Below are 72,089 nucleotides of genomic sequence, written 5' to 3'. Positions count from 1 at the left end.
TAAATAAAGTATCCCTTAAAAAAAAAATCAATCAAGAGTCTGGAGAGGAGAAGCAGCTCAGATAGAGTCTGCATGCACCGCGCCTGCAGAGAACAAGGCTTTTTTCCAGTACCCACAGCAGGCAGCTTGCCCTCCTCTGCCTCCAAGGGCACCTTTCTGTGCATGCACACACAGACCTATAATCAAAAGCAAGCATAAATATTTTAAAAACAATGAGCTGAAAATTTTGTGTAACTGGTTTCATCTCCTTTCCATGCTAAACTCCCCTCAGTGAAATGGATTCCCTCTATGAAAGCTCCTCTCTTCCCTCCTTCTTCCTGTCACCCCCAGCCACTCCTCCCCATTTTTTCTTCCCCATCCCCTTCTCTCACCTTCCCTCCTCCCCCTCCCCCTATCTTCTTTCTTCCCCTTTCCTCCCTCATTTCTTCCCCCTCTCTTGTTTTCTTTCATTCATTCCTTTTATTTTCTTTTCCTAAAGAATTTTTGTTTTCTGTGTATGGATATTTTCCCCGAACATACATGTGTGTACCACATGCATGCCTGGTGCCTATGGAGGCCAGAAGAGGGCATCAGGTTCCCTGGAACTAGAATGAGCAGCCATGTGGATGCTGGGTCCTCTGGAAGAGCAGCCAGTGGTTTAACTGCTGAGCCACCTCTCCTGCCCTTTATAGGATGTTTTTATGGTGAAGCACCCATTCACCAGAACAGGTTATTTTTGGTCTCTGAAGCATCTGCTGCTTTTTCCTCTTTTTCTTTTGATTTTTAAACACATCCATGGACTCTTTAACTACCCCAAAGCTTTTCTAAAGCTTGTGCTAATATCACATAAACTTCTAAAATTCAGTGATGCTGTGTAACACTTAGGTGTCAGTAGCATATGGCTAGCACAGCTCCGCTGTTTTCTGCATGTGTTGGAGCATCTGAGGGACTGTGAATTATATCAAGAAGGGAGCCGAGCCAGGCAGGTTGGTGTATGCTGTTAATCCCAGCACTTGGGAGGCAGAGGCAGGCAGATCTCTGTAAGTTTGAGGCCAGTTTGGTTTACAGAGTAAGTTCCAGGACAGCCAGGGCTACATAGAGAAACCATGTTTCAAAAAACAAACAAAAAACCAAAAACAACCAAAACAAAATCCCAGAATCTTGTAATTTGTAAGTTTTGTAATTTTTCTTTGTCACTTTTTGAGTAGTGATTGTCTCTACTGTTCTCTATAATGTCTGCCCTCCTTTTATTATTTTCTCTTACTCTGTTTTAATATCCTCTTCCTACCCACCCCACAAAGTCTTACTTTTATAGACTAGACTGGCTTTTAATTTATTGTGTAGCCCAAGTTGTTGTAGTAACAACCCCAATAAGCTGGTGCAAAAAAACCACACAACTCAGTTATTATATTTATAACCTGTGCACCTAGACTGGGCAGGTCTACTGTTACACTACTCTGTTCCCCAGCTATGAGACCCCTTGTTATTCACAGCTTCTCTAGGCCACGTGTGGTTCTGCTCCATCTTCCTTCCTCCTCCTCTTCCTCCATCTCCTTTCCCTTCCTCCCTTCTCTAAAACTTCCAGCCCCACCTTTCCCTTCCACTGGAAAATCAGAAGCTCTAGCCTTTATTTGACCAGTTAAAATGGGGAGAAGGTTCACCTGAAATCACCTGAGTAATGGGGCAGCCCCTCTTGAGGAAGCAGAATTAACATAATACAAACAGCACCAGGGCAGCCCACATCACCAGGTTAGACTCAAGCTGGTGACCCTAACTGCTGAAATCAAACCACCACACATAGCTAATTCTGCTTATTTCTACCATAACATTGACAACAGCTGCTGTGCATGACTGTTAATGAGGAGCTGATGAAGTTGATGCCACAGATTTGCCTCTAGGAACAACTTTAGCTTTGACAGACAAGGTTTAATTTTCATTGTTGGTGAAAATATCTTGTAGTTTCTACTTTAGTAACGTCTCTGTACTGTGCATTTTTTAGAGATTCATATTTCTTAACTTACAGCCACACAGGCACGTTTGAAGTTTATAATGTAATTAGAGGATGGTCAGAGACACTGCTCAGTAGCATTTTGCTCCTTTAAAGTGTATTTGATTTGGTTTAAATAGCGGCATACAGTAAGTGTTTGAACTTGAAAACACATGCCTTCTGTAGTTGCTGGGTGCAGTATCCATTTCGTCAAGAGTGGACTTGCCTTCTTCAGGTCTGCATATCCTTTTTTGATTATTTGACATGTGCCTAGTCTAACAGTTTTGAGGGGTGTTTGCTAAATTTCCAAGTATGACTTATAGTGAGAATTCTGGTTTGGTTTCTTTTAAAAACACAGCACTATAAGAATCTGCTTTCGTTTTAATCCCAGGTGTAGGGATGTGGGGCTGCTTTAGACTGTCCACAGCAGCTGGCTATGGTTTGCCTCGTGCTCTAGCAGAAGCATGATTTTGCCAGTAGCAAATAATTTCTTCCACTGAGTGATGTTTGGAATTCTGGGTACTTTTAGATATAAAATATATATAAATGCTAGGGCCCCAGAGGCAGCGTTGGAGGTTGTTGGTCATTCGGGTTGCAACTTGTTAGTAGTCATACGCAAAGAAGAAACAAGAAAGAAATTAGATTCAGGAATCAATCTCTTCTTTTCCCTCTCTCCCCCTCTCCTGTATTTTTTTTCTCTTGTCTAGTGATAAAGGGTGAAACCAGGGGAATAAAGAGTGGGGAAAAGAAAAACCACACAGTAGCTAAGTACAGATAAAATAATTGTGGGTTTGTTTCTTTAAATTTTTTTTTACATTTTTAATTGTAATGTGTGTATGTAAATAGAGGCCAAGACAGCTTTTAGGGGTTGGTCGTCTCCTTTCCACATGTGGTCCTGGGGATTGAACTAGGTCATTAGGCTTAGGCTTTATCCACTGATCCACCCTGCTGGGCGGTTCTTTTAAGGCATCGTTAAGGTTTTTCGTATTAGGTTTGTAGAACTTGCTCTATTTTCTTGTTGAATCACACCTCTCACATGTGTTTGACTTACCAGAGCCTAATCAAGTTTGCATTTTATTCTTGAGGCTAAGTGAAACAGCTCAGAGTGCTCTCCCCACTCTCGTGCTGACGGAGCCATGTGTCTTCCTTATGTAGGTGTGTGTCAAGCCTACATTTCTGCTGTCTTACATGGTTGACAGCTTCCTATTTGGTGTTTTTATGTACCCCTCTCTGCATCTTCAGGCTCATGTGTGGAATCGTTTTGCTCTTTGTACTAACGTTTCCCTTCCTGCAGATTCTGATGACAAATCCAAGTTACGTTCTCCTGAAAAGCCCTGCTTGGTGTCCCTGCTTCCTCAGCAGCACTTGCTATTGCTTGCTCCTTTGATGATGGCTGTTATGAGTAGGGGAGGGTCTCACTGGGGTTTTGAAATGTCTTCATCTTCCTAACAGCCAGGGGTGGTGCGCAGGCATTACACCCTCGATGGCCACTTAACAGAGCTGAACTGTCATTTTAAAAGAATTGTAGCTCTGGGACCCAGGGAGATTATATTTCAGAGAATAGGGTGGAAGATGGTAAGAGGAAGATACACAGCTGTGCCCTCTGGATCTGTGTGTGTGCATGCACACATGAACAGCACACACAACACACAAAGACTGTTCTCCTGCTGAACCACTTTGTACCAGGCATGTGTATTGGTGTGGCAGGAATAAACTCTATGCAGAATACTAACAAATTAACCAAGTTATTGACTAAAATAGCCATGCTGAGAAGAAAAAGACCAATTGTATATGGGTACATCGTTGCTGTTTCCAGACACACCAGAAGGTCATCAGATCCCATTACAGATGGTTGTGAGCCACCATGTGGTTGCTGGGAATTGAACTCAGGACCTCTGGAAGAGCAGTCAGTGCTCTAAACCTCTGAGCCATCTCTCCAGCTCCCCACCCCTTTTAAAATGGTTTTATTCTTATTCTCTGTGAATTGGTGTCTTGCCTGCATGTATGTATCTCTTTGTGTGAGAATGTCAGATCCTCTGGAACTGAAGTTACAGACAATTGTGAGCTGCATGTGGGGTCCTGGAAATTGAACCTAGAGGACATTTTATTTTGTGTGTGCACATGTGTATGTGTTGTGGGCATGTCTATATCACAACATACATTTGTGCAGAGGACAACTTGAGGGAGTCAGTTTTCCTTCCACCATATTTGGGTCATGGGGACTGAACTCAGGTCATCAGGCTTGGCAGTACCTGTTCTCACTGAGCTATTCAGCTGGCCCAAAAGAGACTAGTCTGAGTTTGGAAAAAGGAATTTTGCCTATGTACTACTTATGAGGCTAAAAACAAAAAGAGTAGAGTGGCATTATTGCATGCTAGTTTGTATATTTGTTCCATATCAGCCTGTGTTAATAATTCTGAAATTGCATTTATATTCTAGGAAAGGATTAGGCAAATATACTGTGGAATGAAGTCATATTTTTATTATACATAGAAATGTTTTATACCAGAGAGCATGAATAACTAAATTATGCAGGCATATAAAAAGGACACAGAAGCCAACGGGAAGAAGCTCCTAGCAGCCAAATGTGGGCACTAAAACAATTACAGTTACAAGAGTGGAGTAGACTGGATCCGGCATAACAGTGCCTATGAATACACACACTCACACACATGCACACACATGCACACACACAGTGATAATGAGTATCTATGAATCCATACACACATGAGGATTAATGTTCAGTCCCTAGATACATGTAAAAACAATACATATTTCGTATATTTTTTTTGATAGTTTGCTTGTATAAAATAGAAAAGTAGGGCTGGAGAGATGACTCAGAGGGCTGGAGAGATGGCTCAGCTGTTAAGAGCACTGACTAAAGATCCTGAGTTCAATTCCCAGCTACCACATGGTGGCTCACAACCATCTGTAATGTGCTCTGATGCCCTCTTCTGGTGTGTGTCTGAAGACAGCTACAGTGTACTCACACACATAAAATAAATAAATCTTTAAAAATACAAAACTCTGAAAGTAGTAAGCAAAGGAGAATGCACAGCTCTACCTATGGACTGAGTCCAGTTAATGTAGAAGGAGCGACAAGAAAGGAAGCCATCATCACCAAGTGACACACTAAGATGAGTCAGGGCTTTCAAATGGCTCAGTTAAGGCACCTGTCACACAAAACCTGCCAACCTGAGTTTGAGCCCTGCAGCCCACATGGTGGAAAGAGAACTGACTTCTGAATGTTGTCCTCTGACCTTCACATATGCCATGGGCATGACTAAATCAATAAAGTGTAATCCAAAAATGTTCAAACAAAAAATCAGATTGTGGCAGATTTGGTAGTGAGTGCCTATAATCTCAGCAGTTGGGAGGCAGAGGCAGGAAAGTCAGTAGTTCACGTTCATCCTTGCCTATAAAGCAAGCCTTTTGCCATCCTGAACATGCCAAGACCCTCTTGCCTACTCCTGACCCCACCACTAAAAGAATCATTAATGACAATAGAGCAAAATAGTGTGCTTTCTTAGCTTTTGACTGTCTTCTCCTAAGAGACTTATTAGTTACAAAAGGAAAAAAGAGTGATTTGTGCAAAGAGAATATTAGAATCCCTCTGTAACTTTATCAACATAAGCATGCTTAGAATAGGGTAAACTAAGGGCTAGAAAGATGCTCGCTGGTTAAGAATGTTCCCTGCTCTTACAGAAGACCTGAGTGTACCCATCACCCTCTCTTATGGCTTCTAAGGGCACCATCATGCATGTGAGCACAACAAACATACACATAAATAAAAATAATATTTTTATATTATATAACACTGTATAAATTATGTAACATTGGACAAGGTGCAGCAAGAACAGCCTTGTATGGTTATTTTCCTGGTGTTCCTGCCCCAAAATGAATGTCTTGATTCTAAAAGTGAGAAAGTTATCAGGTGAAGGTGGTAATGATAGTGGCCTGTAACACTCTAAGCATCAAGGCCATGGATATTGAGGAAAGACTGAAGGATAGACAGTCCAGGAATAGGGCTATAACTCGGCGAGTGCTTGCTTGGCACACACGAGGCCTTGGTGGTTTGGATGCTCAACACTGGGGTATATACCATAATCCAAGCAATCAGGAGTTCAAGGTCATCCTTGGCCACTACCAGGCCAGCCTGGGCTACAAAAGACCCTATCCCAAGAGAGGAAGAAACAGAGGGAGGGAGAGAAAGGCTTTAGGGCACATTTATATTAGTCACTGCAGAAGACAGCTTTAGTTCAAAATCTATTCCTGAAGGAAAGAGCCATCTGAAGAAAGAATCTATGCTAAAATCCACTGAAATACCATTCCTATATCAAGGGACCAGCAAGAAGATGGGGACTCCCTCATTGTCTTTCTTCCTCTCTTCAGTAAGAGCTCACTGTCAGAAAGGTGTCAGCATCTTACAGGGTATGTCAATAAACCCTGACAGTTTGTGTGTGATCTGCCATAATTGTAAAACTTAGACAGGATAGCCAAAGACTGAGAGCTGCCAGTGCCTCATAAAAACCAGAGCAGAAGAACTTGTTTAACTCTACCAAAGGCAGTTTTAAAGTTGTAATTAAGGCATTGCTGAACCGATAAAAGGGTGGAAAACAAGCCCATGTAACTGGTAAGGAACCTGAAAACAGGCCCATGCATGCTCAGAAACTTAGCCACGGATAATCCCAATTGCTGAGGAGGCTCCACACCCTTAAAAGTGGGCCTGGACTATGGTAAAGGATCGAGGAATTGGGCTCTCTCCGCATTAGAAATACTAAGTATGTATCAAGAATTGAGAGTGGGGCTGGAGAGATGGCTCAGTGGTTAAAAGCACTGACTGCTCTTGCAGAGGTCCTGAGTTCAATTCCCAATGACCACATGGTGGCTCACAATCATCTGTAATGGGATCTGATGCCCTCTTCTGGTGTGTCTGAAGACAGCTACAATATGCTCTATAAATAAAATTAAAAATGTTTTAGAAGAACTGTGAATAGTGAAACTCAAAAATTTTACAAAGAAAATCAGAACATTTTGTATGTGTGTCTGTATGTCTGAGAAAGAGGAGAGTGTGCGAGTGTGTGAGAGAGAAGAGAATGTGTGTGGGAGTTTGTGTGTGTGTGTGTGATGTGATGTGAGAAAAAATGTAAGAGAGAGAAGAGAGTGTGAGTATGTAAGTGATGAAATTGTGTGTGAATGTAGTGTGTGTGTGTATAGGTCTGGGTTCCAGGTCAGATTTAGTTATATTTAGTCATATTTAGTCAGGTTTGCTTGTTCCTGCCCAGTTGTTTCACTGCTCTTAAAATACATTTAAAATTCTAGGGTAGATACGTCTTTAAAGAGAAGGGAAAATAATAGACAAATTGAACTGTATTAAAACTTATGGTTCTCGGGCTGGAGAGATGGCTCAGCAGTTAAGAGCACTGACTGCTCTTGCAGAGGTCTTGAGTTAATTCCCAGCAACCACATGGTGGCTCACAACCATCTGCAATGGGATCTGATGCCCTCTTCTGGTGTGTCTGAAGACAGCTACAGTGTGCTCATATAAATAAAATTAATTAATTAATTAAAAAAACAAACAAACTTATGGTTCTCTATGGGCCCAGCTATCAAGAACACTGGCTGCGAGTGTAGAGAACTATGGTTCTATACCCAGCAACAGCATGGTAGCTACAACCGTCTGTAACTTCCGTCAGAGGATCTGATGTCCATTACCAGCTTCTGCAGCACTGCAGGAAAATAGTGCACAGACAGACAATGGAGACAAAACATCCTTATACAGTAAAAAAACAAAAAACAAAAAAACAAAAAAACAACCCACAAACAAACAAAACAAAAAACCCTCCAAAACCAATATAAAGAATGAGGAAGTTGCTACATTAAACTTAAGAGTTCTAACACATTTATCTCTGGAGTACTAAAATCTCTTTAATAAAATAGGAAAAAAGATAGATGGGTGTGGTGGCCTCAGTGCTCAGTGGCATAAGCAGGCAGATCTCTAAATTCCAGGCCAGCCTGGTCTACATAGCAAGTTCAGTTAAGTGCTATGTAGGAGACCCTTTCTTTAAAAACAAAACAAACAAAAACCACAGGAAATAAGAGAAAGAAAATGAATAGATGATCAATAACAAGAAAAGACTTTATTAGAAAGCAGAGAGGGCAGTGGTGGCACACACCTTTAATCCCAGCACTTGGGAGGCAGAGACAGGAGAATTTCTGAGTTTGAGGCCGGCCTGGTCTACAGAGTGAGTTCCAAGACAGCCAGGACTATACAGAGAAACCCTGTCTTGAAAAACCAAAAAAAAAGAAAAAAGAAAAAAGAAAAATCTAAATAAATAAAAAAAGACCAAGTCTTGCCTTGGAAAAGCTGGTGTGTGTGCCCCACACTTGGCTGTATCATATAAAAAAGTAAAAAAGAAAAACAAAAAAAGAAAGCAGAGAAGTAGAAATGAGGGGGGCAGCCCCCACTTTTCATTCTTACCCACTTGACAAGGACTGATCATTGGCACACACAGTTGGTGAGGGGGACCCAGGGAACTGGAACCAGTGGGTGCTTGTGGGAGTGGAGTAGAGGCCCACCCCTGTGGTGAGGATTTTGTTTTCTTTTAAAAACACAGATAAGACTATTTTAATCCCAGGTGTGGGATATGCGGCTGCTTCAGACTACCCATGGCAGCTGACTGTGATTTGCCTGTGTTCTGACTGGGGCATGATTTTGCCAGCTGCAGATAGCTTCTGCGATTGCGTGATGTTTGGAATTCTGGGAACTACACCCTCTCTATAAACAAACTGGCCTGTGTGCTAAAGCCTGGCATCTATGTTAAAGGAAGCCTTGTATATGGGCTTCAGATGAGACTAGTTCCCATCAGTGTTTGTTACAGCCACACCTGTAACTGTTGCAACAGTTTCTCAATAACTGTATTAATGAATGGTTATTTCTACACAGTGAAAATGAACTGCATTATGGCCATTCACATGGATAAAGCTCACATTTTTTCATTTAAAAAAATGTAGTTATGAGAAGGGGAAGCTATGAAAATTGAGGGTAGCATAGAATCTCATCAAAAATGTCTTATATTTGCATAGAAATGGACTTGTATAAATCAAATCAGTGTAATATAGTAAAAACTATCTAGGTCTTTAATTCTAGCTCTTGGAAGGCAGAGACAGGTAGATCTCTGAGTTCAAGACTAGCCAGGTCTACAGAGAGAAACCGTGTGTGTGTGTGTGTGTGTGTGTGTGTGTGTGTGTGTGTGTGTGTGTTAGGTGTTGAATCTAGGGAGTTGAAGAGATGGCTCAACAGATAACAGTCTTTCAAAGGACCAAGTTCAATTCCTGTGTACACACACACACACACACACACACATTTATTTTTATTTAAAAAAGAAAAGTTCCGGGGGATTACAACACTCTCTTCTGACCTCTGAGGGCACTAGATACATATATGTTGCACAGATATACACACAAGCAAAACACTCATATATATAATTTTTTTTAAATCCACCCTGGCAGCAACACAGCGTTTACCACCAACCCTGACAACCTTAGTTCAATCCCTGGCCCGTCTGGGAGGAGAGAACTGACTTGGAGTTGCCCTCTGAGCTCCACATGTGTACTGTGGCTCATTCAAGTGTGCATGCACACATAATAAGATTTAATAACATTTGGCTTTGTTCCTCTGGTTTTTGAGATGTGGTTTCTCTGTGTAGTGCTAGCTATCCTGGAACTCACTTTGTAGTTCAGGCTGGCTGGCCGTGAACTCACAGAGATCCTCCTGCCTCTGCCTCCTGAGTACTAGGATTAAAGGTATATTTTACCACCACCAGGCTCCCTGGTTTCTTACGTTCCTTTTATCCCTCCTTCCAAAATGTTGCCTTAGCCTAGGCATGGGTCATATAGATGTCCCACTGATGGCTGACCACTCAATATTTACTTATTCTCAGTGCTTTTGACCAGTTATGAGCCTCTGCTGACTACTACTAAAAAATATTTTTCCCGCTGGCCAAAGTTAGCAGGAGAATTATTCTGTGGGCCTAAGCATAGTTATTTAGAAGGCAATTAACAGGCATATCATGTCCACCTAGAAAAAACAACTATAGTGACTTCTCCACTAGGGCCTGAGACCTCCCCAGCTACAAGTGTTTGACTGGATTCACAACATTTAGTATTGAGTTCCCTCCTTGTGGGCCTCAAGTCCGATCAGAAAGCACTTGGTTGGCCCATAACAGACCTGCCACTACTGCACTAGTGAACTCCCTTTGCCTGGCTGCCTGGTAACTTTACGCTCAGGGTCCATAACGTAGTAAGACCACTGAAGGCAGTTCTCCCCAGCAGTGCGTATAGCACTCTGGTACTGTGAGCCAGCAAGGAGGAAGCTCCCATCCCATTTCAATTTGATTTAAGTTCTGTGACCAAAGCATGTGGTGTCTTCATCAGTAGACTCGTCCCATCTAGTTCTGGCGATCAGCCAACAGCTGTAGCAAATTTCTGTATTGTTTTAGGGAATCTAGGAGGCTCTCCTGATTAATAATTCATAGGAAGGTACCATGTAGCTTTAACAGTTTTTAACACATGGTCAGTTGTTGTCCCCTCTAGTCTCCCAGGCATCTCCTTCTCTCTTGTATTATTTTTGAGCCACATCCTGGTATCATGTAATTCTTCCCTAAATATTTCAAAAATCTATCTCCAAAAGTTAAGTGCATCTTTTAAAAATATGTAATTGCTTATCATAGCTACAAATTGTTTAAAACATCAAAACTCTAGTCAACATTAAGGTTTCTAAGTTTCTCATGTGTTATGTTTAACATTCTGTTTGGATCTAGTGTCTTTTAATCTTAAATTGGTAATGGGCTCTCCTCTTAAGGCACTGAATGAAATTCTGCTGAATACCCCTGGGGCTGAAGATGTCAGTATGAGCACAATATAGTAGAGAACAGTATAGCTTGTTCACCCAGTGGAAGTAGATTGTAATTCTAGACTTCACAAGGCTTATGGAAGCCAACAGCCGTTTCCACAGATGCCTGGTTTGTATATCCCTGACATAAAGCATATCAGATATTGTGGTTTGTTTTTCCTCCTTGGGCCATTGTACACATGCCCCTTTAATATCTTTCTTGTTCCCATCTCATTAAAAGTCTTTGCAGCTTCTCCTTATTTACTGTATCAAATAAGACAAATAGTACTTGTTTACTGATGATTCATGGTAAGCAAATACTGATTTGCACAGACTTACCATCCTGTTCTTCCATGAAACTAGAAACAGTGTGAGGTGAGGTGCAAGACTGATGCCCTGACCAAACGAGATAACATCCTGAAAGTGAGTTGCAGCCCGTGAGCTCTTTGCAGGGGTGTTTCTAACCGGCAGCTTCACCTCTCACCCATTTACAGTTGATCCTAACAGCAGGAGACTTCCCCAGCTCTCTTCTCTTCAGGCTGTCTCTCACCTACCATCAGGCCTTCTCTGCGGGCCCATGAACAAACCTTGCTAATTTGATCCTACTGTAAGAACTGTGATATTTTGTGACAGTTTGGTTTGTTCCCTCTTGTTTGATAAAAACAGAAACAAATAGAAGGGGAGGAGAGGGTTGCAAGGCCAGTACAGGTACAGCGACCACAGAGATGGTGTGCTGTTCACAGAGCTTGGAAGCCCTGAGAGCAAGGCACCTGGAGCAGGCAGAACTCCTGCTCACATGCTAGTCCTTATGTATTCCATTGCTAAGTGTGAAAAAATGAACGCAGTCTAAAAGCATGGAAAGTCCATGTTTGAGGCTGCAGGTGGCTCAGTTTGCAGAGTGCTTGACTAGCATGCCAGAAGCCCTGGGTTTGATTCTCAGTGACCATAGGTCAGGCCTGGTGTCAGTTAGTCACCTGTAATCCTAGCTCTGGCAGGAGAATCAAGGTCATCCTTTGCTCCTTAGTTCTAGGCCAAACTAGACTACAGGAGCCGAGGGGGGAGAAGGGAGGAGGGGCAGAGGAAAAGAAAGGAGAGAGGGATAGAGGTGGGGAAGGAGGGGAGAGAGAGGGGAGGGAGGGGGAGAGAAAAGGAAGGCTGGAGGGAAGGCAAGCCACTGCCTGCCACTGTGGTTAGAATGTGGCCTGGCCTGAGAAGAGCTTATTGTTTGACCTTTATGTTTTAGAAGCGCACTATGTTTGGAAACAGAACTGGCCATAATCAGCTAAAGCTCCCTCTCCCATGGTTCCTGGCAAAGCTATAAAGCTGAAGGAGTGAGGCAGCTAGGCAGACCCTCCCACCAGGCCACAGTGCCCAGCAGACAAGCCACTTCTTTACTGCCAGCCCAGGGCTGTCACTTTATGAGAAGTCACTTTAATGACATGGACCCAGTTCATACGGTCAAAATATGCTGCCCAGGTGCATTATTTCCTCTTGTGGTAGGTGTTGTGGGTGTCGTCATCTGGTATTTGGGTGAGGCAGGAGCTTGCAGTCTTGATGACACTGAGCAGCGGGCAGTGTCAGGAGGTCATCTAACACAAGGTACATGACTCCCATAGCAGGTAGGAATACTGTGTGCTGTAGCTGAAGCCCAAGGCAGCCCTTTACCTCATAACTTTGTCTACAGACAGGATGTTGGGATGTGAGGTACAGCATAGCTTGTAGATCACACTACCTGCTCTCAGTGTCCTGTGTACACCACACATATCACCGCCATATCAGCAGGCAAGAGAGGCTGTAAGTAGTTTTAGCCCTCAGCCTGCAGGGTTGGAAGCCCAACACTATGCATTTATTCTAGTGAAGCTACTGGAATGACGAAGTCATAGTCTGTGGCCTCCTTTGAGTCTGACGTCACTGGTGTTGCTTTTCCCTTGACAGCCCATGCAGCCCTTCTGCAGTCAATTATAGCTCACTGTTGTTGCTCTTAGGGGGTAACCTCTGCCTAATAGAAGGAGAAATGGTCCTCTTTTGACTCTAGCTCAGAATGAAACTGTGTCATAAAGAGAATCTCAGGACAACTAAACACCATTCACAGAGATGACAGTGAGTATTGCCTCATTCAGAAAACTGGTGAATCATGTCCTGGTTGCTAGTGTCTGGTTGCTAATTAGATCTCCTTAGTTAAGGATCAAAGTTTCCTCAACTTTTATTCTCATAGTGTGTAACAAAGGGCAGGAATTCAGGAACGTTGTGTCTTTAAAAAATATAGCTTGAGGCAGGAAGTAGGCTGAGAAAAGGTATGGCAGGGCCATGAGATTCTGAGGTGCTGGAAAGGCTCCATGGCAGAGCAGCTGACCTGGGGCTTGACCAGCAGGTGGACTTAACAAACTGAAATAAAGGTAATGAGTTATTGTAGGTCAGATGTTTATGTGTGGGGATTGTGGGGATATTGGACTAAGCATGCACCCTCTTGGCAACTCAAGGAGATGGGTGCTCTTTTAGTCTCCAGGTTAGAGCTGGAGAAGCTTGTGTCAGATTGATTTTTCTCAAAGACACGCAGTTGGTGAATGACGTAGGTGGAATTCAATCCAGTCTGACCTGAAGGGTAACTTTTAAATACTGGGCTATCCTGTTCTATGTTCTAGGAATGAATTCCGTGGTTCACCTCATTGGTAGAACAGGCTCTGTTGTGAAAGCAATCTTGTCAGGAGGCTAGAGTATGCAGTAGGCAGGGAGCAGCGTGCTCTTCTGTAAGTCAGGAGTGGATCACAGAGAACTGGGTGCTGTGCTAAGGAAGTGAGATGGTCTTAGAAGGCAATGATCTCCTTAGATACCTGTTAATGAAGTGACAGAAGCAGGTATGTCCAGAAAGACAGCTATGGCGTGAGGGGCGGGAATAGGAAGCATGAGAAGCAGTTAGCTGCTCTCCTCCACAACCTTACAACGAGAATCTGGGCTGGGATTGTGGCTCCTACCTGTAATCCCAGCACTTAGACAGCTGAGACAGAAAGATCGTCATGAGTTCAAGGCCAGCCTGGGTTATATAATGAGTTCCAGAGAAGCCTGGATTACAGTGAGACCCTGTCTCAAAACAGTATTTTCTAGGGAAATTTTTGTATCTGGATCTTCAGGAGCTCCTCGAACAGACCTGTGTTTATGTGAACTTTTTTAAGTCCCACTCACCAATCCTTGCAAGGAATATGCAAATGTGCACGCATGTGTCACTTAACTAAAACCGTTGATGTATGTGACTTTCTTGTAATCCTCATGAATGGCTCTGTTATTACGTGATAGATGAGTGCGTGTTCCTAGTGGCAAGGAGATAGAGACAAGAAGATTAGACTCTGGGAAGCCCTCACGGTCCGCCCTCACGGTCCACCCTCACGGCCGCTGCTTCTTGGCTGTGTTCAGGATGCACATGTGACTCTCTTGCCCTTTGTGCCAGCTCACATTCCTGAGCTGTGTGTGTCACTCTGAGGTAATGTGTGTCAACATGGCATTATGTCACAAAGGGGACTACTCATGAAGAGACACACTCTAATATTTTCATGGTGAGCATGTCCCCATGGCTTCCCACGCCAAGTGTAGATTGTTACACACATTAGATTTCCTGAAATCTCACATGCCACCCTGGGGTCTTAGCAACAAATTTGACATACCTTTCATTTAAATAAGTGCCTATGGGGATTGTGGAACAGTTGGACATCCCTCACCCAAAAGTGCAAAAGTGGGGCACTTCTCATTTTTAGATTGGGGATGATAGGCCTGAAAAGTGTACATAAATTTCTCAAACTGAAAAATTCAAATTCTGAAATCTGAGGTAGTCAGGTTTCATCCATATGGGATAAGGGCTGTATGACCCGAATTTTATAGCTCTCCCTTTGCCAGGATTTTATTTGCTGCCTAAAATTACCTGGATATTATGAGCTGTTAATTTTAACTACAGAAGTGATTGGATTGAAATTTTATCTTTTAGAGGCAGATATTAAATATTTACTAATGAGATTTAATGCATGGAATTTACCTCGGAACGGCACAAGGAAGTGTCATGGAAGATGCCTAAAAGTAATGATAGCTTTGAGTTGATGATTGTGGAAACAGATGATGGAGCCTTACCTCGCCTGGGGAAGTGGGGCCATTAGACTGTCACTATATTGCATAAATTTGCAAGTAATTACGACCTTTATTGATGTTTGAAGTTATACACGTTACATTTGCTTAATTATTATGCATATATATTTATTATACATGTTTGAAAATAGACACACTTGGATCTCACAGGAGTGCTGGGAGATGAAGGAGAACTCCTGGTCATCTTTCCAGAGACTCGTCTGCTCAGTGCATCCTCGCCTTCCCGAGTGGCATTCTCTTCACCCAGCAGCCACCTCGGTCAAGCGTGGGCTGACCTAACTTGATCGAGCAGTGACTGACTGTATGCATTTCTCCGCAGCCTTTATCTGTGTCATCAGAGCTTTCATGTCTGGCTTCTTTCATCCTTTTCAGGGCTTTCCACCTAATCAGCCTGACATCCTGTGACACAGGATATTATGGTGTCTCAAGGATTCTAAAGTGATATATTAGAGGAGATAAGACATCAAAGGGCAGACGCTAATGTTTTCAAAATGGTGATTACCTGGGGCTGGGATCAGCGTCCAAACCATCTGAGCTCACTCACACACTGACAGCGCACTGAAACTAGGAGCTCACAGCATGCTTTTTCTTCCTGCGAAAATAGAAATAATCTAAAGACAGTGTCTTAATTAGTGTTTTCATCACTATGATAAACACCATGACCAAAAGCAAATTGGGAGAAAGGGCTCATTTCATCTTATAGCTTGTAGTCCGTCATTGATGAAAGTCAGGGCAGGGACTAAAGGCAGAGGCCATGGAAGAGCTGCTTACTGACTTGCTTTTTATGCCTTCCTCAGCCTGCCCTCCTGTACATCCCAGGACCACCAGCCAGCCTTGGGAGCTTTCTCAGAGGCTGTGGGAATCAAGCGATTGGTCACTAGAATGACACATCTTAAGAATTATGATCTCTGGTGTGGGCTTCAAAATAGTTTGGGGAGGTTGCTTGTGTTTCGAGCAAACTGTTGAAACAACCAAGTGAATCACTCTGGGGAGTGGGTGATACTGTGGGCCCTTCCTGGTTCATGGCTGAAACTGGGCTATGCCTGTGGTAAGGAACTTAGAGGAGGAAGCAGAGCTGCTGACTCATTAAGATTTCAAAAGCTTGGCATGTGGAGCTAGGAGTCTCAGGCTGTTGCCAAGGCAACAGCACAAAACTTTCTTATCCAAGGACTTGACCCAAGGGAGGGGAAAGGCTGGTGGTGGTTGGCCACTCATCTGTGCATGCTGAGGAGCTCATAGAACTGCAGGGAGGTCAGGTGTTCTCTCTAGTGTTATTCAGTTCTCCAGAATGCTGGTTTTAGAGAGACTCTAAGTGGGACTTCCCAGTGTGAGTGCAGGTGCCCATGTAGTCCAGAAGGAGGTGAAGATCTGGAGCTGGAGTTGTAAGCGGTTGTGATCTGCCCAAATCTGGCTGCTGGGAACCAAACTCAGGCCCATGCATGGAGGGGACAAAGGCTGTGCCGCAGCCACAGGCAGGATAAACCACATTTGTAATGCTAGCACTGGATATGGTGAGAAGGAGGACCCTGAGTTCCAGGTCAGCGTAGGCTACATAGTAAACTCTTACCTCAAAAAGCTAAAAAGAAAAATAACAAAAGTATACCTAATAGCAGCTTTTGCCCGGAGGTGGTGGCACACGCCTTTCATCCCAGCGCTTGGGAGGCAGAGGCGGTTGGATCTACAGAGCTAGTTGCAAGACAGCCAGAGTTATTACACAAAGAAACTCTGCCTTGGAACGCCAAACAAGTTAGAAAGCTTTCTTTATACATAGGTATTTCATCTCCTCCGTACACGGTCACTTTAAGAGGGCTTAAATGTGTCAGTACAGTCAATGGGATTTTTGCTGGATTGCAATCCTGACCAGCTTTAAAAGCTCACCTAGATGGCTGCAGCTAAACCTCTGGTGTCCTTGGGTGGAAACCACCCTTATTTGTTTCTGTCACAAGACATTCACCCAGGGACAAAGATGGGGTGGCTCGGGGCCAGGCCTCCACACTCTGGCAAAACCACTTGGAGATTCTGCTCAGGGGAGATGATCCCCACATTGCCTGTGCAGCAGTGGTATGGGGGAACATATTTCTCCACTGTCTTCAAGACAGTATGAGGCATTGCTGTACCTAAGCCCCTTGCCTCAGTCCAGAGGATAGAGAGCAAAGGGGTCTATTAAGGAGAAGACTTCACCTGTAGCCTCACCTGCCTCAACCAAGTAGCAGGAGAGAGTGAACTGAAAACAATCCTATGACCCACCCCCCCCACACACTATTGGCATGCCTGCCCACATGCACATGCACACACATGCAGATCCACATGCGTGCAGGAACATACACATACACAAGGTAATGAGGATAAGTTAGAAAAAATAATTTAAAAAGAGAGAGATTTCCACATGAGTCTGATATGGGTCACTCAGCTGGCTCCTCCTGGTTGGGGAGAGAAGTTGGAGGTTGCACAAGAGTACCCATGACTAGGGGAACAGAGATGACAATTTGTCATGACTACATACTACAGTATGCTGTTCAGCAGTTGAGCTGATATATGAAATGTGCATGTAGCAACATGCAAAGGCCTAGAAATCATATTGAGGGGTGAAAAACAGAAAGACAGAATGAGATATGTAACACAGTATTGTTCATATAAATGAAAATACATGCAAACATAGCACACACCTGATATGAACACACATAAGCCGGTAGCAGCAACTATACTGGAATGATTGCTTATAAGAGAAGAATGGAGAGAGGAATGGGGCAAATACGTCTGTGCATACATATACACAGATACATGCATATGCACATACTACATACATATGCACGAGCATGCATGCATACACAGATGTAGGCATAGGTACTACTACATATGTACACACATGCATGCATACATACACAAATGTGTGCATATGCACATAATACTATATGCATACACTGATACATGCATATGCACAAACTACTACATACATGCATACATATATGCTAACACAAACACAAAACAAAGGAAGAACCTTGAGTGGACTGATTTAGGGTATAATGTGCTGTGAACTGAAAATGTGTGATTAATGCTCTCTCTATCTGAGGTTTAATAGGTAAGAAAAACACTGAAGTGTAGAAGAAAATAAAAATTGGGTGCTCAGATCATGCCGTCTGAGGCTTTTCTCACCCAGATGTTATTGCCAGCATCTGAGTGAATGTCACCATAGTGGTTTGATATTCTCATTGAGAGGAATTTAAATGTGGACTCTGTGGAGTGTTTTGGAACTTGCCTGCCCTTGTCAGGTGTGGGGTTGTATGAGGCTATCCTGCTATGCAAAATACTTAGGAATTGGGCTGCAGCAATGGCTTCAAGGTTAGGAGCATGTATAGCTCTTACAGAGACCCTGAGTTTGATTTCCAGGATCCATGTTGGGCAGTACACAACAGCCTGTAACTCTAGCTTCAGAGGATCTGATACCTTGCTTTCCTCTAGACTCTGAGGGATTTGCATTCACACATGCACCCCTCCCATAGTCACATAATTAAAAATAAAAGTTTTTTTAAAAAAGATTTATTTTATTTTATGTATGTGAGTTCACTATAGCTGTCTTCAGACACACCAGAAGAGGGCATCGGATACCACTACAAATGGCTGTGAGCCACCATGTGGTTGCTGGGAATTGAACTCAGGACCTCTGGTAAAACAGTCAGTGCTCTTAATCGCTGAGCCATCTCTCCAGCCCAAAATAAAGTTTTTTAATGATCAGAAATGTATTAATTTTTAAATTAAGTAAGTTATGTGTATAGGCATTTTGTGTGCATGTATGTTTGTGCACCATATGCAAAGGCCAGAAACTGGTGTTGGAGCCCCTGGAACTGAAATTACAGACAGTTGTGAGCTGCCATATGGGTGCTGACCCATGTCCTATGGCAGAGCAGCTAGTTCTCTTAAGCAATAAGCCATCTCTCAGACCCCAGGAAAATACTATATGTTTCCTGATACCCAGAAGTAGAATTAAGTATTTGCTCTTGTATTTATCCCAAATATAAAAGCTATGCTAACAATAAATGAGAAACAGAAAATTTTAATAAAGGAAAGGAAAGGAAAGGAAAGCCTCAATTCTGTTTGGCTTGGTTTTCTAGAAATTCTATGTCCATTTTTTTTGTATCAAGCTAAGCCTGAGTACAGATGGGTCAGTTGGAGTCCCTGGATGTTAAGACCTGGTGTCTCAGCATCTGAGATAATGTCTAGACCAATACAGCAATACAAGGGCAAGACCTACAAGCTAAAAGTGCATACCATTTAAAAACAGTATTTGAGGGCTGGAGAGATGGCTCAGAGGCTAAAAGTACTTGTTGCTCTTGTAGAGGACCTGAATTCAGTTCTCAGCACCTACATAGAATGGCTTATATTTACAATGGTTCTCAACCTGTGGGTCATTACCCCTTTGGGGGTCATATATCAGATATTTTGCATATCAGTTATTTACATTATGATTCATAACAGTAATAAAATTATTGTTATGAAGTAACAACAAAATAATTCTATGGTTGGGGGTCAGCACAACACAAGGAACTGTAAAGTTGAGAACCATTGTTTTAAAACTTCCTGTAACTTTAGTTCTCACAGATGTAATGCTCTCTTCTGGTCTTTGGACACCTGCATACATGCACAAGCACACACAGATCATTTAAAACAGTATTTCAGTAAGTAATACAGCTTCGAGTTTTATGGTTAACTAGTGGGTCTAGCTCAAGGTACATAAGACCTAATGTGCTCCGAAACAGCTTGTGTTCAATAGTTGCCCAGCGTCAGGAAGATGAGTGCATCCAATGACTGCAGTCCGTTAGGAAACTGCTGTTCTGTGGGGTCTGACATGAGTGAGGAAAGCCCTTGTCTTAGTTAGGGTTTTATTGCTGCGAAGAGACCCCATGACCATGGTGACTCTTATAAATGACAACATCTAGTTAGGACTGGTTTCAAGTTTCAGAGGTTCAGTCCATTATCATCATGGTAGGAAGCATGGCAGCACACAGGCAGACATGGTGCTGGAGAAGGAACTGAGAGTTCTACATCTTGATATACAGGCAACAAGGAGAGACTTGTCACACATAGAAGGCCTCAAAGCCTACCTCCACAGTGACATACTTCCTCCAAGAAGACCACACCTCCTAATCGTGCTACCCTCCATGGCCAACCATTCAAACACATGAATCTATGGGGGCCATCCCTATTCAAACCACTACAGCCCTTATTCCTTCTGGAGATGTGGGCACAGTCCATACCAAGGTTTAGCTCAGTCAGCCCCTCAGTTGTCCAGGGTACACCGTGCTCAGCTGGGAGATGTCCCTGACTCTCTGTGCTCTTCTCCAGCAGGTTCCCACTGTTTGCAACATTGTTCCAGGTTGGTGCAAGAGAGGCAGCCTCAACTGGCCGTCCTGACCTCCTCGACTGGGCCAACCTCCACACTCTGCAGAGATCTTGCTTCTCTAAAGGTAGAGTCGGACCCATCCCACTTGAGAGGGCTCATGACTGTCACCCACTAGAGCACAGGGAGATTGACACTAGGAGCTCTGAGATTTGGTCAGAAAGAACAGCTTGTTAGCCGGAAACCTTTGATCCCAGAACACACTAAATAAAACAAAGACAAACTCTTTCCAAACCACCTAGCTTTAGAAAACTAAGTCATAGAGAGTGGCTACATCAGGACACTGGCTGCAGCCCATGTTTAGGGGTCATCAAGCCTCAAGTTCTGATAGATCTCAGATGTGACATCATTGCAGACTTGACTCTTCCCAAGGAGGCCCCAAATAAACCCGGAACAAGGAGAAGCCATCCCCACAGTGCCGAGCTTGAATTCCTGACCGTAGACTCCCGTGTACATGATAAACTGGTGATTATACCAGTAGGTTGGAGCAGTCTGTTACATAGCCATCAAAGTAAAAGACCTATTGTCTTCAGTGCCACCAGAAAGTGCACAATAAGGATGAGAAACTAGCCAAGCGTGGTGTCTCATGCCACTGATCCCAGTTCTCAGGCCGAGGCAAGAAGTTTATTCATGAGTTTGAGGCCACCTTGGGCCACAGAGTAAGACAGTCTCAAAAAGGAAAAACCCAACAACAACAAAAAATAAAATATACAGGAATAAAGGCAAGGGTGGCAGGTGCTGTTACAAAATAAAAATTAAAAAAATTTAAACTGAGAGTTACTAAAACTATGAACAAAACCCAGAAATTCATGCAACCTCCTGTTCATGGCTTGGCTTTAGCAATGAGATACATCAGTGAAAGAAAGTGATATTATTATGTTTCTACATGTATACATTTATATAGTTAGTTAGTTAGTTAGTTAGTTAGTATTGGGGTGTGGAGGTCAGAGGTCTCTCCATCCATCCTGCATTCCTCTGCTTGGCAGCAAGTGTCCACAAGCTATGCCTTCCTATAGGCCTGTTTTTGTTTTATATTTATTTGTTTGAGACAAATCTGGTCTGGAACTTGTTATATATAGCAGAGGATGGCCTTGAACTCCTAATCCTCTTGCCTCTATCTCCAAAGTGCTGCAATTACAGGCCTATACCACTATACTTGCTTAGATGCCATTGTTTTGCTCCAAGTCAGACCAAACTATTGCAAGAAGTCAGTGAAGTACAAGGAACACCAGGTCAGTTTGACCTCTGACCCTAGATGACATTATTGTGTTTTTTCAGCCTCAATGCTGTAATTGTTGAATTCTGTATTTCCTATATGTATATATAAAGTATACAAAGATAAAGGGACACTAATTTGTTTTAAGATAGAGATGTGGGAGGGTTGCGTGTGAATGGAATAAGATTGACGTATGTCGATAATTGCTGAAACCAGACAGTGTCTAATAGCGAGGCTCTCGTTATCATCTGTACTCTGTGGACTTGGAACTTCCATAAGAGAAATGGGAGGACTCACTCTTTGCTGCCCATCTCTTCCAGACCTGGGTTTGTACTAACTGGTGCCTACTTACATAGATCTGAACATGACCCTTCTGCAAGCCTGAGGCTTCTTGAGAACCCCTATTCTAGTATGGAGGCTTTCTCATACAGAAGCAGACTAGCAGAGGAAAACCTAGTCTTGGCTAGTACTCAAGATACTCTTCAAATTAGCATAATTTTTGGTGGCTAAAAATCCTCTAGGACAGAAATGTCTTCCTTGGCAGCGCCTATTGAGTGCTAGGGACACAGGGGCCATCAGCAAATGTTTGTATTTGATTAAGAAATATAAACTGAGCTAGGTGGCTCGTGCCTGTAAATCCTAGGACTGGGGTGGTAGAGGCAGAAGGGTCAGGGAAGTGGGTGTGGCTAGCTGTCAGTTCAGGGTTAATCCCCTAGTTTGCTTTGAATGTTAAATAGTGTTTAGTTTTCGGTCTTGAAATACATCTGTCAGCAGAAAGATAGACAAATGGGCTGCGTGTTGCTATGCAGAAGACACGTTTTGGAAGATTCTCCTTTTGCACGTGGATCCTTTCTCCCCTAAAGAAAGCTATTAACTCATGCTGCAGCCGGCTGCTCTTGCTTGGTTTTGGCTATGTCACCAAGCCCAAAATAGAAAGTTCTTTTATTGCAGAGCAAAGCAGGAGGTTTAAATTTGTCAATTCAAGAACAAAGGGTAGCATTATGTTGGCTTTTCTAGGAGAGTGAGGAGAGAGAGAGAGAATGCCTGTTTCATTAGGAGTGATCTGACACTGGCAGGGGCTGGGACCAGGAGACAATCTTCCACTGTGGTAAGCTGGGCACGGTTCCCATCCTGCTCCCCTCGAAGCCTCCTCCTGACAGCAGCACTTCTTTCAGGACAAGGGAAAGCAGCTGAGCTATTGGGAAATCGGTTCCAGAAATCACTGCCATTATCAGACTGGAAACAATTCCCGGAACCAAAAACCTGTTCTCAGCTTTAAGAGGAATCAGTACCTGGCCACAGAGCCAGGAGAGGGTAACCTTTTGTCTGTGAGATGGTCAAAGTGGCTTCCATGATCCTTTCATTAGGAAGAGTGTGAGAAGGTGTATATTAGGTGTATATTCTCTTCCTAGAGGAGGAGCAAACTGCTCTCTCTGTCTGGAGAGTGGCCTGACAACATGAATGTCAGGCCACAGAAACATGAACACCAGGGGAGAGTACCCAGAGGGTCTTGAGTCTCTAGATAGTGCAAGTGCAGGAGATGTTGGTGACATCACAGATATGCTTTGTGGAAGAGCAAAACCGTGGCTATGGTGTTAGTTCATTCATGGGGGCATGAGAGGAGGATGAACCATGGTTCATTTATGCTTTGGATGACTTTGGATCCATCAACATGAACAACCTGGAGCTATGTGCAGTGATATGGATGGACTTTAGTCATACAATCATAAACACAGAAAAAGTCCTAAATGACTTCAAAAATCAGTCTTTAAGAATATTTATAGGGGCTGGAGAGATAGCTCAGTAGTTAAGGGCACTGACTACTCTTCCAGAGTTTGTCCTGTGTTCGAATCCCAGCACCCACATGGCAGCTCACAACTGTCTGTACTCCAAGATATGACATCCTCGAATAGACATACATGCAGGCAAAACACCAATGCACATAAAATAAAGGTAAATAAATAAAAATTTAAAAATAATATAGAAACAATGAAACCACATAAAAATAGAAGCAAGGAAATGAAACTCTAGGGTTGGTAGGAGAGGGAGATGACAGGCTATGGTTAGAGATTGGATACTGATTATATTATTAAATTAATACATGTATTACCTAAGTCAACAAGATCTGGACCATTCACTTGCCAACCATGAGGATGTGTCATGAGCCAGGGCAATCCAGGGTACAAGTCTGCATAACTAATATTAGCAAGGTAACAGCAGGCTAGAGACGTTTCACTCCCAAGTATCTGTCTTGAAGAGCTAGTGCCAGAAACACAAACTTATGAGCAAGGACATTTGCCACTGTGTACCAAAATGAAAACAGGAAACAGTTTAAGGGCCAATGTAATGCATTATGAATTATATAAATATCAACATGTTAGAAAACTAGGTAATAGCTGAAAGTATGATTGTCACATTGTAACTAAATATATGAGGAAGTTCATGATCCATGAAATGAATAAATGATCCATTAATAAAGCAAGTTATACAATACGAACTCAACTTTCAATTTCCCATATATGTAGACAAACGCATATGCACACACATATACATGCTGGGAAGGTAGTCTCAGTGGCACATACCTGTCATTCCAGCATTGAGGGGCTGACATGGGACCATTAAAAGATTGGGGTAAGCCTGGTCTATATAGAGAAACCCCACCTTAAAACAAAGAAAAAACCAAACAGACAAATAAGTAAAAACTAGAAAAAGGCACAACTCTGTGTGTGTGTGTGGGTGTGCGTGCGTGTGCACACGCACACGCGCATACACACATGCCCTCAGAGTCCAAATCTCCTGAAGCTGGAATTACAGTCAATTGTGTGCTGTCTGATACAGGTGCTGGGAAGAGTAGTGTTTGCTTTTAACCACTGAGCCATCTCTCTAGCCTAGGCCATTTGTTTATTAATTTGTTTGTTCATTTGGGACAAGGACTTACTATGTAACTTTGGCTGGCCTGGGACTCACAATATAGGCAAGTTGTCCTCAAAATCACAGAGATCTACCTTCCTCTGCCTCCCAAGTGCTGGGATTAAAGGGGTTTACCACTATACCCAGCCAGGCCATTTATTTAAAAAGTAAACTAACTCTATGAGATGGTGCTACAGAAGAAATGTTGAAATTTATGAATTAAATAACCTTCAGAACACAGAGACCATTTTTTTAAGAAGTGCCTTAAACATGGCTTCCAGGGGCTTTTGAAGTATAGGTCTGCTAGGATTCAGCCTCCCAGATCCAAAAATGGCTACATCAGAGACAGTGGTCTCTGTGAAAACAGAGCTGGGAGCTAAGCAGCCTTATAGGAAACCTGAAGCCCATACAGACAAGGCAGCTAACCAGTAGACATAGGAAGGATAGACTTGAGGGGTCAGAACACCCATGCCTCTGGAGGTTCTGATGAACCAGTGAGGGAAAGGGTTAGGGTTAGAGGCTAAGATGTTTTATTCACAGTTTGGCCAGCTCTCACGCCCACCAGCTGTTGAAGGACTGGCTTCCAAAGTCTTCAGATGAGAGGAGGAGGGTGGTACAGCCATGGGACAGAGCCAAGGGCGTAGCTGCGGTCTCTTCTCATCTCTCATGCCTTAAATATAAGCTCTGATGTGATCAAGGCACCAGAGATAAAATGCCTTTCTCAAACTAAGCAGGCAGGATCTGGTGTCCACTTTGGACAAGATAGTGGAAAATGGACTCGGGGGTGGGGGGTTGGGGTGGGAATATCTTGGCCTCAGTACTTGCTCACAAGGGTTGAAAAATTTGACACCTTAACATTGTAAACAAATGTAGACATGGTTTCCTGTGTTCTCTCCAAGCACTGAGAACAGACTAAGTATGATTTAAGAGAGAATACATTTTTAACAATTCTTCTCTTCTCAGCTAAAGAAGTCCGGGTTATCCTTCAACATGGAGCTCAGGCATCAGCTTCTACAGAAAGACTTTCCAAATATCACCAAGCAACATCCTCACTCTTGAGAGTATGATTAATAAATTATTGGTTTTACCTGATGTACTGTCTGCCTCCTTGCTGGGACCTAAGCTCAATGGAGACTGTGTGGTTGTTACATGTCTTACCACTGTGATAAAATACCTGATAGAAACAGTCCAAAGGAGAAAATATTTATTTGGGCTCATGGCTTCAGAGTCACATCTCTTATGGTAGGGAAGGCATGTGGCACAGCAGGAGTAGCTGACACCAGGCCTGGGCTGTTACTGTCTAAGGCCTGCCCCTTAGGAGCTATACTAGCCTGGCCCACCTGCTAAGGGTCCTATAGTCTTCCAGAATAGCACCAAGAGCTAAGATTAGCCAGGCTTAATAATATGTGCCTGTAATCCCAGTACTTTGGAAAGCAACAACAATAAAAATCTTAAGAGCCCCTGGGCACATCTCAGACTTAAATCATAATATTCTGTCTTGGCCTTACAAAGGATTATGGGCATCTCTTAATACAAAGTGCATTTGGTTCAACCTGGATATTCCACATGGTGTAACAGTCCCACCCACCAGTGCTCAGAAACCCAAAGTTTCTTCTTCTTAGATTCAAGGCAGCCTCTCACCTGTGAGACCTTGTAGAATACAAAAGTAAGTGATGTATTTCCAACACTCGGTGGCACAGAGAGCCATTCCCAGCCCTGGAGGAGGACAGGACAGGAACTCAGCACAGTGCTGCAGTAAAGCAAGACTAAAGTGAGCAGGCGACCCAAGTCCTGCTGCTTCATGGCCACGCTTCATGGTTGACATCACAGGAGGTCCTAAGGCTGGGTTGTCCTGCTGCAGTGACACTAATTGGAGATGGAGTATTTATATCCAGTAGACTATGGGGAAATTTCTCAGTTAACCACCACAGTGGTGGACCAGGAAGTAGAGAAAGGCTGGAACCAGGGTCTGGGTTGGAATTTTCAAGGGCCTGTCTTTAGTGAGTTACCACTGCCAGCTGGACCCACCTCCTAAAGGTTCCACCACCTGTCAAAACAGCACGGCAGCCAGGAAAGAAGCACTTAAAACACGAGCCTGTAAGGGACACTTTGAATTCAAGCCATGGATGACAAGCTGTGTATTGTGCCTTTGTATTTTCCTTCCTTTTCCCTTATCTTCCCATCCCCTTTTACCCACCTGTCACGGTGGCACACATGTGTAGCTCCAGGATTCAGAAGGCTGAGAAAGACCAATCATGAGTTTGAGTCTAGCCTGGGCTACAGAGCAAGTCTGAGGCTAGTCTGGGCAGCATAGTGGGACATTGTCTCAAAATGATTTGAGTTGATTATTGAAACTGAGAGCTATAGAGGTTTTGGGATCTAGTCTAGAAACCCCAGAGTTAAAAAACAAATTCCTTCTTAGAAATCAGGAGATCAAGGGCCTTTCTACCAAAAGGAAAAAAGAAAAGTAGATGCAAAAGAAAATGCCAGCAGATAGAACACTATATACAGACTAACATACAAATGTGTATCTGAAACTATGGAAGTGTGAGTCACACAGGCTGACTGAGTCAGCGTCAGTATCTGAGTTATCATGACACTGTTAGATGCTGGTTCTGGGAAACACTGATCTCTCCATATTACTTCTTTCAGTTGCATACAAGTCTAAAATTTCTCAATTAAAATGACTATTAACTAACAACAAAAATATTTAACCAGGTGTAGTGTATGCCCATAATCCCAGCACTGAGAGGTGGAGACAGAAAGATCAGGAGTTCAAAGCCTTCCTTGGCTACATAGAGAGTTCAAGGCCAATGGGGGCTTCCTGAGACCCCCATGGAGAAAAAGAAAAGAAGAAATAAAGGAAAAGAAAATCAAATTACCAAACATCTTTGGGGGGTTGAGAGATTATCTCTACATTATCTCATGAATTAAGGACTGAGAATTTTAATGTACACAGTCTCCGAATTGTTAGATAGAAAATCTGGCAGGAAAGGATGAATGTAAAGCCATTCAGATAGATGGGGGCAGACGGGAGATGATCCCAGCTTTTTCGTCCTTGTAGGAGAGCCTGAACAAGGGAGCCTGTCCATGGCGTGGTGCTTACTTAAAGGCAAGGCAGACCACGTCAGAGGAACTTCCCTATTCTGGGAGACAACAATGAAGACAGTTTATTTTGTTCTTTGTTTTGTTTTTGGCAATTCATTCTAAGAACTAGTTTTGCTCTCTTCTCGTTCCCAGATTGCTTGTACTCAGGTATGGATGGTCTTATTTGCAAAGCATGGTGACTTAGAAGACTTAGTTCAAAGACTAGCATCAGTAATTAACAAATACTGGCTTTTGCTGGACATCGTGGTGTACATCGTTAATCCGGACACTCAGGAGGCAGAGGCAGGTAGATCTCTGAGTTGAAGGCCAGCCTGGTCTACAGAGTGAGTTCCAGGACAGCCAGGGCTACACAGAGAAACCCTGTCTCAAAAGAACAAAACAAAAAGCAAATTCTGTCTCTTATTAGTCAGTCAGTTATTGACAGAGGCTCATAGCCTTTTGTCTATTCCCTGAAAGAAAAGGCGGATAGTTAGCATCTTCCTCTAAGAACTGGCCAACCACTTGTAGACACCAACTCAGCCATCACTTTATTCTGCCCACATTATCTTGTCTTTCTTTTGTTTTGGGACTCAACTCCATTGTCATCCTCCAGAATTAAAATGGAATGATGAACACCGACAGACCAGGGAGATGACTCAGTGGGTAGAGGTACTTGAGCACTGAGCCTAACAACCTCCCTTCCACACCAGGGACCCACACGGTGGAATGAGAGAACCAACTCCTGCAAATTGTCCTCTCGTTCACCCTCTCACACACAATTTAATTTAAAATAATAAAAAAGTATGCATAATGGGTGGGGAGCACGCTCATAGAAGCAGGAGGGAGAGGGTGGGATAGGGGGTTTTCGGAGGGGAAACTGGGAAGGGGGATAACATTTGAAATGTAAGTAAAATAACCATTAAAATTTTTTTTAAAAAATATACATAGGTAATCAAAGGGCCATCTTGCTGGCTGGTTCACCTGTAAACGTGGAGAATAACCATCGCTGAGAAGGGAGACAGGAGAGCTACGTGGACCTTGAGTGACTGAGCATTTGCCTGGCATGGCACAGGCACAGTTTGATGGCCAGCAGCACAGAAAGGAAGGAAAAAGCAAAAGAAAGTAGAGAGAAAGGGTAGAGGGGAGGAAAGCAGTAAGGAGGAAGGGAGAGAGGAACCAAGAGAAAAGAAAAATAATGAAGAGAGACAAAGTCAACAGAGAAGTGCAAACTGACTGTGGCCATGCAGGGCTCATATAGACACAAGGGAGTATCTAAAGCAAGCTCAGAGTGGGGACAAGATGGGCAAGAATGGCTTGTGGCTAGGGAATAAGGGAGCCCAAGAGCTGTGAGAGGGAAGACAGAAGAAAGACAAGCTGGAATCTGTTTTTGTTTCCCTGTGTAGCCCTGGCTGTCCTGGAACTCACTCTGTAAACCAGGCTGGCCTTGAACTCAGAAATTCACCTGCCTCTGCCTCCTGAGTGCTGAGACTAAAGGTGTTCAGCACTGTGCTCAGCCACAAGTTGGAATCTCGGGATGCCTGGTGAGGAGGCAAATGAGAAGGCCACAAAAAAGCTGGGCCTCCTTTCTACAAGGAAGCGTGGGGCTGTAAGTGTTGCCATCCTCCAGCACAGTGGAATAGTTAGGTGGTCTTCTGGCTATGGGGTTTTGTTTCTTCTTTACATGTATGTATATGCACATGCCTCATCACGTGTGCTCAGAAAACAACCTTCAGGAAATCAGTTCTCTCCTCTTGTCATTGGACACCAGGATCCAATTCGGGTTGTCAAGCTTGGTGACAAGTGCCTTAACTCACTGAGCCATCTCTCTGGCCACTAGCTATGAGTTCTTTGAACCTGTGAGTCTCCTAAGAGATGTTCTGTTTACTCAGATCCCCTGGATGTTTTCTTTTCACAGTCATGGAGGCAATATATACCCATTACAGAAGAATCAAATTAGTACAGACTTAAAAATAAAGTGTCACTCAACTATTACTCCCTCTTCTGTAGCTTACTGATGTCTCTTGGAAGCAGGTAATTTATAAAAGATATTTCATAGGCCGGGCGGTGGTGGCGCACGCCTTTAATCCCAGCACTTGGGAGGCAGAGACAGGCAGATTTCTGAGTTCGAGGCCAGCCTGGTCTACAGAGTGAGTTCCAGGACAGCCAGAACTACACAGAGAAACCCTGTCTCGAAAAACAAAAACAAACAAACAAACAAAAAGATATTTCATAAAGCTATCATACAAATGGCTGTTGTTTTGTTTGTTTGCTTTGGGGCAGGGTCTCACTGTGCAGCCCAGGTTGCACAAGCTCTCAATCCCACTGCCTCAGCCTCCTGAGTGCTTGGTAAACAGGTGTGTTCCACCACACTCAGATATATGTATTGTTTTATAATGTATTTTTCTGTACTATAAATAGTCATCTGTGTCAATAAATAGACTTAGAACAGTACTCTGATGGCAGTGTTCCGGGGCTTGTCCTGCCTTCTGGATGGTGAACTCTGCCTTTCTTTTCCTGTACTGTTTCCCTCTGTAACTGAGAACAGCCAGGACGTCATGGGCATAAGGCAGGGACGTGATCCTTCCTCTCTTTAGTCAAATGACAGGAGCTGGGAGGAAGGTCAGTCAATAATGTATCTGTGACAAAGTTCCTGGCCACAAAACTTTGGCCATATCCATGAAGTTCTAAGTCTAGTGGAAAGGCGAATGAGCTTCTTCCCACCCCTGCCCCTGAAAAGTACGAAAAGGAAGAACTAGACATCACTGGTAGCCTCGGATATGTGGAGTGCAGAAAGCTGGTGGGTGGGTAGGCAGCCCCAGCTGGCCAGAGCACCACAGGCCTTTTCTCCTGAGCAGGCCCAGCCAGGGTGTTGGCTGGGGTTTCTGAGGCATTGGAGACGTAGGTGCAAAGAACATATTATCCTTTTTAGGTGTGTTGCTCTTTTTAGATACAAGATTTGGAGCTAACAGGAACATGAGCCTGAGAAAATGTATTAATTCTTAGATTTATTCCTAAGTAACTGTCTCTATATAACAGGTCTCCTGATGACGAGGGAAGAAAGGGAGTCTCTTTTGTTCTATTTCTACCTCTGTCTCCTTGCTTGAATTTCCTCTTCCAACTTGATTTCCTTCTATGATTTGATTATACCTGATTGACTTGAATGCTCAATCGCATATTTAAAATTGGATTTACAATAAAAATGATACATAACATTGATTGGCTATGCATTTTGTGCTGCTCAATGCTGAGCATTCATAAATCTCATTTAACCCTCAGAATAAACTTGTCTATTACAGTTACCCTACTTGATAGATAAGAAAACTCAGACTTAGAAAATTCACAGGAGAGACAGGTGGATTTCTGAGTTCGAGGCCAGCCTGGTCTACAGAGTGAGTTCCAGGATAGCCAGGGCTACACAGAGAAATCCTGTCTCAAAAAACCAAAAGAAAAAAAAAGAAAAAAAGAAAAGAAAAGAAAAGAAAAGAAAATTCACAGGAACTGGGTGGTGGTGGTACACAGCTTTAATCACAGCATTCTGAGGGCAGAGACAGGTGGATCTCTGGGAGTTCCAGGACACCTGGTCTTCAGAGAAAATTCTGGAACAACCAGGGCTACACAAAGAAACCCTGTCTTTTGTCTTTTTTTTTTTTTTTCAGAGCTGAGGACAGAACCTAGGGCCTTGCACTTGCTAGCAAGCACTCTACCACTGAGCTAAATCCTCAACCCAGAGAAACCCTGTCTTGAAATACCAAAGTATATATAATCATGAATATTATTAACAATGTTTTAATATATTATTTTCATATACTATCCAATGTTTGTTTATAATATATTCTAATCTGTTTTATATATTATTACATACATAGTATATTTTTATATATGACATATTTATTTATACATATGACACTGGGTCTGGTGACTATGCCTCTAATCCCAGCCCTCGGAAGCAGAGGCAAGCACAGCTCTGTGAGTTATGGGCCAGTCTAGTCTAGACAGTGAGATCCTGTTGAAAGAAAGAAAGAAAAAGAGAAAGGTATGAAGGAAGGAAAAGAGAGAAAGGGAGAAGGAAAGATGCCCTCCCTGGCTTGGCATGTGCAAAACAAGGATTGAAACCCAGGCCCATCAATCTCAGAGCTGTTTCTCACATTCCTCTGCTTCCTGTGACAGTAAGCAGTATGTAAGATCCTTTTGGCTTAAGTGAGAGAACCAGAAGGATCAACAACAACAAAACTAATTTTAGTTAGAATGCTGGCGAAGTACAGCTCACTCCTCCATGTTTAATGTCAATTTAATATCTTGGCTAAGAGAGCCTATTATAAAGCTATTTGCTCCAGGTTATCCTCCTCCTACCCCGCCCCATCATCAGATGGTTTTTATTTATAGCTATGTTTAAACATCCTGGGCGGTGCAGACTCACTGTACTCAGATTTGTCATCTAAGCAATGGTCCTCAAACTTGTCTTAAGGATTCTTTTGGTTTTGTCCAGAAGGTAAAAGGATAATTCTTTTTCTTTTTCAGTTATCTTTTGGCTTTCAAGACAGGGTTTTTAATTAACTCCCCTTGCCTTAGACTCATTGTGTGGCCCAGACTGCTCTTGAGATGGAAGCAATCCTCCTGCCTCACCTTCCTTAGTGCTGCTATTACCAACATGAGATATCACGCCCAGGCATTTTAAAATTTTTGTTCTAAGTATTCATCAGCTGTCAAATTGAGTCAGTTGGGTCAAATTAGTTAAGACCCAATTTTCAGATCCTTTTATTATATTGAAGTTCTAGAGAGTATGAAAGCATTCTTGGTTTCCGATAAGGGAAAGACACTCGGATTAGCATAGTTCTGTGTTGTTTATGATCGTGTATGCCTTACTCCACTGCCTGAATGCTAATGAGAGCTTCCTAGAAGTCATTCCTTAAGAAGTTGCAGCATCTAATTATTTGGCAGGATGTTTAAGTACATATAATTATATCTTCCCTCCATTTTGTGAGGGTAGTGAGCCAAGTAACCTGCATCAGGAGAAAATAAATAACACACTAACGCCACCAGCAAGGAGTGCCTAGCTAGAACTAGTACTTTAGAAGAACCTTCATTATATAACCTTGGCATATATAGTGGGCGTTTAGTTCAATCTGCCAAACTAGCATCATCATTGTCTTTGCAGGCAAAGGGATGAATACTGGTCCTCTTCTGTATTTTAGTAGTTGTATGACTCTGGTTGAGACCTTGGCAGTCTGAAGTTCTCAGTCCTGACCATCATCTTCAAGAAGCCCCTCCCCTTTTGTGTGTGCCTGCCTTCTTCCTGCCCTTCAAGACAGGACCAGTTCTTGCTGAGTCCAGGGCAATGGAGAAAAATAAGGCAGCACTGTGAACACTGATGGTTTATAACTATGGGCACCGAACAGTTATTTCTTTATTCATTTCACACAGTCTTAACTCTTACTCCTGTTTGTTATTTGGGGTTGACACTGCAAACCAGAGTCGGAATTTGAGCTGAAAGGACTGGTATAACAAGGATGTAAGGACGCTTCTAGAAGAGAAGATCTCAGGTACTTTCTTTGGGAGCACTAGTGGGAGGTACCCACTAGGGAAAGCAGAATGGGTCAAGCCAGTTCCCCTGGCCAAGCAGGTTGTCCTTGATAAAGGAGGATTTCCATCCATGCCATTTGTGGATGGGGCCACGGAGGCCCTCTTTGAGCTTGTGAGTTAAGAGTATCTTCTGACCCTCTGAGCTGCGTCTTCTCCGGTGTGTGAGACAGGGTTGACTGTTCCCCACAGTAGAGCTAGGTCAGCTCTTGCCTTGACCTTCATGGATAACCATCCTTTGGCTTCTCTACCTCTCAAACTCTGGAGGGGAGCAGTGTTTAACTTCCATCCATTCCATTCATTTCCATCCAGGAAAAACAAGCAGCAGCCCCTTTTTGTCTGCATAACCCTTCTACCCCCTCAGCATGGGATCTGGTAAAGAGCTGACTCTGTGGAGCCAAGCATCTCTGTAAATGCAGACAGTGCAATGTGAACTCGTTTCGAAAGCCCATGAAGAGATGTATAACCAGGTCAAAGGCCGATCCTTAAGAATATCATCTTCCTCTACAGACCACACAGTAGCTGCTTCTACCAGCACCAGAACACAGCCCTGGCTTGTCCCTCTAGAATGTAGGACAAGATTATTTCCAGTGGGCACAGGACTAGGAGAAAAGTGCACACCAGGGGTGCTGAAGGCCACAGGAGAGGAAGCTAGGCTTGGGACAAGGCCAGGATCGAAGGCCTACTTCAGCCCTGCCATCGTGTAGGGACAGGTGTGTGCTGGGGATGTCAGGTGCACAGGCGACACATCCCAGCAGGTACACCTTCCTTCGCCTACGAATGACCTAATTATTGGAGCCTGCAACGGCCAGAGGTGGGGAAGGTCACTCCAGGCAGCTTGCCACTAGGAGTCAGTTCTCGTCCCCAAAGATGTGTGACTCCCTTGTGGTTCCCAGGGCTGCTGGACAAAGCGCCTTAGGGCTCCTTTTAGTCATCAGGCTGCCAGAGACCAGACCACATCTGAGAGGTATCATCCTACGGCCTTCCAGAAACACCAGGTCACAGGGAGTCACACCGCGCCTACACCGAATGCGCATGCGCTAAATCCGCGCAGGCGCTCTGTGGAGCCTGGGGGCTCCGCGATTAACCAGCACTGCGCTTGCTCTGACTCGCTTCTTCCCTTCCCCCGCCGCCCTCCCTGAAGGAGGACCACGCCCCAAAAGCGAAGCCACTTCCTTTGGCAGCCAGCTCCGCTGCGCCTGCGCCCGGGCTCCGCGGTGAGCTGCTCTGGGTCCCGGCCCCACTCCGTCGCCCTCCCCGCGGCTCCCTGACGCTGGCGTGACGTCACCACGCCGGGCGGCCGCCATTACAGAAAGCCGAGTCCCGAGCTAGGGCGAGCGGAGGAGGAGGCACAGCGGCCGGCGGCCGAGCACTGCGGAGCGAGCCAGCGGGCCGACGCCAGCGCCCAGCAGCCGCCTGGGGCCGCAGGAAGCACCCCGGGGAGCGGCGGCGGCGTGTGCGTGTGGCCCGGGTGCGGGCGGCGGCGCGGGAGCAGCGCGGAGCGGCAGCCGGTTCGGGCGGGCGGCATCATGGACGAGAAGTTGTTCACCAAGGAGCTGGACCAGTGGATCGAGCAGCTGAACGAGTGCAAGCAGCTCTCCGAGTCCCAGGTCAAGAGCCTCTGCGAGAAGGTGAGCTGCTCTAGGCCCCAGGTGCGGCCTCTGCCCGGGCTCTCCTATCAGGAGGCCGCAGGGACTGTGCAACATGGCGGCACGGAGGCCAGACCCCTCGAACCTAGCAGACCGGCGCCCGGCGCTGCCTGCGGCGACTCGCGAGGGACCCAGCGCCCCCCGCCTCTCGTGCGCTGATTGGATGGCGCCGCCACCGCGGCCTAAAATGGCGCCGCGCGCCGGACTCCGGGCTTCGGAGCCTCCCGGCCCGACCCGGCCCGACGCTGGGAAGCGGGGTGGCCGGGACCCTTTCGTGGCCCGGCCAGGGACTGGCTAAGCTTTGCGCCCAGGAACGGGTTCCGGACTCTTGGAGAAAAGGCATTGTGCTTGCACTCGGTGTTGCTTCATGAGCGGGCGCTGCCCACAAGGTCCCCCATAGGCGGGCTTGTAGGCCAGACCCCAGCGCCTGTGGAAAGGTCACATCGCTTTCGTGTCGGTTTCCACACGTCGGCTTCCTCGGAGCCCTGTTTAAAGAGTGTGTTTAACGATTATGAAAGGAATCGCTAACCCAGTTTCTCCGAAGGTCACAGAGGTAGTTTGAAGGGAGGAATATAAAGTTTTCATAGTTGGACAAATGGAGGACCTGGTGAGTCATACTACACGAAGAAGCTTTGGGATTGGAAATCCAGTGTCACTTTAATTTATGATGTATATGCTGACTCAAATTGGGTAGTGTGAAACCCTTCTGTGTGTAATGTAGTTGGCATAGAGCCATTTATTTTTAGAATGAGCAACACAAACGGGAAGAGAGTCAAATTTTTTATCCTCTCTGGTTGCAAAAGTTTCTTGGATTGTATTTTTGTGGCTACAAACAGTAGTAGAAATCCCCGTATTGACAGATTTCTGTATTTCAGCTATGGTGCTGAGTCCACTCCTCGAAGTGATAACTTGGTGTCTCAGGTTATCTCATTCCATTGGTTTTCCCCAAGAATTGGGGAAGCAAGTTGTTCAGCTGTCAGTCATGTTGTATTTTTGAAGTCTTTTGTTTTGTTTTTTGTTTTTGTTTTTCGAGACAGGGTTTCTCTGTGTAACCCTGGCTGTCCTGGAACTCACTCTGTAGACCAGGCCGGCCTTGAACTCAGAAATCCGCCTGTCTCTGCCTCCCAAGTGCTGGGATTAAAGGCGTGCGCCACCACCGCTCGGCATCTTTGAAGTCTTAATTAATGCAATTTTCTACTAGAAAAATGTTCGTCTCCACTTCATTTTAGCTTCTTTTTTCAAAGTTAATTTAACATTTAATTTTAGTGCAGATTATGCTAGTAATTTGTGTTAGCAGGAAGAATTTTTGGAGCACAGAGGATGCTCGTTCCTTTGTGGTTTTGATTCTTGAGTTTGAATATTTTCTGATGACATGATTTTTCAGAAAATGCTGAGAACGATTTTGGTTTAAGTCAAATGTAGGTTTATTCCTTCCCTCTTCCTTCCCAAGTGTCTCTGGCTGCCCTGGTACTGGTTATATAGCCAGGATAGCTTTGAACTTGTGGCATTCCTGTGTCTCTGCTTCCCAAGTGCTGAGATTCTGTGTGTTGTGTGTGCTATACCATGCCCCACTTGAATCCCTAGTGTTTTGATCTTTGTTTCTCTCACATCAAACAAGGTTGGTATTTTTAAGGTTTAGAAATAAGCCTTTAAAAAATTACTTAATAAATATTGCCAGGTCTTCGTCTCTAATTGCTGACTCGGAGTGTAGGGCTTTATGTGAGCATTGGGTGACTAGTCATTTGTGTGACCACTCATTCATTGGACTGTTAGAACTGGATACCATTACTTTTCGATTCCCAGCTGAGTGATTATAACTGAATTTTCAGGTAGACAGTTTATTTTATTTGGTCCTTGTTTCTGTACTTAAAAATAGTTAACATGCTCCAAGATTGCATGTTCTTATGAAGGAAACCAGAAGACAATGAAGAATACCTATACATATTCTCAAGGAACTTTTAATCTAGTTGGAAAAACTAGGATGGCATTGTCAATTTGGCACTTAGAGCAGTGGTTCTCAGCCTTCCTAATGCTGTGACCCTTGAATACAGTTCCTCATGTTGTGGTAACCCCCAACTGTAAAACTTTCTTGTTGCTACCTCATAACTGTAATTTTGCTGCTGTTTTGAATTGTAAATATCTAGTGTGTTCAAGATATCTGATATATGACCCCAGTGAAAGGGTCATTTGGGCCCCCAAAGAGAACTGCTTCTCTAGAGTTACCTGGATAGGAAGTCTCGGGAATTGTCTATCTAGAAGATTGGGTTGACCTAGGAGCATGTTTTAGGAGCATGTTTGTTATGTTGAGATGGGAAGACACACCCACTGTAGATGCCACCATTCCCTAGATTGGGAAGGAGGGGTACTCCATTATGTAAGGGTGGAACAAGCTCCCTGTGGTAAAGGTCCCCAATGACCTGAATTTGACCCCTTTCTTATAGGTGAAAAGAAAGAACGGACTCATACAAGTTGTTCTCTGAGGTATACACACAAGTAAATGTAACAGTGTGAACATGTATTCATTGCTGAGTTTCTCATGAGGTGATGTGAGCACCTCCCTCAAATTCCTGCAGCTGTGGCTTCCTTGCTGAGATGAACTAGGACCGTGAACCAAAATAAACGTGTCTTGAAGCCAGGCATAGTAGTATGCCCCTTTAATTCCAACATTCAGGAGGATCTCTGATCTACAGATGAAGTTCAAGGATAGATAGCAAGGGCTACACAGAGAAACCCTGTCTTGGGATGGAAAAACAAAACTAGCTCCCCAAAGTTATTTTTGTTGGAATGTCTTTATTACCAACAAGAAACTAAACTATGGAAATGAGTAGGACATGAACCATCAGGTAGGTTTGCTTTGGGAAGACTGTTAAAGATGCTGCATTCAGAGATGGAGTGAGTGCTGAAGCTTTTATCACATCTTCCTGAAACTCAGATGTAAGACTAGTCAGCTTAGGTCTCTTTCTCAATGTGTATAGATGTTAGAATTTTAATGTATGTATGTTTGTATTATGTATGCAAATGTGTTTGGAGGTGCCCATGGAGGCCAGAGAGGATGTTGGACCTTCTGGAACCTGGTGGTTTTAATCCACTGGACCTGGGTGCTGGGAGCCCGCCTTTAATCTGCTGCTAAAGCAGCATGGACTCTGAACCACTGTGCCATCTCAGTAGCCTAGTTTTAATTTTAGAGCCACATAAAAAGTAATGCTTGAAGCCAGGTATGGTTATGCATGCCTTTCATCCCAGCACTAGGGAAGCAGGGGCCAGCCAGAATTACAAGGTGAGACTTTATCTGCCCCACCCCCCACCCCACCCCAAAAAAAGTAAATAAAAGAAATAGTTTTTAAGCCGGGCAGTGGTGGCACATGCACTTGGGAGGCAGAGGCAGGCGGATTTCTGAGTTCAAGAGTTCGAGGCTAGCCTGGTCTACAGAGTGAGTTTCAGGACAGCCAGGGCTACACAGAGAAACCTTGTCTCGAAAAAACAAAACCAAAAAAAAAAAAAGAGAGAGAGAGAGAGAGAGTTTTTAAATCTGTTTTAAAGTTTCCTTGAAATAGATTGCTTTGGTGAACATTGTTGCCCAACTTCCTTTCTTTTAATTGTATTTAACTTTTGTAACTACATAAACTTTCCAAACAATACTAAGATGTTTAGACAGTGAATTAGGTGCCTTTCTATACCTTGTACAGGTATACCACTTCCCACTTGTGTGGTTTTTTTTTTTTTTTTTTTTTTTTTAAGTTTTGTTTATTTATGAGTGCTCTGCCTCATACACATCCAAAGACCAGAAGAGGGCATCAGATCTCCTTAAAGGTGGTTGTGAGCCACCATGTGGATGCTGGGAATTGAACTCAGGACCTCTGGAAGAACAGTCAGCCTGTGTAACTGCTGAGCCATCTCACCAGCCCACCACTTCCCACTTGTAATGTTTTATTGCCAATTCAGTGGTGACATGAAAACGACATCTACTTTTGGTGAGATTGCATGTTGTTGGGTTTTTTTTGTTTTTTTTTTTTTTTTTTGGTTTGGTTTTTCGAGACAGGGTTTCTCTGTGTAGCCCTGGCTGTCCTGGAACTCACTCTGTAGACCAGGCTGGCCTCAAACTCAGAAATCCGCCTGCCTCTGCCTCCCAGAGATTGCGTTTTAAACATTTATTTGTGAGACAGCTGTGTTCTGTAACTTGAGCTAACCTCAGACTCACCATCCTCCTTCAATCTCCTGAATGCTGGAATTAGAGATCTATGCCGCCATTTCCAGCTTTAACAGAAAATTTGAAAATCTGAGTTTTTCACCAATTTAGTAGTGCTTATTAAAGATAACTCCTGATGCTCTCATTAGAAATGAGAGCATCAGAGGCTTCCCTTATGTAAAGATAGAAATAAACCCCAAGTGCTCACTGTGATTAAATAGCTTGAGAACTTTGTCTGGTACCTTGTCAACAATAGCAGCATTGCTTCCAAGCAGAAAGTATCCAAATGTATATCATAACAATGGTGAGCATGGTTTTTATGTTGCTGACTCATTAAAAATAAAGATGGCTTCAAGTTTCTGTCCAAGCTAAGCTTACTGTGTGTACAAGTATGTACCTTGCCGTTTAGGAAGCTTAGTGTTCTTGGTGAACATACGTAGTTCCATCTTAGGCACAGCACCATTGACAGATTGAAAAAAGTAAATACTATCAACTTGCTGAATGTGGTCATAAATGCTTATAATTCCAGCACTCTGGAAGGTGATGCAGGAGGATGGCCAAGAGTCAGAGGCAGATGGACTTCTGTGAGTTAGAGGCCAGTTTAATCTATATAGTGAGCTCCAGGTCAGCCAGGACTTGGGAAAGAGGTAGGCAGATCTTTGAGTTTGAGGACAGCCAGGGTTACATTAGAGAGGTCCTGTCTCAAATAATTACAGACATTATGATGTCATTTAGTTTAAACATTTGTTACTTGAGGATGGAAAAAAGAAAACTTCTTGTTACTGATTTGATAAGCTGATTGTTTGTTTTGTTTGTTTGTTTGTTTGTTTTTGTATTTTTGTTTTCTAGAGACAAGGTTTCTTCTGTGTAACCCTGGCTGTCCTGGAACTCACTCTATAGACCAGGCTGGCCTTGAACTCAGAGATTTCCAAGTACTGGGATTAAAAACATCACCACCCATTGATAAGCTAAACTTTTTGACCAAGATTACATTGTTTTTTTGTTGTTGTTATTTTTTTCTTTTTAAGATTATTTTATGTGTATATGTTTGCCTGTGTATATGTATGTGCACCATGTACATGCCTGGTGTCTTGGAGGTTGATTGGAATTATGGATAGTTGTAAGCCACTAAGTGGGTAGTTGAAATAAAACCCAGGTCCTTTGCAAGAACAAGTGCTCTAAACTACTGAGCCATCCCTCGCACTCCCAAGAATAAGTTCTTATATAGAGTTAATATAATTATTAATTTAAAAGGCTGTTTGGCTGTTTCCATAGCAGTAGTTAAAATATTAAGGACAGGTGGGAGAGGCTTGTTAGAATGTTTCATTATACTTCGGCATAGTCACTGTTGTTGATTTTAGATACAAAGAAAGGGCTTGGAAAGGTGGAGTGGCTGGTATGGAGAGCTGGAGTTAGGTTGCTTGGGGTAATGACTTCTAATCCCAATGTCCCCATCTTGCTTGCAGAGCCTTATTGAGGTAGTAATGATGAAAAGTGCATGTAGATTGGGCCAGCATGAACTGTGATTCTGTAAACTGAAGCATTGTGTTCCTGCTGCTGCCAGGCTCCATTCTTGTCAGATAGTGTTGTCCCACCTCTCTTGGAAACAGTGATTCTTTCATTTTCATGTGGCTAACTTACTTCATTTGTCCCTCAAATAAGACTGGTGTGATGAAAATCATAGGTCATTTTATTTGTCACATAGTATAAATCATAAGGAGAGGCTAAATTATAAAACATTCTAATAAAGGTAGGTGATTTTTTTTTTTTGGTTGCCAGGCATTTATAAAATGCTATTCCTTTAATCTCCGAAGCCTCCACATACCTGTGAGTTTGTTCCACGTGCTCCTAGCATAGAGTGGTATTGCATCTTGGATTAACTGAATGAGGAGTATGTTCATGTGCTGATTTCTAGGTCCTTCCCGTTCTCTGATAAGGGTTCATAATTCTCTGTCTAAATAAAGGTGAATCTTAGTTCGAGGCCAGCCAGGGCTATACAGCGAAACCCTGTCTCAAGAAAAACCAAATAAATAAATAAATAAATAAATAAATAAATAAAAATAAAGGTGAATCTTGTATAGTGGCAAGGATGATGGGCCCTGGAAACCAGACCTGGTAGTGTATAGAGAGAGTCCCAGCTGTTTGGAGGTTTAGGCAGAAGGATTGCATGTTCAAAACCAGCCACATAGGTTTGACTTTGTCTCAAAATAAATGAAGAGAAAGCTAGGGATGTATAGTTCAGCCATATAGCACCTGCCTGGCTTAAAAGCCCAGCCACAAAAAGAGGGAGTGACCCATCCTGTAGGAATGAGTGGGACAACATTCATTTCTATATTCAATCCAGTAAGTCAACATTTGTCATGTCAGAGTTAACAGTGAACTATCCTTTTAGTGTGTAGAAAATAAGCACCGAATGGGAGTTGAGTCTTAAGGGAGATAAGGGGACCAGCACTTAGTTGCTGCTGTGACTTTCTCTCATTTCTTTTTTGTTTTTCTTTTAAAAAAATAAAAAATCATCTTTGGAAAAGCCTTCCTTATTCCTTTGCTGTAACTAAGCTGGACTAGGTTTAGGAGGAGGAAATGTTTCGTTGGTGGTGTCACTGTTTTAAATAGCTTTCTTTATAGGAATAGGGTAGGCTAAAGAAGGGAGAGCTCTCTAGCAGCCAGTTATGGGGGTGAGAGGTTACTGTTGAACAATCTGGGATTAACTGCTTCATTTCTTCACAGTACATTGGTTTTACCTATTTATTTTTATTTATTTTTTTTGTTGTTGTTGTCTTTTCGAGACGGTTTCTCTGTGTAGCCCTGGCTGTACTGGAACTCACTCTGTAGACCAGGCTGGTCTCGAACTCAGAGATCCACCTGCCTCTCAAGTGCTGGAATTAAAGGCGTGTGCCACCACTGCCCAGCTTTATTTTTTAATTTGTTTATTTTATATATATGAGTACACTGTAGCTTCCTTTAGACACACCAGAAGAGGGCATCAGATCCCAGTACAGATGGTTGTGAACGACCAGGTGGTTGCTGGGAATTGAACTCAGAGCCTCTGAAAGAGCAGTCAGCACTCTTAGCCGCTGAGCCATCTCTCCAGCCATGTGTTACCTATTTATTTATAAAGTGGGGTTGTGTATTGGAAGGGTGAACACAGTAGAGAGACTATGTTTCTGAATCCTGGGTATTTGTGAACTAGATGACCAGCTGGCTGGTTGCTCCTCCATCCTCTCTTCTTCCTGTTTCAGTCGATTCTAATGTAGGTGGCATTTTTAAGTCCATATTTTTTGTGTTTTCTGGTTAATGATTATCTTGCAGATGGTAATTCTTACTCTTGTGTTGGGACAGAGCAAAAGGCTGCAGGCTTTGGCTCTAGATTGGCCCAGTAGTTTCCCTGGATAAGGGCACTTTGGGAGTTCACAAAGGCTCTGCAGAGCTGGTTATGCTTCTGTTTTGCGTTCAGTTGGACAGCCCCTTAGGCCTTCACTGCTGAATTTTGTCTTCATGGCATATCTCTACACAGAACATTAGTTTCAGCCATGTGGTGATGCTTTCCTTTAATCCCAGCACAGCACTTGGAACCAAGAAAGAAAGAAAATTTTGTTTATGGAGCACTGACCGTGGAAGTTGGTTCTCTACCTCTGCCAAGTGGGGCCCAGAGATTGAATTGTTTGTCCGTCTTGGCAGCAAAAGCCTTTACCTGCTGAACCATCTTGCCCTGACAAGAAACATTAAAACTAACATTAGCTTTTTTATTTAAGATGATTGATGGTACTGTCTCCTTCCAGAGACTCCCCAAGGGCAGAATTTGTGAAATACAGAATGTCTATAATAAAGCATATTATTGATCATCCAGTGCACTGCATCGGGTTTCCCTCAGTAAAGACCTGCTTGGAGCACTTTTGTTTCTGTTGTTTGTTTGTTTGTTTGTTTTGAATAGGTTTGTTAGCAAACAGGGTCTTACTGTGTGCTGTTTGTATCTCATGAGTGCTGGGTTTTCAAAGTCAGGTATGTTCGCCTACACCTTGCCAAAAGTAATTATTGTTTTGAAGGGAAGACACTATAAACAAAAACCTTTAAGAAAGAGCCTCTAATGCTAACATAGCAAAGATAGTCGGCTAAAGCTTGGGGGGTGGCAGTGGGGGCTAGATCTCTAAAGGTTTGTCCAGCCAGCTCAAGCATATGTGAACACTTAGTCTCAAGGGGAAAAAAGGGTGTGTGTGGAGGAAGCATCTAAGACCAAGTGAGGCCAAGTTGTAGGCCAACCTAGATTATATAATGAAGACAAGACCTGCATGCCCTGTTAGGGGAGCCCCCGTGTCAGAAGTCAAAGGGTAGGGCTGTAGAGAAGTGACAGGACCCCAGGCTAAGAAGAAAGTAAGTTCTGCTTTCATCATGATTTATTTAAATAGAACCCAAACATGAACATTAAATGATTGAGCCAGTATTGGAAACAAGGGATTTGTTTTGCTTGGGCACACCTTAAGTATCAAGATTCCTGCTATGTGGTGCAGAGGTGGGGGTTGTTTGTTTGTTTCTGAAACAGTTTTTTGTCTAGTTTAATTTTTGAGGCAGTATTTCTTCCTGTAGTCCTGGCTGTCCTGGAACTCAGATCCACACTTCCTCTTCTTCCCAAATGCTAGGGTTAAAGGATTAAACCTAAGCCTTTGACTCCATCCTCCTGCCTTAATTTCCAAAATACCAGGCATTTGCAATCACATAGCCTCTACACTTTTTGTTTGTTTGTTTTTAATGGTTAGAAAAACAATGTCTGTTTGAACTTAATCAACTGAGCTGCATTGAGATGACCTCAGTCTAACACCAGAGCATATGGTCAGGAGGCAACTGAGCATAGCCTTCCCTTGGTGTCCTGGGTTTGCTTCTTGGTTTTGGATCTGCTGCTTAGTTGGGCCTTGACATCCATAACAAGTATAGGTGTGTTGTTTTCTATGTTTTCTTGGCTGATTCTGTGGTGAAGGAGAATTTGATGATGGTCTGCTGTGCATGCTTGCTTCTTTGGGGCCATTCTGAGGATGTTTGGTTACCTATAGAAACTATGTCTTCTTGGACTGCCGGAAGATAGAGAGAGGAAGGTGAAAAACAGCCGTGGTTGTGGATATCTCAGCACTGCCTTTTGGTTTTGAAAGCCCTGGATTTTGCTTTAGGGATGGCAAGAACAACTTCTGCCCTTTCTGTGTCATTTCGATGAATAGCTGGAGTTGGAGACATGTGCTTCTAAGTCAGCAGGTCTTGTGAGTCTGAATCTCTTTGAGGGTCTCTTATCTGATTTTTACATTACGATTCATAACAGTAGCAAAATTACAGCTACAAAATAGCAACAATAATTTTATGGTTGGGAGTCACCACAACATGAGGAACTGTCTACTGCTCAACTTAAGTATTTTATTTTAAAGATTTATGTATTTTATGTATGTGAGTACACTGTCACTGTCTTCACCAACTAGGGTATAGGATGCCATTACAGATGATTGTGAGCCACTATGTGGTTGCTGGGGATTGAACTCAGGACCCGGAAAAGCAGTCTTACCACTGAACCATCTTTCCAGTCCTCAACTTAGTATTTAGCAAAGAGGGTGGCTCTTTTTTTTCCTATAGTATAAGTTGATTAGAAATGACAAAACTATGTACCCATTGGGGAAATGATGAGTAAATAGTTGGATTTTTCTTATAATTATTGTCGTCTTTGAACAATACTGCCCTGGATGAGTTACAAGGTCTAGTTCACACAGGCCTGCTTTTCTGTCATCTTATTTGATGGTTGGAATGGCCCATATTTAAGAATGTCCAGTCTATAGGTAACTTACAGCAAGCTGACAATAAGATCTTGTTTAATATAATAGCCTGTTTCTAGTTTTAACCTTATTTTAGAGAGTTTCTATTAAATCTTTTTTTCTTCGGAATTAAATGTTCCATCCAGTCTGTTATTTGACTGAATTTCAGAAGGGTTTGGTACTAAATTATTTTTAAAACTTTATGAGTTTGTTTTATTTATTTATTTTTAAGATAAGGTTTCTCTGTGTAGCCCCAGCTATTCTAAGACTCTGTCCTCAAACTCAGAAATTTGCCTGCCTCTGCCTTCCAAATGTTAGGATTACAGGGTTTTTGTTTTGTTCTTTTGTTTGTTTTGGTAAGTGTTGCATCAGCAGAGAAATTTGAAGGCTGGGTTTTTGTTTTTCCAGAAGGGGTAGCTATGTAGCTCTGACTGTCCTGGGACACTTATGTAGACCAGAATCACTGAGATCCATCTGCCTCTCCCTCCTCAGTGCTGAGATCAAAGATTTGCATCACTACACCCAGCCTGGGCAAAATGTTTTGGTGGAAGCAAAAGGCGAGTCAGTGGAGGTGGCTCAGTGGTTAAGGTGTCAGTTATCAAACCTGGCTGCCTAAGTTTGATTCCCAGGCCTCACATAATGGGAAGAGAGACTTACTTCCATAAATTGAGTGTTGAATGTATGCATACCATGGCTCACGGGTGTGTCTTCCCCTCTGCTCCCACTACATAAATGTGGTAATTTTTTTAAAATGTTTTCTTTTGCTTTGGTTACAAGAATAAAAATGTCAGTATGAGAATGGACCATTCTAATAAACACTCCAGTGTTCTAACACTAATCAAATTATTTTTAAAAGCTCTACCACATTAAAGAGTTGTAGCGTATCCAACTTTGAAAGCAAATTGATGAAGGCCTACATATAGTCTGTCCATGGTTCCATTAAAGAGGTCTGTAGACACTGGAGAGGGTAGTGCTTACTCTTAATCTCAGTACTGGGAGAAGACTGTGTTAGAGGCCAGCCTGGTATATATACAGAGAGAGACTTTGACTAAAAAAATAAATAAAACTGTTGAGTGGTGGAGCTCGCCTTTAATCCCAGCACCCTGGAAGCAGAGGCAGGCGGATCTCTTGAGTTTAAGGCCTGACTGGTTAGTATACAGAGGGAGTTTCAGGACAGCTGAGGGCTACACAGAGAAACCTTGTCTCAAAAAATAAAAATAAATCAATAAATGGTGTAAAGATTTAAAAGGTCATGAAGGTTCTTCAGGCCAGCCTTCTGACACATGTCTCTTAGTTTTCCTAGTTGCACAATAATCTACATCTACAGCCTTTATTGTCTTGGCATTTAAAGTATTTTATTTTGGTGTAGTAATTATCTTAGTGTTGAAAATTGAGACAAAATCATAAAGCACGTATAAAACCAGTTTTTTGTAAGCTTGTTTTTACCAGAAGCTCAGCAGTTAAGAACACTTGCTGCTCTTGCAGAGGATCCAGTTCAGCTCTCACTGTCTATGTCTGGGGACCTCACAGCCACCTGTGACTTTAATTCCAGCAGATTTGAATGCCCTCTCTTGGCTTCTGTGGATACTCATACATATATGGCATACAAATACATAAAAATACACACAAATAAAGATTATTTATTTTTATGTGCATTGGCCTTTTGCCTTCATGTATTGTATGTCTGTGTGAGGGTGTCGGGTCCCTTGGAACTGGAGTTACAAACAGTTGTAAGCTGCCATGTGGGTTCTGGCAATTGAACCCAGGTCCTAGAAGAGCAGCAGGTGCTCGCTCTTTATTACTGAGCCATCTCTCCAGCCCCCAATAAAAAAAAATTTTTTTTAAAGAAAGCCTTATATTATTAAAGCATGTGTGGGGGGGTGTCCCATACTGGTCAGAGGGCAAGATTCTTTCCTTTCACCATATGGGGGCCAGTCATGAAACTCTGGTGGTCAGGTTTGGTAGCAAAAGCGCCTTTGCTCCTGAGCCAGCTCTCCAGCCCCTGTTAAAACATTTTTAATAGGTGGCTTGATTACATCTGATATATACCACTGCTTTTTCCTATGTTAAATCATTACTGTTTTATGAAGTTTGGTCAGAAGGACAGGAAAAGAAAGACCTGACTAGTTTTTTTTTTTTCTTTTGTTTTTTGTTTTATATATATGATGAGTACACTGAAGCTATCTTCAGACACACCAGAAGAGGGCATCGGATCCCATTACAGATGGTTGTGAGCTTTCATGAGGTTGCTAAGAATTAATTGAACTCAGGACTTCTGGAAGAGCAGTCAGTACTCTTAACCGCTGAGCCATCTTTCCAGCCCCTTGACTGGCTTTCTTAAATTTACTTAGTGTTAAATTTTTAAAATTTGCTGCGTTTGATCAAATTCAGATTATTGGCGTTAGTGGTGAGCACTTTTACCCTCTGAGCCATCTTGCTGGCCTTAACTTCCCCAGATTTAGAAGTTAAAAGTTTTTTACTTAATGCTCATTCTTTTCATTTTCACTGTGATAGTGCCAATGTTAAGTATGCAGTTTACTGGACGTGAGTAAGTTCATGTGTTGTATCTGCTCCCAGGAATAGAGCTCTACAAGGGTGCAGAGGAGCAAATCCTAGGAGACACCTCCTTTGACTGTAGTTAGAGGGTCTCTGCGCGTCTCTGCGTTCACCAAGAATTCAACCCCGTCAGAGTCTGCATTAAGAACTGGGAGAGGCATTGTTTGTTAGAAAAGTAGGCTGCCAAAGAAGGTAGTTTTAAAATGCAAAGGAAACTAACAGTAAGCAACATGTGTGAAAGGTCTAAAGTTTGAAAAAAAAAACACCACAAAATGCCACGAGGTGGTTATTTCACCTGAGAAATGAGATTATGGTCTGTGGGGATATTTAGTGTTGTGTGTGTCTTTAAAAAAACAAACAGATACATCCTTTCTGGCTAAGAAATATTTCTTTTAAACTGAAAATATTCTTCCAATCTCGGAGAATGTCTAGAAATAGGCTCCCCAAAGTCTTTGGAGAGTTAAAAATAGTGATTCTTCAACATGGTTGTATTTAGGACAGCATGCGTAGATGTGAGGGAGGACTTTAGTGTTTGCTGACAGACTCCATTTTCAAAGATTCCACCTTTAGGGAATAAAGCATAGAGACTGGCATTTCAAATGTGTGACTAAGGTTGCCTTCATCTTAAAATTGTGGTAATATTAAACTGTTAGCAGTAGGCATCTTTGTTCTCTAGGTAGGGGCAGGTGTTTCTTTTGAGAGAGGATCTCCATTTGTAATTGTCCAGGCTGGCCCTGAATGCTGGGATTACAGGCTAGCTGAATTTCAGTGTGGGCAATTGGTTGTGTATCTAATTAAAATGGTCTGCCTTTCCTTCCTCATACTTAGTCTTTGTTCATTCAGTCTGTTCTCTCTTCCTCCTTAATTATAGCCTTTCTCTTCTCCTTTGCCATGGGAATGACCTGTTTTCACACGCCAGTTTCCAGTGTCTAGCACAGGGTGGAGTCACTCAGATGGCATAGCAAATAATATCTTCCAGCATACATTTTTAGCATATATAGTTGTCTGTTGACTGAATGATAGTTTCTAAATGAAGCCTAGAATGCATGTATACTACATTCTAAGATAAGACCTATATATATTTTTATTGAGTGATATGGGGGGAGGGGAGTTAAATGCCTTAACCTCAAAAATCAAGACCAAGAAACCTCAAAAAGCCTGAGGAGGTAGCATTAGGTGCTCTTTTTTTCACCTCCTTTTAAATTAATTTACTTACCCATATGTGTTCTCTGTGCTATTTATGTGCAGTGCCCTTAGAGGCCAGAATAGGTATTGGAACACCTGGAAGTACAAATAGGCGCTGAGACTTGACCCTGAAAGAGCAGCCAATGCTCTTAACCACTGAGTCATCTCTACAGTCCAGGTCTTGTTCATTTTCACTGAGCTTGTGTGGATGTTACTGATGTCTTCAGTATTCTAGTAAGATGGAAATTTGATAGTCTTTACAAATTGATGCTGACCATTGAATGTCATCCTGGTACATATTCTCTAGACATTCACCATAAGATAGCTAATGGATAGAGTGTAACTGTATATTATCTTATGAATATAGCCAGTGGGCTAGTGAGGTGACTAAGTCCCTTGCCAGCAAACCTGAGAACCTGAATTTGATTACCAGAACCCACATATGTAGAATGTTCACACATGCACATAAAATACAAAAAGAGTAATTTTTAGGCCGGGCAGTGGTAGCTCACGCCTTTAATCCTAGCACTTGGGAGGCAGAGGGAGGTGGATTTCTGAGTTCGAGGCCAACTTGGTCTATGGAGTGAGATCCAGGACAGCCAGGGCTATACAGAGAAACCCTGTCTCAAAAAATTAAAAAAAAAAAAGAGTAATTTTTAAAATTAAAAATGTTAGGGCTAGAGAGATAGCTCAACAGTTAAGAGCACTCACTAACTGTTCTTCCAGAGATCCTGAGTTCAATTCCCAGCAACCACATGGTGGCTCATAACCATCTATAATGGGATCTGATCCCCTCTTCTGGTGTGTGTTCTCATAGATAAGAATAAATAGACATATATATCGGTCTTGTTAAAATGTTAACATAGGCATATGGTTTCATATTTTACAGATTCTGTTTCTTAAATAAAGAAACATCTTTGTTAGTGCTGTTTAATGCTGAGTGTATTGCTTTATTTTTTTCTTTATCTGTAGGCCAAAGAAATCCTGACGAAAGAATCCAACGTGCAAGAAGTTCGATGTCCAGTCACTGTGTGTGGAGATGTGCATGGGCAATTTCATGATCTCATGGAACTCTTTAGAATTGGTGGTAAATCACCAGATACAAATTACTTGTTTATGGGAGACTATGTGGACAGAGGATATTACTCCGTTGAAACAGTTACACTGCTTGTAGCTCTTAAGGTAATTTTACTTTTTTTGTTTGGGCCTTTTGAACTGGGTGAGAGCTGTCTGAAATGTTCTTTTCCATTTGTTACATTCATCTGAATGTTAAATTTTAGAAAAGACTTCTACTTTTAAGAATGCAAAATAAGTGTCAACTTAATCATCACATCTGCATTTGGAGCTAGAAGATGGTTCAGAACACAGTGCAATGGGATACCTCGAAGTTTTTTTGCTTTTTTGGTTTTTGTTTTGTTTTGATTGTTTTTGTTTTTTTCAGACAGTCTCAATGCATAGCTCTGGCTGTCCTGAAACTATATCATTTGACAGTCCTATGAGAATTTTACTGAGGAAAGGATCAGATTTCAATGAAGAAAATAATGTTATTTTTAATATTAGAAAAGGAATTTGTAACGGGCAGTGGTGGTGCACGCCTTTAATCCCAGCACTTGGAAGGCAGAGACAGGCGGATTTCTGACTTTGAAGACAGCCAGGGCTACACAGAGAAACCCTGTCTCAAAAAACCAAAAAAAGAAAAAAAGAAAAGGAATTTGATCTAAATGTCCAAGAGTGAACAAATACCTGAACAGTAGTTTATTCTCATGGAGTAATTTGCAGGCATTACACATCACCTAGTAAGGATTAAAATGAGAACTGAAGTATGCAGTCCCAATGCTGGTAAGGACAAGATAAAGGCTTGAGTTGAGGTCAGCCTGGCTAATTCAATAAAAACCTTTTCTTTAAAAAAAAAAAAAAATAACTAAAAGAAACAAGTTTTAGAATTCCATGGTGTCATTTGTAGCTTTGAAATGTAGAAGAGTCCACAGTGACACACCATGGCATTGGTTTATTTTTTTTTTTTTTTAAAGCCATCTGCCCTAAATGTTGCTTGGCTTTACCTCAGAAGGGGGAAGCAACATTTTCTTTCTCTCTCTCTCTCTTCCCCCCCCCCTCCCCTCCCCCTCCCCCCCCCCCCCTCTCTGTTTTTGTTTTTCCGAGACAGGGTTTCTCTGTATAGCCCTGGCTGTCCTGGAACTCACTCTGTAGACCAGGCTGGCCTCGAACTTAGAAATCTGCCTGCCTCTGCCTCCCAAGTGCTGGGATTAAAGGCGTGTGCTGCCACTGCCCGGCAACATTCTCATTTTTATCACAGAATATTCTTAGCAAGAAACTTGCTGTTGGTGATATTTTCTAATATTAGAGAAGAAATTTTCAGCCAGAGCTGTCTTTGATTAGCATCTGCATTGCTTGAATTATCAAGTGGAGTTTAGAGTAGATGGTGGGCAGTTTATGCAGTGGCTCCAGATACTCTGAAAGAAGCTGTAGCTCAGCATTGTGAGGAAGAAGTGGGCTGCTTTTAAGAGGTCATAATACTACTGGCCACTTCAAAGACAGAGAGGCTAGCTAATCTCTTAGTTCAAAGGTTAACCTGATCCAAGATAGAAAGCACTCACCAGCCAAGACTCCATGGTGACCCTGTCTCAAAAAAAACAACAGAATTCATATACCAAGGACTAATATTGCACTGTTTTCCTAAATGCTATAAGCCCAAATCCTAATTCACTGAATGTGGAACCAGAGTGTGACTGTACATCTATAATTCCAGCCCCAAGGAGGCAGAGACAGAGGAGTTCCTGACACTCACTGTTCATCTAGCTTAGTCTAATGAGCTCCAGGCCCATGAGACACTGTCTCTTAGGTAGGTAGGTGGCCATTTCTGAGGATGACTCCCAAGTTTGTTCTCTGGCCTCCAGGTATACATGAACATAGGGAAGAAGATGGGAGATTACATGGAAAAAACAGCTGTCTATAAATGAAGAAGACCCCAGATCTGCTGACACTATGGAGGACACCCCTGTAGTATATAGGCCCACTCGAGACTAATGGCTGCCTTAGCAAATGAACACTGTGGGTTAGGTCGTCCTTTCTCAAGTGATGTCTGAACAAATGTATCAAAACAGATCTTTGTATCTATGTTCTTGGTTAGGCTCAGACTTCTTAGCTGTGTTGACCCAGGGTCTGGGGATGCAGCCCAGTGTCTATAAGAGTGTTTGGTTACCATGCAAGAAGCCCTGGATGTGACCCCCAACAGAGTATAAGTGTGGGATAGATAATACATGCTTGCAATTCTAATATTCAGGAGATGGAGGCAGGAGGAACAGTTCCAGGCCAGCATTGGATGTATAAAACCCTGCCTCGAAAATTCATAAAAACCAAGAAATTTTAATTTATAAAAATTAAGATTTTCTTTTTATTCTTTAGAAGATGCAGCAAAGTTTATAAAAAACACTTGTTCAAATTGTTGCCACTAAACCTGATAATCTGAATTTGAACACTGGAGCGCACATGGGTGAAATGAGAGGACACATACGTTCACTCACAGTAAATGAAATGTAATTTTAAAGTCAGGCTTGGTAACAGGCACCTTTACTGTCAGTCGTCTCATAAGATAGGTCTTATTTTTACTGTTGCTGTGTGATGGTTCTGGGGAGTATTGTTTGTTTTCATTGTACAAGAGTCTTTAGCCAAGGCTACCCTCAAGTTGGTTGCAGTCTTTTAGTGTTGGGATTCCAAGCATGTGGAGCCATGTGAAGAAGACAGGTTTCTGGAGACAGGATCAGGCTGTAAGGAGCCTCAAGCACAGATCCTTCTGCCTCTCCCATACACTGGGATTATAGGCATGGACCACTATGCCTAACCTTAGATAGATAATCTAATTTTAAATGGGCAAAGTACTGAAGGGCTACTTCCTACGAGAAAGTACATGGTTAGTTAACATTATTAGCCATTAGAAAAATCTTACATTGAAGTCATTACTTCATGGCTTTTACTAAGACAGTGACTACAGTCAATACCAAGTGTCCTGTCAAGAATGTGAAATGAGCCGGGCGGTGGTGGCTCACGCCTTTAATCCCAGCATTTGGGAGGCAGAGGCAGGCGGATTTCTGAGTTCGAGAGTTCGAGGCCAGCCTGGTCTACAGAGTGAGCTCCAGGACAGGCAGGGCTACACAGAGAAGCCTGTCTCGAAAAACCCAAAAAAAAAAAAAATCCTAGAAACGAAAAAAAAAAGTTTATAATCATTAGGCTGTGGTAAGCATATGCCTTAAATCTCAGAGCTCAGTAGGCAGAGGCAAGTGCATCATCTCCTTACACAGAGTAGCCCACTCTTGACAAACATCAACAGTAAAAAAGTTTATAATCTAATTTCAGCTCATTGATGTTTAGAGATGTCTGCTTCTTAACTCGTCCTCCTCCTCCTCTCAATTGGAACTCTGGATTCCCCTATAGAAAGTTTTATGAAATGTCTATTTCTTTCTTTCTTTTTTTTTTTCTTTTTTTTTGAAAGAGCTAGCTTCTGTTGTTCATTTTCTTTAGGTTCGTTACCGAGAGCGTATCACCATACTCCGAGGGAATCACGAGAGCAGACAGATCACACAAGTTTATGGTTTCTACGATGAGTGTTTAAGGAAATACGGAAATGCAAATGTTTGGAAATACTTCACAGACCTTTTTGACTATCTTCCTCTCACTGCCTTGGTGGATGGGCAGGTGTGTGTACCATAAAACTCACTGCTAGTTTTCCTTTTTCCAATAATCTGCTTTCTTGATGTTTAGTAGACACTGGTTTTCCATCTTTACAGCTCGCATCCCTTTAGGGATACTTTTTAGTAAATACTAACAAGTTTTTTTCTGTGTGCTGAACTGTCAGGATCGTGGGAATGGAGAATGTGGAGGGGTCTGGGAGATGTAAGGGATTGTTTGCCATTCCTGAGTATGAGGATGACTACCAGTCTCGTAAGGGACTGTGGGTAAGCTAGAGAAACACTTTCTTGAAGGAACCTCGGTGATGATGGTTGGTCAAGAACAAGACTAGATACTCGGTAGTTGGTATTAGATCAGAGCAATAGCCAGTTCAGAATCCATCCTCATTGAAACAGAGAGCCAAATGATGCAGGTTCCTGCCTAACGTGTAGTCCAAAGATTTTAGTTTCTCTTAGGTATAGTTACCATTTGTAATCAATCTCTTTAGATCTTCTGTCTACATGGTGGTCTGTCTCCATCCATAGACACACTGGATCACATCCGAGCACTTGATCGCCTACAAGAAGTTCCTCATGAGGTACGACTTTGATGAATTCTCAGAAACTCTTTAGGAAGAACAAAAATTGATTAGCTGTAGCATAATTTATCATATGTTCACTCGGGTTTTCAAAATGAAATGACATGAGCCCCTTACCATTGCTCATTACAAGTTTAGAAGCCTGCCTTCTCATCACCACTAGCCCACCTGTCTAATGACACTCAGACACACGGGGAGATGGGACAAGTTACTGAGCACACTGTGCCTTGTGGAAATTGCTTCTCATTTCAGAGATACATTAGCTGCAAAATTCAGGCTGTGTTCAGTACACATACTCAGAATGTGATTTTTGTAGAATATTGCTTCTGGTGAATTATTAAATGAATTCCACATTTGGAAGTCCATTTATGACTTGTACCTGCTTCTTAGGGTCCAATGTGTGACTTGCTGTGGTCAGATCCAGATGACCGTGGTGGCTGGGGGATATCTCCTCGGGGAGCTGGTTATACCTTTGGCCAAGATATTTCTGAGACATTTAATCATGCCAATGGCCTCACGTTGGTGTCCAGAGCTCACCAGCTGGTGATGGAGGTATGTTCTTTTCTTGAAACCTGTCAAACTAGCTGTAATAACTGACGGAAAGGAGTTTGACACTGATGTCATCGGTAAGATGTCCTTTATTCCTGTAGAGTCTGCCATGGGAGCTAAACCCTCTTCAGTAGATGGACAGTCGAACAAAAGACAGGTCCATGGCTGATAGTGGGCATGCACTTAATGACTCGGGGCGGGGGGTGGGGGGACTTGGAAGTTAATGGTGAAAGGTGACAATGAAGACGGGTGTCATGTATTGCAGAGGTTTATTTCACATTTATCTAGTATGTCTCTTTGTAGGAAAAGGAATGTCAAAATGTTGATGTCCTTTAGATAACTGGCTTGTAGGTGATTTTGAAACATTGGCTTTGAGAATGAGGGCATGGAACATTAAAACTGTGTCAGTGGGCAATCTCTTCTACAAGAGTTTGTTACCAGTGCTGATGGTCAGCCAAGCACAGTGGTGCATGCCTCGTTAGTTTATTAGCTAGTTTGCTGGTTAGTTGGTTGGTTATTTAGGTGGCAGCTGAACTGCCCTGTAATCCAGACTAGCCTAAACTGTACAGTGAGACCTTATCTCTAAAAAAAGGTTCATTTTTAAAATCAAGTTTAAGGTGTGTCTTAGTTAGGGCTTCACTGCTGTGAACAGACACCATGACTAAGGCAACTCTTAGAAGGGCAACATTTAATTGAGGCTGGATTACAGATTCAGAGGTTCATTCCATTATCATCAAGGTGGGAACATGACAGCATCCAGGCAGGCATTGGTGCAGGAGGAGCTGAGAGAGTTCTACACCTTCATCTGAAGGCTGCTAGCAGAATACTGGCTTCCAGGAAGCTAGAGTGAGGTCTTATAGCCCACACCCACAGTGACACACCTACTCCAACAAGGCCACATCTTCTTATAGTGCCACTTCCTGGGCCAAGGATAGATAAACCATCATGTCATGTCAGTGAAAGACACGTTTATAGATGCATTTGGTGATGGATAATATTTTAAGTTGATTTGGTTGGTTGGGTTTTGCAGGATATGGTCTCCATGTGGATTAGGCTAGCCTCAAACTCAGAGATTCATCTGCCTCTGCTTCCTGGGGTAAAGGTGTGTGCCACCATGCCTGCCTTGTTTTTAAATGCTTAAAACAAAACAAGACAAAACAAAAACAGGGCTGGAAAGATGGCTCAGCAGTTAAGAGCACTGACTGCTCTTCCAGAGGTCCTGAGTTCAATTCCCAGCAACCACATGGTGGCTCACAACCATCTGTAATGGGATCTGAGGTCCTCTTCTGGTGTGTCTGAAGACGGCAACAGTGTTCTTACAAATAAATAGCTCTTTTATTTTAAAAAAAAATTAAAAAAAAAAAAAGCCAGGCGGTGGTGGTGCATGCCTTTAATCCCAGCACTTGGGAGGCAGAGGCAGGTGGATTTCTGAGTTTGAGGCCAGCCTGGTCTACAGAGTTGAGTTCCAGGACAGCCAGGGCTATACAGAGAAACCCTATGGGGTGGGGGGATTGTTTTAGCAACTCGCATTGTTCATGTACATTTTATGGGTTGTGTGAAATACAGAAAATAAGAACTTTGGAGTTCTTCTGTCTTAATATATTTTTCTGTTTTAATGTGACCATATTTACCTATGTGGGTAGGTAAGTAAGTGTTGTTTTTTTTGTTTTTTTTTGTTTTTTTTTTTTGTTTTTCCTGCCTCTTTTTTTTTGCAGGGATATAACTGGTGCCATGACCGGAATGTAGTAACAATTTTCAGTGCTCCAAACTATTGCTATCGTTGTGGTAACCAAGCTGCAATCATGGAACTTGATGACACTCTTAAGTATTCTTTGTAAGTATCTACTCTGAGCTAGCTTCGTGTTGTCCAGCTCTGCTTAAACCAGAACAGAGATTGACTTTGGACTTAATTTTTGTGGGAATGAACCTACACATAACAGAAACTGGCTTCTCTTATGTGGACCCTGGTATGAATTACTAGATCTTAAATTTCGTGTGTGTGTGTGTGTGTGTGTGTGTGTGTGTGTGTGTGTGTGTGTGTGTTTTTTTGAAACAGTCTCATCATGTAGCTCTGGTTGTCCTGGAATTCACTGTGTAGACCAGGCTGGCCTTGAACCCAAATAGATCTACCTACCTCCCAAGTGCTGGAACTAAAGACCTATGCCGCTATACTCATCGATCTTTCAACTTTTAAACGCATATTTTTACTGTAGAACTAGTAAAGTATATTTTGATGAGAAGTCAGATTAATGAGTCAGACATTTAAGTGATCTTAATATAGAAGGAGCCCTAATGTGTGGAAAGGTAGCCTCTCAGACTGAAGTAAAGTTACAACCCAAGTGCAAAGCTGTAATCTTAGCCTTGGGAGACTGAGGCAAGGGCAAGAGGATTGAAAAGTTAAGGACATCCTTGACTATTTTTCTTTTGGTGTGATACTGAAAGCAGGAATAGGGGAGCAGTTGTTCAACCTATAGTTGTAATTTATAGTCCACTATTGAGGGGAAGTTGAGGCAGAAACTAAAAGCAGCTTCTCAAATAATACCCACAGTCTAGATGTAATGTTACATTCCACCAGAGGCAGGAGTTTGAGGCCAGCCTGGTCTATATAGAGAGTTCCAGGGGCTGTATCAAGAAACCATAACTCAAACAAAACAAAAAAGCAGAGATAAGTGTATGGGCCCTTGCTTGCTGCTTATGTTCAATTAGCTTTCTTCATTCTTAAACAGGTCAGGGTTCCCTGCTTAGGGAATGATAACAGCCACAGTGGGCTTGGTGTTCCTACGTCAGTTAAGAAGACAGTCTTCCACAGACATGCTCACAGGTCAACCTGATTTAGATAAGTCTAGTCCTCAGTTACAACTGTTCCCAGGTGATGATTCTCTTGTGTCAAGTTAACAGTTAAAACTAACCATGTATCTCTAGCCCAAGCTGGTCTAGAACTGTGATCCTCTTGCCTCGGTTTCCCAAGTGCTAATGTTAGAGCTGTGTCCCAGTACACCTAGCTCTATTAAAGTTGGGTTCTATCCTTTTAAAATACACTGAAATTAGATAGGGAATAGACCAGAGAAGTTGACGATCTTAATTTTGTTAAATACATGAGTATCTTCTTAGAATAGAAACAGTGAATCTTATTTTGTTTTTCAGCTTGCAGTTTGATCCAGCACCTCGTAGAGGCGAGCCACATGTCACTCGTCGTACCCCAGACTACTTCCTGTAATGAAAATTTAAACTTGTACAGTATTGCCATGAACCGTATATTGACCTGATGGAAATGGGAAGAGCAACAGTAACTCCAAAGTGTCAGAAAATAGTTAACATTCAAAAAAACTTGTTTCACATGGACCAAAAGATGTGCCATATAAAAATACAAAGCCTCTTGTCATCAACAGCCGTGACCACTTTAGAATGAACCAGTTCATTGCATGCTGACGCGACATTGTTGGTCAAGAATCCAGTTTCTGGCATAGCGCTATTTGTAGTTACTTTTGCTTTCTTGAGAGACTGCAGATATAGGATGTAAACATTAACACCTGTGAGTCCAGTTGACCTCCACTTAGCTGTAGCTTACTCAGCATGACTGTAGATGAGGATAGCAAACAATCATTGGAGCTTAATGAACATTTTTAAATAAGTACCAAGGCCTCCCCTCTTGTTGTGTTTCTTTCAGGGATACCATTAATTTAATTGTATGATTTGTCTGCACTCAGTCTCTCCCCTTCTCAAATCTCAGCCCCGCGTTGTTCTTTGTTACTGTCAGGAAACCTGGTGAGTTGTTTTGAACAGAACTGTTTCCCTCCTGTAAGATGATGTTACTGCACAAGTCACCGCAGTGTTTTCATAATAAACTTGAGAACTGAGAAAGTCAGGTTTGAATTGTATCAGTGGGCACGACTGGTGCTGTTTATTAACAAGATAAATCTATTGATCAATTTCAGAATTTGTAGAATCCCAGGTAAAGAAAAATAAAGATCAAGGCCACTGTGTAACCTCTCTGGCAACTCCTTGGTGTTCTTCAGAAGAACTTGGGGACTTGTTTGTCTGACATAATGCAGTTTATCTTATTGCTGGCCTGCGCTTGTGAAAGGAACTCTGTGCTGCTTCAGTAGGACTTGATTGTTAAACCATAGAACTTGAGAGTTATGTTTTTAGGATTTTACTTAAAATGGCATGTTTTCAGGTTAGAACTTAACAAACTAAATGATGTGTCTAATTAGTGTAGTTTCTGGTTACAAATATATTGCTATGTATATTTCATGGACTCTTTAAAATAATTGACAGAACGGTAAGTTCTACCAACATTTGTATATTTCTTGTCAAGTCATGTGATCTTAGAGTTAGTTAAACTTGTCTCTGATGAGCTGTTAGAACCTTAGCTTGTGTTCCTTAACTGGTAAATCAGTGAAGCCGAGTAGAAACGAAGCTGGTTTGGGATTATGCTTTGTCCCAGATTCGAGAGTGGTGCCTGAGTGCCAGTGCTCAATGAGCAATGGCTTTTCCCCTCTGTTCTTTGACTTGGCTTAAAACCGAAGACAGTTCTTCTGTGGGGGCTAAATATTTGCTATTTTAAGCTACCTGGGCAAACATCAGGATGCTTGATCATTACTGTGTGAGTGTAGTAAATAAATGTTTCCTTGCTTTGTACTGTGTTCAATTTGGAACTAACAGTGAAGTTACAATATTGCCCTGTATAAAAAAGCTGATTTATGAGTTAATTTTCTACAAACCCTTAGTTTTTCTAGGTGTCTTCTTTTTAGCCTTTTCTGAGTTAGAAGAAACACATTCTCCAGCCTGTTATTTTTGCTACTTTGTCTTCCTGGCCAAACAAGTAATATCTATGTACAGCCCCCCCCTCCCTTATTTTTTTAAATTAGGGTGGGTGTGGAAAGGGCAGGGGAACCAGGTCTTGTTGTGTGGCCCTGAGTGGCTTAGGACTTGTTATATAGGCCAAGCTGGCTTGGAACTCATGGGTGATCTTGCCTGTACATGCCGCCATGCCTGACTCAATAATGTACAGCACTTCTCATCCAACACTCAAGGGAGGTGGACACCAGGCAGCTGCACTGGGGATCCTGATAACAAAGAGGGCTCTAATGGAGTCTTTAACTGTAGTTGACACATGTCATGTATAGCTTCTCAGAATGGGACTTATGACAAAGACTGATTGGTTCTAAAGCCATTCAGAGGCAATTACTAGGCTTTCTATCTAAATTTGAAAATGTTAATACTTTAACCTGATTGTAAAATTAGTAAAAATGTGTGAGTTTAATAATTTCTTCTAAAAATCAAATTATAGTTGAAAGAGAATCACTCAAATGAGAGAATTTTTTAATGGGTACTACTATAATGAGATTGCCATAATTTTTAAGCCTCTTGATTAAGAGCAAAGAATTATCAAAATTATCAAAAATGAGTGTTGTCAAGGAGTCTGGACAGGTGCTTAGCAGTTAATCTTTTAGCTCCCAGCTGCCTATAACTTGAGCTCCAGAGGCCCTGACACTCTTTGGCCTCCACATGGTGTATATGCCTGCAGGCAAACCACTCATATACATAAAATAAAAATCAGTTTTTTTAAGACGTGTTAATGGCTACAAATGTAGTTCATTGGTAGAGCTCTTGCCAGCATGTGTACTGTGCCCTGGGTTTCATCTCTAAAAGTTGTATATGATGGCACACGTGTGACCCAATGTTTTGGAGGCAGATAGTGGATTTCTATGCCTTAGAATGAGTATTCTTAGAGAAGATTACTTTGGGAATGGTAAGGTGACTCAGCTGGTAAAGGCATATATACTTACCAGCAAACCTGAAGATGGGAGCTCAGTCCATGGAATCTACGTGGTGGAAAGAGAGAACCAATTCCTGCAAGTTGTCCTCTGGCCTCCATACACAAACGGTGATGTATACACTCACATACACAGATATTTCATAAAATATAATTTGGGAGCTGGAGAGTGGAGCCATAGTTAATACATACTGTTCTTCAAGAGGACCCATACCCACCTCTGAAGCCTCCCAGTAGCCTGACTTCAGTTCCAGGGGATTTGGTGCCTCCAGTCTCCATGGACATCAGCGTTCATGTGCACATAATTTTTTTAATTAAAAGTTTGCTTTGAAACAATTTATAAAGCTTATTGTTGAGTTTGAGTACTTGAAGACATGTATAATGTTTTTAGTAAAACAAAAAAAATGTAATATTTAAAGGGCATCAGGTAGTATTGTGAGATTTGTACATTGTGTAATGTTTAAGTCAGGCTATGTATGCCTCAAGCATTTATCATTATGGTCCTTTAGCTATTTGAAATGAAATTTACAGTATGGTGGTATAGTTGCCACCTGCCTGTGTAATGGCACATCGGAGCCTCTTGAAACGTTCAGTGACCATTGGGGGAACAGTTTGCCTTTCTTCATTACAAATGCAAAAGGTTTCCCCTTTTCTTTATGTGTGTAGTGCCCACAAAGGCCTCTAGACTCTCTGAAGCTTCAGAGTTGTGAGCTGTTGGTGTGAGTGCCAAAAACCAAATTCAACCTCTGGAGGAGCAGCAGTTACTTGTGTGGTATTCAATCTTGATGCCCACATACATACTTTGAATCATTTGGAGAAGGTCCTGGCATAGTATGTCTAGGGTGAAGAAGCACTGCTTAGTGGGGCCTGGTGACTCCCCTCTATGATCTCACCACTGGGGAGGCAGAGGCAGGCAGGTGGAGCTCCAGGCCAATCAGGGACACATAGTGAAGCAGTCTGTCTTTTTTTTTCTTTTTTCTTTTTTTTTCTTTTTCTTTTGAGATAGTCTCTCACTATATAGCTCTGGCTGTCCTGAAACAATATAGACCAAGCTGGCCTTGAACTTCCTTCTGCCTCCCAATTGCTGGAGTTGAAGGTATACGATGCCATGCCCAGCATAAACCTGTCTTAAAAGTAAATAACCATTGCTCATTTTCTAACTACAACTGGATTTTGTGCTGGTGGTATTTTATGAGGTAACTGGCTTTTACTGTTTTCTGGAAACAGCCAGTAGTTTATAGACTAGTTTTGAAGTGGATTTTGTTCTCTTGACCTAAACCTGCTTTTTATCAGCCCCTTAATCTCATAATTCTTTGACTATTTTTACATTTTATAAACTTAAAATCTTTTTGGTTTGCCGGGCAGTGATGGTGCACGCCTTTAATCCCAGCATTTGGAAGGCAGAGGCAGGTGGATTTCTGAGGACAGCCAGAGCTACACAGAGAAACTCTGTCTAGAAAAACCAAAAAAAAAAAAGAAAAATCTTTTTTGGTTTATTTTTTTCACAATTGTGCCTATGTTAAAAATAACCTTTGCAAGGTTGTAAATGTGTTTGACCATGCCTCTTGTTAGTCTCTATATGGTAAAAGTGTAAAGATACTGTTTCATTGTGACATTTTTATACGTGTCTGTGGTGTACTTTGATGCATTGCCATTTTTTCTCATTTCCATTCTATACCTTGATTGTATGGATTGCTGTCAGTAATAGGACTCTTGATTTTGTTTTGAGACAGGGTCATCTTCTATAGCTTGGCTGATTTCTCTGTTCCAAATCAGCCAAGCTACATAACAAGAGAGAAGTGAGTGATACGGGGTGGGGGTGGGGGTGGGGGAATAGATGGATGGATGGATGGATGGATGGATGGATAGATAGATAGATAGATAGATAGATAGATAGATAGATAGATAGATAGATAGATAGATAGATATGGGTCATGATAAGTGGCCTAATGTGACCTTTTTGGGGGTGTCTTGTATTTTTTGTTTTTGTTCTTTCGAGACAGGGCTTCTCTGTGTAACTCTGGCTGTCCTGGAACTCACTCTGTAGACCAGCCTGGCCTCGAACTCAGGAATCCGCCTGCCTCTGCCTCCCAAGTGCTGGGATTAAAGGCGTGCACCACCACCACCTGGCGTGACCTTCTTTTTAAACTTTATCTGGGTTTCTGTGTGTATCCCTGGCTATCCTAGAACTCTGTAGACAAGGCTGGCCTATTCAGCATAGATCTGCCTGCCTCTGTCTCCCCAAGTACTGGGATTAAAGGCGTGGGCCACTACTGTCCAGCTACAGCGATCTTATTTGACAGGGTAGAACTTTTAAAGGATTCATTTTGCTTTCTTTCATATCTATGTCTTCTGACTAAGCTTTACACACCTTTGGGGTATATAGGTCAGTCACTTAAATATTCCAGACTGTTCAAGATGCAGTCTTTAGGATGTATCTCGAGGATGTCATGAAGTGTTGTGTTGAGTGCTCTTGTACCTGCATCCCTCTGCTGCTTCAGTGATGAGTGTGCCTTGTTGTGCACTGTGGAGCAGTGGACTGTGGAAGGTGGCCTGGTCCCCAGTAGAGCTAAGGCTACATTTCAGGGTCCACTGCCCACAGTGTACTGTATTTGTGTTTCTCTGTTGTGCACAGATATATTGTTTGTCTGCTGTTGCTGTAGGAGGGATGTCTAGCAGTGGGTTGTGAGCCCCATCCCCCCCTCCTTTCTAGCTATTCCCACTTGGATCCCGGTCATTGGGTTGGGGTTTTATGTCCCTAGTCTTTAAAAATACTTGACGCTGTAGTGGAGTAGTGTATATGTTTTTATGTAACTGTCAACAGATGCTTGACAGGAGCATCTTAGGGGAGGAGAGTTTATTTTGGCCTAGTTTCAGGGTTAGTCTGTCATAGTGAGAAAGGAACAGAGAGGTGAGGGCTGCGTGCCCTGTTTGTGGCAGCAGGAGGAGGAGCAGAGAGGGTGGAAGCATTAAAGGCCTGCCCCTGTGATTAAATTCTGCCAGCCATGTTTCAAAACCTCTCAAAACACCACCATTTAGAACCACTTACTGAGCCATGGACTTAGGGATGTCCATAAGGGGTGGTGGTATGTAGCATAAGATGAGAACTGGGAGCATGGCTTACGTGGCAAAATTGCTTCTAGCACACCAAAAAGTGTTGCAGGAGGAAGGGGAAAATCATCAAGATGATAATCTCAAAAGCAAGCAGATGAAGTGAAAACCATCAACCATGAGACCACCAAAGACAAATGGGAGCACAAGGAAATGGCCAGAGAACTACAAATGGAAAACAAAAACAGAATATTCAAAGTGGAGAGAGAAATGAATTTAAATTAAAAGCAAGACAGCCAGTCAGGAAAGGGGGTGGGGAATTTGATCCCAGTGGGTTGAAATGTATGATTTTTTTTTTTAAAGATTAATTGTATTTATGAGTACACTAGCTGTCTCCAGACACACCAGAAGAGGGCTTCGGATCCCATTATAGATGGTTGTGAGCCACCATGTGGTTGCTGGAAATTGAACTCTGGACCTCTGGAAGAGTAGCCAGTGCTCTTAACTACTGAGCCATTTCTCCAGCCTGTATGAAATTCTTAAAAAGGAAAAATAAAGACATTGTCCAGTAAGTACTCCAGTTACTGCCCAGCATGCTAATTCCTATACTGTACTCAAACTTTCTGTAAACACATCATCTGATGTGTCACACAGTCCTTCTGTGATGGTCAAACAAGGGTGACTTAACTCCTGCCAGTCTTGTCTTGAATCCTTCCTCATCTTCTGTGCTGCTGGCAAGAGTAAAGGCTAGGTAATGTTCACCCTGCTATTGCCACCATTTGATCAGCACAAGGGGTGAAGCCAGAGCTGTGTCCCTGTTCTCATGGAACTGAAATTCCTTGAAGTTTGAGACAAGGGACAGGTGCCCTCAGAGGAGCACATGCTGAGAAGAGGGATAAAGGACCAAGGGTACCATTGTAGAGCCTTGTGCTTCCCGTTACCCACAACTGTAGGTGGTTTTTAAATTACCTGTACGTGTGAGTGGATATGTTTGTGCACAGGAGTGTGGTGGCCAGTGGTCAGAAATAGGTGTTTTATCTCCCGGAACCAGGCTGGAGAGATGACTCAGTGTGGTTAAGAGGATTGTCTACTCTTCCAGAGGTTCTGAGTTCAATTCCCAGCAACCACATGGTGGCTCCCAACCATCTATAATGGGATCCTATGCCCTCTTCTGGTATGTCTGAAGAATACAGCTACAGTGATTATATATCTATAAAGTGGGTTCAGCCACCATGTGGGTGATGAGAGCCAAATTCAGCTCCTCTACAAGAGCAGCAGTTACTATTAACCACTCAGCCGTCTCTGCAGCCCGTACCACTGTAGTCTCATGTGATTCTACATGGTGTTCAGGGTCTCTGTCCTATCCCTCTGCAGCGAACATGAATGGACCTCATGATCCTCATCACTGCACTGTGCTTTTACACCAAGAAACAACTGTGTCCACAGCTCCCAGTGTCGCTAAATGGAAGGCTGCTGCGTTCGCTGCATCTACCTCTGCTCATTTCTTCTCCATTGTGTCTCTTTCCCTGACTCTGGACTTTGCAGGCCCATTGCTGATGTCCTTTTCTCACCTTCCATAAGACAGCCAGTCTCTGGGTGTCTCATGCACAGTCACGAATGTGTTTCCCCATCACCAGCCTCACTAAGTAGTTGTTCGAAGTCTGAGCTGCTGGAAGGTTGCTTTGAATTCCCAATCCAGCTCCCACCTCAAACCAGCTGCCATTATGATGCACACCACTACAAGTTTGTGTGTGTGTGGGGGGGGGTGTTCGGCACACAGTATTTGATACACCAAAGTCAGATTCACTTTGTAGCCCTAGTTGGCCTGGAAATTGATACGTAGTACAGGCTGGCCTTGAACGCAGAGATCTGCTTCTGCCTTCCAATAGCTGTAATTAAAGGCATGCACTGCCATACCCGGTCCCCCCCCTTTTGGGGGGGAGTAGGGTGAGTGGAAAGTACAATGCATTCCTGAAAGCCAGTATCTGTAGAGGCCAAAAGAGGGCGTTGGGTCCCCTTGGAGCTAGGGTTACAGATAGTTGTGAGCTTCCAGGCATGAGTTCTGAGAAATGAACCAGGGAAGGACCCTGCAAGAACAGTCAGCACTTTTAACCTCTGAGCCATCATCCTTCCAGCCTGTCTCAGAGGTTTTCTTAAAACAATCTTGAGGATTGTCTTTGTAGTGCTTGAGTTTCCAAGTTTATCTCAGATCCTAAGGGTAGGAGGTATGCAGAGCACTAGAAATCAGAACCCAGCACTTTAAAAATAGGCCTGTGGGTATATGAGGTTTTTTTAAATGAGATTATTTGCTTAAGCCACCTAGAAACACTAGAACATTTCTGTCTTCAGCCTGAGTAGCAGATGGCCCTGCACCATTTGCGTCAGAAGTGCAGCCTAAGTGATTTGCTGTTTCTACCAATTCTTCAGTGTGGTGCTGTGATCCTGAGGCACAGCTGGCATAATGAACCAGCTCACATCAGTACTCCATACAGAAGGAAGAATCCCTGAAGACAGTTGAAGTGATTGCAGAGGAGCAGTGATACTGCATGTTTGGTGCTGAAACAGCAGCTGAAAGAGAAGACTGTATAGCTCTGAGCTTTCGCTGTGCCAGACATTTTGTGTGACATACTTCAACTGTGAATCCACTCAGTTCAGAGCAGTGGAGGGTCTGCTACAAGAACATTCTCTGGGATCCTGGCTTTCAAAAGGCCCTGCCTTTGCTGGAATCATTCAGTGGGCTTTCAAAGGCAGGCACATAGCTTGGAGTTAGAGAAAGTGACCTGTGTTTTATGACTGGTGGCTTTTGAAAGGCAACTATGTGGTGGGACCTTAGGGAGACGTGAAGATTATAGGCTGGCTCTGTTGAGTATTGGCACAAGTCACAGAATCTGTCCTCAGAATTCTTGCTTTCAACAGCCTTTATTTGAACCAGGTTTTATTTATACTTGTGCACATGCGTGGAAGTCAGAGACAACCTGTCCCTAACACCAGACAAGTTTGAGGGATGGAGTTCAAGTCATCAGGCTATTTGTTCTGTTTGTCTCTATGTACACCATTTGCTTGCAGTGCCCAGAAAGGCCAGGAGACGATATAAATTCCCTGGAGACACCTAGTATGAGTTCTGAAAACCGATTTCAGGTCCTGTACAAGGGCAGCAAGTGCTCTTAACCACTGAGCCATCTCTCCAGCCCCTATCTCAATTTGTGTGTGTTGGTGCACACATGCCCTGGAACTAGACTTAACTGATTGTGATTTGCCCTATATAAATGCTAGGAACTAATCTTGGGTCCTTTACAAGAGCAGTGTGTACTCTTAACTTTGGAGCTGGTCATTGGTTAATATTGCAAAACACAATCAGACAAACTCCTTTCTGTATCCTGCATTCGCAGCTACCAGACTGCAGCACTGGCATGTCTAACTTTGGCCAGCACTGGATTATCCTCCCAGCATGCAAACACAACTGTCTGTGCTCCCATAATCAAAACTTGAAAGAACATCTTAGGGGCTAGAGCTGGGGCTTGGTGGCAGAGTACCTGCCCAGTGTATGCAAGGCCTTGGTTTCATCTCCAGTTCTGTGGAAAGCAAATCTCAGACCACCTTGTTGTCTTCTGTTTGTTCTTTTAGATTTAGTTTTACATTTATGTTTATCTGTGATAAAGACTTATATGCGTGTGTGTGCACACATACACTCAAATTGCCCACAAAGGTCAGAAGAGGCCATCAGATTCCCTGGAACTGGAGTTTCAGATAATTGTGAATCACGATGTAGGTGTTGGGTCCTCTGGAATAACAGCCAGTACCCTCTTTCTCTCTTTCTCTTACTTTCTTTTGTTCCTTTCTTCCTTTCTTTCTTTTTTTTTTTTTTTTTTTTGAGGGGGGGAGGGGGAGGAACAGGGTTTTTTTCTGTGTGCCCCCGGCTGTCCTGGAACTAGGTCTGTAGACCAGGCTTGGCTCAAACTCACAGAGATCTCTACCTCTGCCTCCCAAGTGCTGGGATTAAAAAGTCTGCACCACCAATACCTGGCTAACAGCTGGTACTCTGAGCCAGCACTGCTGCTACTGTTGCTACAGACTCTTCTCTGAACCTGTGAAGAGATGGCCAAAGAATCCCAGCCTCAAACCAACTTCTACTGTGAGCTTCTGAGCTATGTATCCAACTGCCCACTTGATGTGCCTCATTTGACCAGCATCTCAAAATGAGTTCCTGGGGCTAATGAGCTGGTTCATTGGGTAAAGGAACTTTCTCCCAAGCCTGATGACTTGAGTTGAGTCCCCTGAATCCATGACATGGAAAGCAAGAATTGATTCCCACATTTGTCTTCTGACCTCTACCACAAGCTCACAAAGTAAATAATAAAAAGAGAATGAGATCCTTGTCTCATGCTCAAATTCCTGGTATTCTGTTTGGTTTTCCTGAAGCTACTCTTGACACCCCTCTCCTCCACAGAGGTCTGGCGGGGAGACTTCTAAAGCCATCTTCCTCTTTATCACCTGTCCTAGCTCAAGCCTCCTAAGAAAACCCTCCTGGCCCTACTGCCCAAACTAATGTGAACTCGTTTCACAGAGGGGCACTGGCCCAGGGCTGGAGAACTTGACAGAGCTGCACTGGCTTGAGGCCTCTGCTGGTCAGACTAGGTCAGACCAGGTTTCTGGACAGCACCCCTCTGAATTCTGAATAGGAGAAGCAAAGGAGATGGAAGGCAGGATGGGGAGGAGGGAGGTGGTTTACTCTGTGACAGACAAGTGGCCCTCTGGCACCATCTGCTGGGCAGACTACTGAGTGATGGTGGTTTAGGGACATTAGCCAGGATAAAGCTGTACAGCTACAGTCCCTGTCTCTGCCTTCTCTGAGCCCTTGGTGGGTACCCATCTGTTCTAGTAGGTTCTCCATTCTGGGATGGAGTGGAGCAAAGTAAAGGGCATTCTCTTCTGATAAGCTTTGGCCTCCTGTGGTGAGATAGCCATAGCCAGGATCAAAGGCCGTTTCCTCATTTTTCTTATGTATAATCTGGCAGTTTATGTGGCCAGGTGCAGCTTTGCCGCCTTGCCCCGTGTTACAGAGTTGGGCTCCTGCCTGGCACACTACACAAGGCCATTTCTCAGCTCCTAGCTTGTAGGGAGGCCCACAACCTGGGCCTCTGGTAGTGTGAGATATAAATCTGTGTCAAACAACTTTCTCCTCTGTCATTTAGATGTGGACTCCACTCTTGCCTCGAGCTTCTGACGAAGCATCCTGAGGTGAGGAATGTCATCCATTAGAAGGCTCTGCATAAGATAGCTCGAGTAGAGGCAAGGGTGGACCTTTCTGGAGCTTTGTCCAAGGTCAAGGACCAAGGCTAGACTCTGGGCACTAAGCCCTCCTAGATGCATTGACCTTCCAGAAACTTCCCTCTGAGCTCCTCCCAATACCTCTCCTTGCTCCTCCAGCTTTGGCAGAGAGTGATTGGGCAGCCATGTGAATGAGCAGTGACAGAAGCTCCAAGGTGACAGACACTAGCACAGTGTAAAGCACACAGTATGTACTATCTGTTACCATGTCCTAAAAGAAATCTTTTAGGGTCTGGAGGAATGATTCAGCTGTTCAGAGCACTTCTGGAGGATCTGGGTTCTGCTTCCAGCATCTATATCAAGACTTTATAACCACAACCACAGACACCAATAGCTCTGGTTCCAGGGGATCCAGCATCCCTTCTGGCCTCAGAGAGCATTTGCATGGATATGGTGAACATACATACATTTAGGTACATACACATAAATATAAAACAAATCATACATTAAAAATTTTAACGTTTGTTTTTTTAAATTTTTCTCTCTGCTGGGCAATGGTGGCACACACGTTTAATCTCAGCACTTGGGAGACAGAGGTATCTGGATCTCTGTGAGTTTGAGGCCAGTCTGGTCTACATAGTGAGTTCCAGGACAGACAGAGCTATATACAGAGGAGTGTTGTCTTAAAATAGTAGTAGTAATAGTAATAATAATAAAAAAATTGTGTGTGTGTGTGTATGTTCCTGTATGTCATGTTATGCCTGTGATGTCAGAAGTCTGCTGAGTCATCTTGCTGGCCCTAAAACATTAAAGTTTTAAAAATTTATTTTGTGTGTATTCCATTTGTGCGTGGCATGTATGTTTTTGAAGTCCAAATTACAACATATAGGGGTCAGATCTCTTGTTGCACCATGTGGATACCTGGGTTTGAATTTGAGTTGACAGATTTTGTGGCACTGAGCCATCTCTCCAGCCCACATGCTACTGTCTTTTGTTTGTTTGGTTGGGGTTTTTTGTTCTGTTTTGTTTTGCTTTGTTTTTCAAGACAGGGTTTCTCTGTCTAACCGCTCTGGCTGTCCTGGAACTCACAATGTAGACTAGGCTGTCTTCAGCCTCTCAGAGATCCACCTGCCTCTGCCTCCCAAGTGCTGGGTTAAAGGTGTGTGCTGCCACCATGCCTGGCTACATACATAACTTTATTTATTTATGTATGTATTTATTTGCTGTATTTATACATGAAACCACCACCTGGATCAAGATAGAAAGAACCTGATGCCCCAGAGACCTTCCTTAGCACCTGTCAGCCATCATTGCCTTTCTTCACCTTCCTTTGTAGTCTTTGTTGAAATGAATTCACGCAGTACAATTAGCAGCTTTCATTCAACATTGAGGTTCATCTATGTCCTGTTGATTTTCTCTTTCAGGAGTCTATGGCAGCACTTGGAAGGCAGAGGCAGGCGGATTTCTGAGTTCGAGGCCAGCCTGGTCTACCGATTGAGTTCCAGGACAGCCAGGGCTACACAGAGAAACCTTGTCTCAAAAAAAACAAAAAAAACAACAAAAAAAAAAAAGACAGGAGTCTATGGCATGAATATCACGCCATCATGGCAGGTTATTTGTGCGGCAGATGGAGTTGTTACATCTAACTTTTTAAATATTTATTTATTTATTTATTTATTTATTTATTTATTTATTTATTTATTTATTATGCCATGTTCTGCCTGCATATATGCCTGCACTTCAGAAGAGGGCGCCAGATCCCATTACAGGTTGTTGGGAGCCACCCTGTGGTTGCTTGGGAAATTGAACTCAGGACCTCTGGATGAGCAGTCAGTGCTCTCAACCTCTGAGGCACCTCTCCAGCCCTATTTCTAACATTTGATTGATGAATAAAGCTGCTGTCATGGCTCAGCCGTGGTCTGACCATAACTACTGAGGATTCCCATCCTAGAAGCTGGATCTCAAGTGGTGATGAGGAGGCAGAACCTAAGTGATTTCTATCTCTTAAAGTACCTACTTGAAGGTATTTGGGTCATGGGGCACTCCCCTTGAATACAGTTAACATTGTTCTTGTGGAATGAATTAGTTCTTGGCAGAAAGTGTTTTTCCAAAACTGTCCTCAGCCTATGTGCTTGGCCTGTAATACAGTTGTTATGAATATTGAAATATAACTTGTAGAACACATAAGCACTTATTTCTATTGGACATAAATTTAGTACTGGAGGGCTGGAGAGATGGCTCAGTGGTTAAGAGCACTGACTGCTCTTCCAGAGGTCCTGAGTTCAATTCCCAGCAACCACATGGTGGCTTACAACCATCTCTAATAGGATCTGATGCTCTCTTCTTGTGTGTCTGAGGACAACAACCGTGTACTCACATAAAATAAATACAATTTAGAAAAAAAAATTTCAGTACTGGAGCTGCTCAGCCGCTGGTTTCATGGATGTTTATCTTTGGTAGCTATTTCCAATTAGTGGAGTTCATCAACCTGTACTTCCAGCAACAGTGTCTGAAAGTGTCCGTTGTTCCATGTCCTTACCAACACTTGATACTGTCAATCTTTTAAGTTTAGCCATTCCAGTGACATCAAAAATTTTTTTTGCCAAAAACTGATGACATCTCTCATTACTGTTACCAAGGTCTCACTTATAGGTAAGGAGAGTGACAGCCTGAGAAGATACCTTTCCCATATCACATGAAACATTTAAAGCAGGTGGGTGGCGGCAGGTCTGCAAGATTTCTGTCTATCTGTGTAAGGCAAGTGGGCCAATCAGGCAGAAGGACTGCTGAGTCTGAGTGAGCTCAGACCCCAGGAATCTCAGAGACCTGAGAGCGGTCGATCTTCTTCCTGCCTGTCTCTGTACCTGCACTAGAGCACGTAACCACATTCCACTGAAAAGATCATGCGCAGTCAGTCACGGAATGTAGCACCTGGAGTACCAAATAGAGCATCACCAACATCTCAAACTCAGCCAATAGGTAACATTTACCTCCTAAGTCCCACCCCACTACTTGAGGTTCATACAGTCCCTGTCCACGTGGAGTAAAGCTCACAAATTACTTCAGGATTGAGGGTCATCTGAGAGTGGCTGTCTTTACTGAGCTATAATACTTGGGAAAGCGTTCTCTCTTCCGAAGCGTTCATTGCTGGACCTTGGACCTGCCTAGCGGTGCAGGCTTATGCCGCTGCCACGCCTACTGCTGTTGCTGCTGCGGTAGTTTATGAGAGAACTGGGACCTTGGCTACCTGCCCCGCCTAAGCTGCCCAAACCTCCTAGCTTCTCTTCTAAGAGCTGTAAGACTTCCGCATTCCCGGCTGTAGCGGAAGCCCGGTGAAAGTCCTGGCTCCCCTTCCCCCTCCACGTAGCCAGCAAACAGCACACCTGTTATCTATATAAACTTGAAACTACTCGGACGTGTGTATATTAAAATGGCCGCTCTCTTATTTTACTACTGCTCCCGCAACAGTTGAAACCAGAGTATGATAGTTAATGTCGACTTGATAAGATCTAGAATCACCTAGGAGGCAAACTTCTAGATCAGTGGATATTAACCTGTGGGTACCAACATGTTAGTATTCTGTCTAAACTCCACCTCCACAGTTACCTGGCAACATCCAGGTAGGCCTGC

At 43.0% G+C, this 72,089-nt stretch overlaps 1 protein-coding gene and 1 long non-coding RNA gene across 2 annotated transcripts in view; both read left to right on the top strand.

Moving 5' to 3' along the window:
- Window positions 1-25,600, top strand: part of LOC114627988 — a 42,568-nt gene extending 16,968 nt beyond the window's left edge. Inside the window, exons 2-3 of the long non-coding RNA XR_003712425.1 lie at window positions 20,328-20,449; window positions 25,472-25,600. This is a non-coding gene — a long non-coding RNA (uncharacterized LOC114627988). The remainder of the gene's footprint in view (window positions 1-20,327; window positions 20,450-25,471) is intronic.
- Window positions 25,601-34,483: 8,883 nt separating this feature from the next.
- Ppp2ca (protein phosphatase 2 catalytic subunit alpha) lies at window positions 34,484-59,007 on the top strand. The gene is made up of 7 exons (XM_028775915.1): window positions 34,484-34,803; window positions 49,504-49,713; window positions 53,068-53,241; window positions 53,723-53,812; window positions 54,203-54,364; window positions 56,077-56,195; window positions 57,506-59,007. The coding sequence occupies exons 1-7, from the start codon at window positions 34,702-34,704 to the stop codon at window positions 57,576-57,578; spliced, it is 930 nt and encodes a 309-aa protein (XP_028631748.1). The 5' UTR covers window positions 34,484-34,701; the 3' UTR covers window positions 57,579-59,007.
- Window positions 59,008-72,089: the final 13,082 nt, after the last annotated feature.

Source organism: Grammomys surdaster, unplaced genomic scaffold (genome assembly GCF_004785775.1).
Source record: "Grammomys surdaster isolate TR1022 unplaced genomic scaffold, NIH_TR_1.0 262, whole genome shotgun sequence".
Classification (NCBI taxonomy): Eukaryota; Metazoa; Chordata; class Mammalia; order Rodentia; family Muridae; genus Grammomys; species Grammomys surdaster.
This window is presented reverse-complemented; position numbering and strand designations above follow the sequence as displayed.

Excerpts from the sequence above, each read along its gene's own strand:
- Ppp2ca (XM_028775915.1), top strand. The coding sequence starts at position 34,702 with ATGGACGAGAAGTTGTTCACCAAGGAGCTGGACCAGTGGATCGAGCAG. Across the intron at positions 34,804-49,503 it reads TCAAGAGCCTCTGCGAGAAG|GCCAAAGAAATCCTGACGAA; the intron begins GTGAGCTGCTCT and ends CTTTATCTGTAG. Across the intron at positions 54,365-56,076 it reads CTCACCAGCTGGTGATGGAG|GGATATAACTGGTGCCATGA; the intron begins GTATGTTCTTTT and ends TTTTTTTTGCAG.